At 72.0% G+C, this 66,128-nt stretch overlaps 2 protein-coding genes across 3 annotated transcripts; one reads left to right on the top strand and one right to left on the bottom strand.

Moving 5' to 3' along the window:
- Nucleotides 1–15,172: 15,172 nt before the first annotated feature.
- Nucleotides 15,173–32,865, top strand: CAMSAP1 (calmodulin regulated spectrin associated protein 1; the record flags this gene model as incomplete). 2 transcript variants are annotated; one of them, XM_084238121.1, is made up of 17 exons in its annotated part: nt 15,173–15,247; nt 15,793–15,954; nt 17,678–17,758; nt 18,490–18,522; nt 20,320–20,461; nt 22,921–23,060; nt 23,144–23,240; nt 24,276–24,453; nt 25,601–25,692; nt 25,952–26,036; nt 26,462–28,805; nt 29,235–29,371; nt 29,513–29,721; nt 29,909–30,011; nt 30,369–30,484; nt 30,608–30,726; nt 32,563–32,865. In XM_084238121.1, exons 1-17 carry the CDS (start codon nt 15,188–15,190, stop codon nt 32,863–32,865), a joined length of 4,401 nt encoding a protein of 1,466 aa, XP_084094247.1. In that variant the 5' UTR covers nt 15,173–15,187. The 2 variants fall into 2 exon arrangements, with proteins under 2 accessions (XP_084094247.1, XP_084094248.1); XM_084238122.1 differs by lacking the exon at nt 18,490–18,522.
- A 3,231-nt stretch (nt 32,866–36,096) lies between these two features.
- KCNT1 (potassium sodium-activated channel subfamily T member 1) lies at nt 36,097–54,884 on the bottom strand (the record flags this gene model as incomplete). Its single annotated transcript, XM_084236275.1, has 30 exons — nt 36,097–36,214; nt 36,300–36,384; nt 38,356–38,418; nt 39,592–39,907; nt 40,811–40,939; nt 41,397–41,480; nt 41,618–41,719; nt 42,661–42,772; nt 42,854–42,988; nt 43,070–43,141; nt 43,540–43,712; nt 44,086–44,191; nt 44,600–45,133; nt 45,330–45,479; nt 46,011–46,119; nt 46,326–46,434; nt 46,549–46,612; nt 47,170–47,306; nt 47,411–47,575; nt 47,846–48,026; nt 48,369–48,463; nt 48,854–48,937; nt 49,000–49,074; nt 49,206–49,265; nt 49,350–49,398; nt 49,871–49,927; nt 50,227–50,326; nt 50,538–50,617; nt 52,439–52,480; nt 54,730–54,884. The coding sequence occupies 30 exons, from the start codon at nt 54,882–54,884 to the stop codon at nt 36,097–36,099; spliced, it is 3,741 nt and encodes a 1,246-aa protein (XP_084092401.1).
- Between the last annotated feature and the right edge of the window lie 11,244 nt (nt 54,885–66,128).

The raw sequence follows: 66,128 nt of genomic DNA, 5'->3' as shown, positions 1-66,128 counted from the left end.
TTCCTGGTCTGCGGAACCTCCCAAACCCCTGCCCTTCCCAGCACCGCCTCACCCTGCCCCGCCTGGCCATCTGGGAGGGGCTCGGTCTTCAGAGCGCCTGGGGAGGGGCTCTGGGCTCAGCGAGGGCCGAGAGCAGCCCCCTGGGGGAGACAGACAACCTGAACTCAGTGACCAGACGCCCCCCAGAGAGAAGCCCAGCCTGGGGGCCCCCGCCAGTGTTTCGCGTGTTAGAAGTGTCATCAGGCTGGTGTCATCCCGACGCCTCGCCAGAGACAGACAGACAGCAGGGCCGGAGTCGGGGGCACTTAGGGGATTACACAGGTGAGTGAGGCCTGCAGGGTGGCCGACTTAGGACAAGACTCAGAGAGCCCCCTCCCCCGCCCCCGTGGATGCAGCGCTTTGGGGGGCAGCAGGGGCCAGCCACCCGTGCCTCCCAAACTGGGTCCATCGCCCTCGGTCTCGGCTGTGGGCTCGCAGCCGCCCAGAACTCCATTCCAGCCCTTCCTGGCCCAGGTCCAGGGGCAGCGCTGCCCACCCAGGGCACCCTCCGGTGACCCGGCGGGATCCACACCTGTCTGCACTGGTAACTGGCCCACTGTCAACGGCAGGGCCTCAAGGAAACCCATGTTCTGGAGCCAGCCTGTCGCTCAAGGCCCAAGGGGCAGCCCCGTCTCCAGAGACCAGGGGTCCAGCCCTGCCCAGCCCTCAGTGACCAGCCCACCGAGCGCAGACCCGGCAGCGCCTTGCAAGCTGTTCCCTGACAGCCTGACAGCAGGTCCAGAGCAGACCCTGCCGTGCTGGGAAGACTGAAGAGGGGTCTGCCCTGTGCATGCGCAGATGCCGATGTAAATTCATGCAGATGCCACAGAACCAGGCCGTGGCACCCCCGAGAGACTGACAAAGCTCCAGCGACTGAGCCCGGAGAATGGAGATCACCTGATGGCAAAGTCAGAGTCATCGTCCTAAAGAAACGGTGAAATGCAAGAGAGCGCAGGCCACCGACGGGAACCAGAGAAAGTGCATGAGCAAAACCGGGAGCTTGAAAAGGAAACAGAAACCAAAAAAAGGAGCCAAACCGAAGTCCTGGGCCTGAAAAACACGAGGCCAGAACAGAAAACGCAATAGGGAGCTTCGGCAACAGATTCGGCCCTGCAGGGGGTCGGTAAACTCAGCACTGGGTCATTGGTGAGGAGCCAGTTAAAGGAACAAACAGGAGAGAAAGGTTGAAAAGAGAACGGGACGTGGATTGAGACACCGTGGAGACAGCGGCCATCTGGGCCTCCCCGGGGGCGCAGGGGTTAAAGTCTCAGCGCTGTTGGGCTGTCGCTGGCCACTGCGGCCTGCGTCCATCTGCGCGCCCCAGCTCGCGTGTGCAGAAATAAATACAGCTTTAAAATAAAAAAGAAAGGTTGACTGAAGGAAGATGACCCTGAAACATACCCTTGTCAAATGCTAGACGTCAAGGACAGGACCAAGTTAGAAAGCAGCAAGAAGAAAATGACTCGTCACCTATGAGGAAACCTGCAGGGCCGTGGATTGCTCTGTGGAAGCCTTGTGGGCCTGGAGGGGTGGGGTGACTCCTTCAAAATGCTGAGAGGGAAAAACTGCCAGCCAGCAACCCCGTACTCAGCGAGTTGGGTCTTCAGAATGATGGACAGATGAAGACCAAGTGTTTTTTTTTTTTTAAAGATTTATTTATTTCTTTACACAAGCACTGGGTACAGTCAGAAGCGCGGGAGGGTGAGAGAACTCACCAGAGCCAGAGCGGGGAGCAGAGCAGGCAGAAGGACCGAGGTACACTGCTGAGGGGAGCAGTGGGTGGCAGGAGAGGTCTGCGCGCCATGCGGGACCCTCCTCCGGTGGCCGGGGAGCAGCCGGGGATTGAACAGGCGCCGCAGAAGCTGCGGGCAGCTTCGCAACCCAGCGCTCAACCGCTCTACCACTGGGGGGGCCCCCAAGTGTTTTTTTTTAAAGATTTATTTATGCACACAGGAGCTGGGGTACGGGCCAGCCATGCGGGGGTGACAGGACTCACCAGAGACAGTGCGGAGCAGAACGGGAGGATTGACTGAGAATCACCGCTGAGGGGAGCAGCGGGCGAGTCAGGAGAGTCTGCTGCGCCGCGTGGGTAGCTCCCTGGCCGGGAACGAACATGTGCTGCAGAGGCGGCCACAGCTCCACAGCGCCGCGCTCAACCCCCTGCGCCACCGGGGAGGCCCTGAAGACCGACTGTGACACCCGCGGAGGGCGGGCCCCTCCATGAGCCCTGCTTCCACGCAGCTGCGGGGAGACGGTCGAGGGAAATGGAAAGAGACACGAAAGCCTGCCCCGGCGCGCGGCGGGGAGAGGCGAGGACGCAGTCCAGAGGAGACCCCGGGACGGCTCACGGGAGCTCGCGCGGGCGGCCGCCCCAGGGGCCGCGCTGCCGCGCTGTGCAGAGCCGCGCCCGCGCCGGGTGTTCGTGGGGGCGGCCTGCGAGCAGGTGAGCGCGTGCGGCGGCGTGAAGGACAGCGGAGAAGTAAAATCGCGGAGCTCTTGTGTGGAGGCTCAGCTGGAGCTAGACGGTGGTGCGCACGTCTCTGCGGAGAGAGGAGCCGGCCCCGCCGCTGCAAAGCGAACCAAAAACCCACAGAGGAAGGCAGCGAGGGCGGGGAACGGAGCAAAGAAACACGAAGCAACAAGCCGTCCACAAGCCGGCCTCCTCGGCCTCCTCAACGGCACCTCAACCCCGGGCGGCGCCGTCCTCCCTTCAGACGCGGGGTGGCCGCGCACACGCAGCCCGGTGAGGACGCCCCGACAGCACGTCGCCGGCCGGCGGCTGCCGGGCTATGGACACGCCGTGGCGGGACACGGGAGGGCGGGGAAGGCCTCGCGCGTGGTGAGCACAGGGAGAGGGAGAGGCACCCCTCATGCGGGAGGAAATAAACGCGGGGTCAGCACTGGTCACGAAGGGCCTCCCTGGTGGCACAAGGGGTTAAAGGCGCAACCTATGAAGCCGTCCGCAGCTTCTGCAGCAGGAGTTCCATCCCCGGCCAGGGAGTCACCCACAGGGCGCAGCAGACTCTCCTGTCTCCCCGCTGCTCCCCTCAGCAGTGGATTTCGGTCCGTCTGCCTGTTCTGCTCCCCGCTCTGTCTCTGGGGAGTCCTCTCACCCCCCGCACCTCTGGCCTGCACCCCAGCTCTTGTGTGCATAAAGAAATACATCTTTTTTTTTTTTTTTTAAAAAAAAGGATTGGTCACGACATGAAAGGGCCGATGTAGTAATGAGCGCGTCGGTTGACCGAGAGGACGCGGCGGGAAGCAGGCCCTCGGCGCAGCACACCTGAGGAGCTGAGACAAGTGCTGACAGAACCACAAGAGGAAAACAGGCCCCCGTGATAGTGGGGGCTTCGCTACCTGCCCTCAGCTCGTGGCCGGGTCGCCCAGAGAGGACCCTGCAGACCCAGGACGCCGAAGACAGGCGGGAACATCCTGCCCGACGGGGTCTCCCGGGAGGTTAGCAGCTGGGCCACAAGCCTGAACACGTTCAGGAAGATTTCAGTCATGTCGAGTGTTTGTTCTGCCTGTAATGCCGGGAGACGAAATCAGTATCGGGGGAAACTAGACAATTCACAAACACGTGGAAATGAAACCCTCCCTCCTCCCCTCCGTCCTGCCCGCGGCGCGCCACGCAAGCGTCGTGAGCCCCTGCCACCGCCACTGGGAGCAGAGCCGCCGCCCAGCTCTGCGCGGGAGGCTTAAGTTTTTTTTTTTTTAAAAAAGATTTATTTATGGGGCCTCCCCGGTGGCGCAGCGGTTGAGCGCTGGGTTGCGAAGCTGCCCGCAGCCTCTGCAGCACCGGTTCGATCCCCGGCTGCTCCCCGGCCACCGGAGGAGGGTCCCACATGGCGCGCAGACCTCTCCTGCCGCCCGCTGCTCCCCTCAGCAGTGTCCTTCGGTCCTTCTGCCTGCTCTGCTCCCCGCTCTGGCTCTGGTGAATTCTCTCACCCTCCTGCGCTTCTGACTGTACCCAGTGCTTGGATAAATAAATCTTTAAAAAAAAAAAAGATTTATTTATTTCTGCATACAAGAGCTGGGGTGCAGGCCAGAGGTGGGGGTGTGTGTAGAGGAGCCACCAGAGACAGAGCGGGGAGCAGAACAGGTGCATCCACTGAGATCCACTGCTGAGGGGAGCGGCGGGGAGACAGGAGAGGTCTGCCGCGTCATGGGGGTCACTCCCTGCCCGGGGATTGAACTTGTGCTGCGGAGGCAGATAGCTTGATAGCACCGTCTTTAATCCCTGCTCCCCCAGGGAGGCCCGGGAGGCTTAAGCCTTGACAGCACCGATGAGAATCTAGGAAGCCGCTTTGAGCTTGGGGCGCTCGCGGCTGCGGCGGTGGTAGCCAAATGCCAGGGGCGCGAGGCTTTGGGTTTGCCACACCACGGGGGTGCACCTGTGAGCTCAGGCCACACGAAGCGGATGGAGCGCTGGGGGCCTAAGAGCGCCTGGTGCCCACTTAGCTCTGAGGAAGGTTCTTATCCGTGGCATTAAAGAAGATGCTGAAGAGTATCTGGAAGACGATTTTGCGCCGCGGGCAACGCTGGAGTGACTGAAATGGCGGCGGCGGGAAGAGGGCTTTGCTTCCGTAACCTGTGAGGTCCACGGCTCTGTGGACAAGAGCGCTGCGAATGGCCACAATGATGAAGTAAGGCAAGCCCCCTGAGCAGGGGGTGCCACCGCTTCACCCAGCAGAGGTCGGCGCGGTCTGGGAAACACTGGTGGTGAGCGTGGAGGTGGTTCTGGTGGCGAGGACAGCTCTGGTCACAGAGGAAACCCCGGCGGTTGAGCTGGCTTTGGTGGCAGCCGTGGTGGGGGTGGACATGGCCACAGTGGGGGTGGCCGCGGCGGGTCGGTGATGATGGTGGTCGTGGAGGAGGCGGCGCTGGTTGCTGTGGCAGGAGCAGGTCTGCGCTCCATGTGGTACCCTCACCCGATGGCCGGGGAGCAACCGGGGATCAAACCGGCGCTGCAGAGATCGCGGGCAGCTTTGCAACCCAGTGCTCAAAGGCTGCCACTGGGGAGGCCTGAAAGGAGGAAACTTTAGAGGCGCAAGCTCTGGCCCCTATGGTGGCGGAGGCCAGTACCCTGCCAAACCGTGGCACCAAGGTGGCTGTGGAGGCTCCAGCAGCAGCAGTAGTGAGGGCAGCAGCAGGAGGTTTGAATTAATGCCAGGGAGCAGAGCTTAGCAGCCAAGGAGAGTCAGAAGTGAGGGGGAAGCTACAGGTCACAACAGATTTGCTAATGGAGCCGCGCAGGGGTGGCAGGGCCCACCTGCTACAGAGACATGTTGTAGACAATATTCGTGTGTGTGGGGGGCAAAACACTCAAGGGCTGTATTTGTGGCTAATTATATAACAGGTTATTTTAGCTTCTGCCCTGCGGAAAGTGTAAAGCATCCCGACAGAGGGCTTTAATGTAGATCTTATTTTGCACCCATGTTGCTGATCGTTGAATTTAATAGTCTGATTGTGACGCTGAAAAAATGTGCCTTAAAAGAAAAATTTATACCTGAACAGTCTGGCCAAGAAGAAATCAAAAGGGAAATCAGAAAATATATTGAAACAAAGTAAAACAAATACAACAAAACAAAACTTGAGAAATGCAGCCAAAGCAGTTCTAAAAAGGAAGGTTATAGGGCCTCCCTGGTGGCACAGGGTTAGTTAAAGTCTCAGCACTACCAAGCTACGGCCGGCCACTGAGGCCTGGATTCCATCCCTGGCCAGAGAGCTGACCCAAAGGGAGCAACAGACCTCTGCCGTCTCCCTGCTGCTCCCCTCAACAGTGGGTTTCAGTGGATCCACCTGTCTCTGGGGAGTCCTCTCACCACCCCCCATTACCTCTGGCCACACCCAGTTCTTGTATGCATAAATAACAAATCTTTTTTTTTTTTTTATAGAGGCATGGTTATTTATTTATTTGTTTGGGTACAGTCAGAAGCGCGGGAGGGTGAGAGAATTCACCAGAGCCAGAGCGGGGAGCAGAGCAGGCAGAAGGACCGAAGGACACTGCTGAGGGGAGCAGCGGGCGGCAGGAGAGGTCTGCGAACCATGTGGGGGAGCAGCTGGGGATCGAACCGGCGCCGCAGAGGTCACCGGCAGCTTCGCAACCCAGCGCTCACCGGGGAGGCCCATAACAAATCTTTTTGAAAAAGAGTGGGAAGGTTATAGAGAAAAACAGCTAATTAAGGGAAAAAAACTCAATCTAGCTTAATATCTGAAAAAAATAGAAAAGAACAAAAAATTCTAAAGCTACCAGAAGGAAGATTATGTAAAAAAGAGGAAAATAAATGAAACAAGATAAAAAAAATAGAAAAATTTTAACAAAGCTACGATTTGTATTTTTAGAGATAAACTAAATTGAAAAGTCTTTTTGCTATACTTCCCTAGGAGAAAACGAGAAAAAAATGAAATTAATATTTTGGATGAGAGAGGAGATACTACAACAGACACCACGGAAACAAAACAGATGCTAAGAAACTATTACCCAACAAACAGACCAACCTAGAAGAAGTCAGTTGAATTCCTAGAAACACACGGCACAGCAGGACAGGCTCATGGAGAAAAAGTAAAACTTGAAGAGACCAGCGATGACTAAGGGAACCAAGGGGGGCATCAAAAACTCTTCCCGGGCCTCCCCGGTGGCGCAGCGGTTGAGCGCTGGGTTGCGAAGCTGCTCGCGGCCTCTGCAGCGCCGGTTCGATCCCCGGCTGCTCCCCGGCCACCGGAGGAGGGTCCCACATGGCGCGCAGACCTCTCCTGCCGCCTGCTGCTCCCCTCAGCAGTGTCCTTCGGTCCTTCTGCCTGCTCTGCTCCCCGCTCTGGCTCTGGTGAATTCTCTCACCCTCCTGCGCTTCTGACTGTACCCAGTGCTTGTATAAACAAACAAATAAATAAATAAAACATGCCTCTATAAAAAAAAAGTGTTTAAAAAAAAAAAAAAAAACTCTTCCCATGTAGGCGAGCCCAGTACCAGACGGTTTCCCCAGGGAATTCCCCAACACCCGCGGGAGAAGCAGGCCAGGCCTCTCGAGCACCCGAGGAAGGGACGGGAGGGGACGCCCAGACGTTCCATGGGGCCAACATACCCCGATGGCCGAGCCCGGCAAGGGCAGTGCAGGGAGGGCAGCTGCAATTCAGGGCCCCGGTGAGCACCGGCCCCGGGAGCCCGCCACGCCGGCGAGCCGACGCCGCAGCACCTGAGCGCCACGGACCGGCCACGCGGGACGGACCTCGGGGTGCAAGGATGATGCCACAGACAGGCACTTTGCTTTATGACTATTTTTAACGGTTTATTGGCGCACAGGAGAACTGGGGTGCAGGCCAGAGGTGTGGGGGTGAGAGGACGCCCCAGAGACAGAGGGGAGCGCAACCGGCAGCCTGACTGACACCCGCGGCTGAGGGGGGAGTCAGGCGCGGTCCGCCGCGCCCCGCCCGTGGGCGTCCCCCCCCCCCCCCGCCGGCCTTGACCGCGCGCCGCCAGGGGCCCCGCAAGAGCAGCTGCTCCCTGGGGCGCGGGCGCCGGGCGGGCGCGGACGGCCTGGCGGGCGCGGAACCGCGTACGGGGCAACCACCCTGCGGCGAGGGCTGCAGGCAGGAGGCCCCGCACGCGACCGCGGCGCCCCGGGACAGGCCCGCCCCGCAGGGCGCCTCCGGGACACGCGCCGACCCCCCACCCCCCCACCCCCCCAGGAGGAAACGCCCCACAGGACGGCGGCCGGGGGCGCGTCCTCCGCGGGGCCCCCCGGCCCGCGCCCCGCGGCTCCTCGGGCTGGCCGGGGCGGGCGGGCGGCGCCCGGGCGGGGACCCCGGGGTGTCCCCGGGCCCCGGCGGGGCGGCCCCGCCCCTCCCGCGCCCCGAGTCTCGCCGGGGCCAGCGCGGGGGTCCCCGCGGGCGCCGAGCGGAGCCGGGGCGCCCGACCCTGCGGCGCCAGCCCCGCCCCCGGCCGCCCCGCTCGGCTCCCCGGGCCCGGGGGCGGCTCCCGCGCGGGGCGGCCCCGCGGCTCGGGTGGGGTCGCGGGCCCGCGGGGGCGCCGCGTCTCGGGGCGGGCGGCGCGGCCCGCGCGGGGTGAGGCCGCCGCAGACAAAGGGCCGCGCGGGAGCCGCCGGGACGCGCGCCCGGGGCCGCGGAAAGGGGCGGGGCGGCGGCCCGCGCGCACGGCGCCTGCGCGAGGGGGCGGGGCCGGCGCGGGCGGGGCGGCGGCCCGGCGCACTGCGCCTGCGGACGGGGCGGGGCGAGCGCGGCGCGGGGCGGGGCGAGCGCGGCGCGGGGCGGGGCGAGCGCGGCGCGGGGCGGGGCGGCGGCCTCGGCGCACTGCGCCTGCGCGGGGCCCGGCCGTGCGCGCGCTCCCGCCGTTGGCCGAGCCTCGCCGCCGCCGCCCCCTCGCCGCCGCCCGGGCCCGCCGCCCCCGCCCCGCCCCGCCCCCGCCCCGCCGCCGCCGCCGCCGCCCGGGATGCAGCAGCCGCCGGCGCGGCCCCGGCGGCGGCTCTGAGGAGAGGCCGGCGCGAGCGCGGCCGGGCGGGGCGGCCTCCGCGGGGCCTCGCGCCGGGGCCTCGCCCGCCGGGACCCGCCGGCGCCGGAGGTGGTCGCGGCCCCCGCGCGGGCGGACCGGGCCGCGGAGGATGGAGGCCGCGCCCGACGGCGCCGCGGACGTCGCGCCCCCGGACCGCTACGACCCGGCCCGCGCCAAGATCGCCGCCAACCTGCAGTGGCTGTGCGCCAAGGCCTACGGCAGAGGTGCGCGGCCGGGGGCCGGGGGCCGGGGGCCGGGGGCCGGGGGCGCGGGGTCCGGGGGCGCGGGGTCCGGGGGCGCGGGGGGCGCGGGGTCCGGGGGCGCGGGGTCCGGGGGCGCGGGGGGCGCGGGGTCCGGGGGCCCGGGGGGCGCGGGGTCCGGGGGCGTGGGGTCCGGGGGCCCGGGGGGCGCGGGGTCCGGGGGCCCGGGGGCGCGGGGGTCCGGGGCGGCGGGGGCGCGGGGTCCGGGGCGGGGGGCGCGGGGGGCCCGGGGGCGCGGGGGTCCGGGGCGGCGGGGGCGCGGGGGTCCGGGGGCGCGGGGGGCGCGGGGTCCGGGGGCCCGGGGTCCGGGGCGGCGGGGGGTCCGGGGCGGGGGGCGCGGGGGGCCGGCGCGGGGGGCGGCGGGGGCGCGGGGGGCCGGGGCCGGGCCGGCCTTTGTGCGCGCCCGTTGCTGGGGGCCCGGCTCCCCGGACGTCGCCCGCCCGCGCCCGGCCGCGGGGTCAGCCCAGGCCGCGGGGACCCCGGGGCGCCGGGGCTGCTCCGAGCGCGGGCGGCGGGCGCGGCTCTCCCGGCGGCCCCTCCGCGCCTCCTGTGCTGCGGGCGGCGGCGCCGGGGGGGTCGCCCGCCGGCGAGGCCGGCGCCGGGAGGCGGCCGGGGCCCCGTGGACGGGAACTGCAGCCGCGGGGACGGGTGCAGCCTCGGCGCGCGCGGCGGGGCGCTCGGGGTCTGTCCGTGCACCGGCGGCATTGGGGGCCGCGGGAGCGGCCTCGCCCCGAGATGGGCGGCCGGGCGGGCCACGCGCGGGCCTCGCGGCGGCGGCTCCGCGGCCTCGGCTCCGGCTGCTCGACCTCTGTCCCGCCCCGGCGGCCTGGCGCGCCTCCAGCCCTTGCCGGGCGCCTGCCCCTGGGCACAGGCCGCGCGGCGCCGCGGCGGCTGCAGGAGCTCGGGCCGGAGCGCCGGGCCCGGAGACGCCGCGGTTCGGGGGCCGCGCGCCGGAGCCGCCCCGGCCTCTCCGGCCGGCAGCAGAGCGCGAGTCCGCTCCGGGCGGCTGCTGGTGCCCGCCAGCCCCCGCTTGCAGCGCCGGGTCGCCCCCCAGCGCGGGTGACTCATCCCGTAGTGAGCGCAGAAGCTGGCGGAGGCCCGAGCCGCTGAGGGCCCTGCCCGGCGCCCGCCGCCCCGAGCTTGGAGCGCCCTGGAGGCCGACCCCGGCTGGAGGGCTGCGCCTCTCGACCCGTTGGCCGGGGGTGCCGTCTCCCCTGACTGCCACGGGCTGCGCGAGCCGATTCGGACGCCGGGAGGGCAGCGCCTGTGCGCCCGCCTGGGTCGCTGCGTGGCGGGGAGAGTCCCGAGCGCGCGTGGTCCGGAGGCCCAGCTCCCCCAGCGCTCTGCTTCTCTCTGGGGCATCGCCGGGGCCTCCCAGGGAGCGGTCAGTGCAGGAGCCCCACCCTGGCCGCCGGGGGCTTGTCCTGGAAGTCCACTCCAGGGTGTGGTGGCCGAGGTCCCTCCAGTAACTGGTCACCCGTCAGACGGTCGTTCAGGGGGCTGAGTCCAGCCTCCCGCCGACGCTCCCTTCTGTTTGGAAAAGGAAACCTGCAGGTCCCCGGCTAGTGCTCGGGGAGCCTTCTTGTCTCGTGTTTGCCTGTGGGGACGGCTGGTCCCCGGGGCCGTGGTCTGCGGTCTCGGGAGGCGGGAGGCCGGGCCTGCAGCGCTGGAGGCTGCCCCGACTTTCTCTCTGGACCAACTTGTGCTGTGTCTTTAGATTTTGCCCCCTCTTTTGGGTAAGTCTTGGTCATCTGAATTGGGGCCTCCCTAATTTGTGCCCTAAAGAGGTGCTTGGTTAGGGGAGGTGGCACCTCTTGTTTTGTGGGTAGCTCCGAGACCATCTTCTCGAGGGGCGCGTGGGCGGCACAGAGCCCCGTCCTCCCAAGTGTCCCCGGGAGGAGCACGCTGGCTTGGCTGGAACGGCCCCTGACGACCAGGGGGTGGGGGGTGCTGAGGGCGCCGACCCCAGCTCCCTTACGGCTGGGGCTTGGGGCCGCAGACAGTGTTGGAGGGTGCAGGCGCGTAGCTGTGTGGCTCTGCTGGTGGTCTCTCCGCAAGGACCCTGGACGCCGAGTCGGGGCCCACCGTGGAGTGGCGTTGCCCAACACGGGCGGAGCGCGGGCCCCCAAGGTCAGCACAGGCTGGACAGACAGCGACAGGCCTGTCCCGCCGCCGCCGTCCCCACGCGCCCCGCAGGGTGACGGGTGGCTGGTCTGGAAGCGGCGCTGGGGAGCACCTGGGGGCGGGGGGCCCGTTGGCGCAGAGGCCCTTCCCCAGGCCGCGAGGCCTCCTTCCTGCTGCGGGAGCAGCCCTGCGCCCCCCCAGGTGTTAACGGGGTGTCTTCCACTGGAGCTGCCTGTCAGGTCTCTGTAACGGCCCTGCTTGGGCGGCGGGTGTGGTCTAGGGGGCCTCTCCGCAGTGCGGGGGGTGGTGCTGGCAAGGTGGAGGGCGTCCTGCTGGTCCCTGGAGCCTGGCCTTGCCGCGGGGCCCTGCTCCCCCGCCGGCCGCTCTGCTCACCGCTTGCTGGGGGGACGCGCCTTTGGGGAGGCGGATGGCTCGGGCTTCCCGCCTCTTCCGGGCGCTCGCAGGCGTGTTCCCCGCTGCAGGTGCTCGGCTTGCTGTGCGCGCGGCCGCCGCGCCCCTCAGAGGGCAGCCCCTTCCTGGGGTGGCCTCTTTCCCGCCCTGGGCTCGGGCTTCTCCTGCCGCTGGGCCTCTGCTCGGCTGGTCAGCGCCTCGCCCCCAGCAGTGAGGCCAGCGGCGTCTGGCCCCACCCCGGAGGTGGACCCCGGCCTGCCCCGGCTCCATCAGAACCACCTGGGGCTGTGGGCCGGCCGGCCGGGCGGGCTGGAGGGCTGGGCTGTGGGTCACCCCTGGGAGGGGTGCGTGTCGGCCCCTTGGGGCAACAGGCTTTGAAGAAGCCCCAACAGCAGAGAGGGGGTGTCTGCCTGGATCCCTCTGCCGGGTGGCGGAGGCTGTTTCAGCGCCGGGTGGCCGGTGTGGAAGGGGGTCTCGGGGTCGGCCGCCTCGGTGCATCCAGCCAGCCCGGATGCGCTTCCTGATGGGCCTGCGAGGTTTTGAGGGGGGCCGGTGTGGGATAGAGGCTGTGGTCAGCCGGAAGGGGGGGTGCATGGGGTGGCTGTGACGAGGGCACCCGCCTGGTAGCTGGCAGGCGGCGGAAATGGGTTTATTCCCTGCTCCAAGTGCAGGTCCTGGCGGCGGTCAGCGGCGTCCCGGAAGCAGGCGGCGGGGCTGGGCGGGAGCCGCAGGGCGGCGCCCTCGCTGGCGTGTCGGTGTCGCTGTCCGCACGGCTCTCTCCTGGGCCTCCCTCCCTGCTCCTGCCTGTCGGCTGCTCTGTCGTCAGGTGGGAGGCGCTGGGTCCCCAGAGCACCCGCCCGTGCCCCCTCCCGGGGCTGTGCGGCCCAGCGGGTACGGGGAGCAGCCCCCAGGGAGTCTGGGGTGCCCTGTTCCAGAGCGAGGGGGTGAGGTGGTGGTTTGGTAGGGTGGGGGCGCTAGGCAGGAAAGGATGCTGAGTGCTGCCTCTTGGGGTACCTTCAGTGGCCGATTGGCAAATTGGGGCTCTGTGTATGGGAAGCGGGGAGCCATTAAAGGTTTCCGAGGTGGAGGAGCGGCCTCTAACCCAGAGGAGCGTGGCTGGCGGCCGGTGGTGCTGGCAGCGCCGCCCCTCACCCCCGCGCCACCTGAGGCCCCTCAGGCTGCGGCTCCTCGGAGCCACCGCTCTTTCTGTGTGGCGGGCCCTGGAGCGCGCCCGTGGGGTGCGAGCCGTGAGCTGATCGGTGCTGAAAGGCCCCGCCAGTCGGGCTTGGGGTGGGGCCCCCCGGGAGAGGACGTGAGCCAGGGTCAGCGCGCCGGGAGGAAAGAGGGGGTCGCCCTTTCCTGGTGGAGAAGCGTCCAGCTGCCGCCTCCCCCCAGGATGCCCCCCTGCGAGGGGCCCCAGAGGCCCGGCCTGGCACCTCCAAGACCTGTGGTTGTTGTCGCCCAGCCTCACGCGGAGCCGTGAACGCTGGGTGTCCCTGCCACCGCCCTGGGGACCAGTGGGGACCGTCCCTGCTGGCCGGCGCGGTCCGGACTCCGGGTGAGATCCGTCGCCGACGCGATCCGCGTGAGGCAGCCGCCGCCTGTGGCCCCAGTGAGCCCCCCGCCCCCGTGTCAGCCCCCGCGTGGCTGTTCCGGGCCCCAGGCCTCCCGCGGGGGGTGGGGGAGAGCCGCGGAGGGCGCCCTGTGCCGCCGGGCCCGGCCTTCACCCGCGCAGCCTGTGGCCCTGGGTTTGGCCTCTAGCGGTCGGCTCTCGGCTGCCGTCCCGCGCGGCGGCCCTCCCGTGGGGCTTCCCCGCCCCGCCTGCCGTCCGCCCGCCGCGGGGACCGGTTGGCACGCAGCGCAGGCTGCTGAGGTGCGCCTCGCTCCCCGGTGGTCCCCGCGGGTCGCTGGTCCGGGGAGGTTCCCAGCACGTGCCCGCCGGCAGCGGGGCTGGAGGCGCCTTCTCGGGCCGGCTGCGTGGGCCTGGGCCGGTGCTCCCCGCGGGGCAGGCATGCGGGCTCGCTGGTCCCCGCCACCCCAGGCGGCTGCCGGGCTCCCGTTGTTGCCTCCGAGCCGTGGAGATGCCAGCTGTCCACGGGCGGCCGGCGCCTCTGGACCTGAGGTGTTCTTCAGCCCTCTGGCCCACGGAAAGGCCAGGGCATCATTTTGAGAGAAAGGGGTGTTGACACGGAGTTGGGGGAGCCCTCCAGCTGGCAGGGGCGCCACCACCTGGCAGAGCTGGTAGAGCCATTGGTGACGGGAGGGGGGGGGCAGATGTGGGTCCTGGCGCCCCAAGGCCCTGTGCCCTGCACCCCCCTCCTGCCGTGTGTCTTTGGCTCTCGCTCCCCGGCGGGCCCCTCCGCGGTGACTGCCAAGCCGCGGCTTCCTCTCCCGGTCATTCCCGGCGTGGCGCCTGCGGGCAGGGCACCCTGGCCTGCCTGCCCCTGCGGCTCGCCTGGGCCCGGTCCGGCGCACGTGCTGCTGCTGGCAGATGGGGTGCGCCTTCCGCTGGCGCGCGGGCCCCACTCTCCGTGAGCCAGGTGCTGGGGGTCCCCGCGGGGACCCGGCTCCTCGTCCCTCTTGCGGCTCTTCAGGCCCCGTCGGGCCTCCGCGCCGCTGCCCTGGCCCTTCCCTCAGCCTCCAGGCGCCGGCGGTGATGGGTTCTGGTGGGTTCCGGCCCCTGCCCGGCCCTGTGGGGCGCGGTCTCCCCCCTGGTTTCTCTGCCCGCCCCCGTGGGCCCGGCTCCCGGGCTCTCGGCTGCCCTGGGCCTCGTGGCGCTCGCACGGCCCCACCACCACCGTGGAGGCGCCGCCGTCGGCTGCCGGGTCTGGAGGAGCCGCAGACCCCCCGGGCTCGGCCTGCCCTCGTCGGTGCCGGTGCCCAGTGGACGCCTGGCGGGGCCCCCTCCACCTGCGCCCGCCGCCCGCCTCTGGCGCCTCCCCCACCCCTCCCCGTCCAGCCCTGCCCAGGCGGCTGGTCCTGCCTCCCCCACCCCCGCCACCCTGCGCCGCAGACGCATCGCCTGTGCGCCTCCCCGACAGCAGAGGGGCTCCCGTGGCCTCGCTGCACTCGCTCTCCGTGCTCGCTGCCTCCCGACCCCCCCGCTCAGCCGTGACCGCGCCCCTTTCCCGCTCTGGACCCTCGGAGCCCAGCGCGCCCCGTGCCGCCCCCACTTTCTTTCTGCCTTCTCTTCCCACTCACGGCACCGGCGCTATATCTGGGTGACAGATGCCGGGCTCCCGTCCCACCCCCTCCCGTGCGCTGGGGCTCCTGTCCCCACTTCCCTCCTGTCCCCACCCCTCCCGCACGCGGGGGCTCCCACCCCACCCCCCACCCCACCCCCCACCCCAGTGCGCTGGGGCTCCCGTCCCACGCCTTCCCGTGCGCTGGCCTCGCGACCTGGCTTGTGTGCACCCGAGGCCCCAGGCCCATCAGGGCGGCCCAGTGTGGCTGCCTCGTCTGTGGGGCCTGGTGCTGGGTCCTCGTCGTCTTCCACCTGGCGCGCTCGCCCCGGAGCCAGTGCCAGGGGCATCGCCGTCCCCGTGGGCTCGCCCGGCGGGTGGCGACCTGCTCCTGTGGCCTGGCGGTTGTGTGCCTCAGCCGGGCCGGCCTGCCATGCTCACGCCATCTCCCTGGTGCAGATAACATCCCCGAGGACCTCCGGGACCCCTTCTACGTGGACCAGTATGAGCAGGAGCACATCAAGCCGCCGGTCATCAAGCTGCTGCTGTCCGGGGAGCTGTACTGCCGCGTCTGCAGCCTCATCCTGAAGGGGGACCAGGCGGCCGCCCTGCAGGGCCACCAGTCCGTCATCCAGGCCCTGTCCCGGAAGGGCATCTACGTGATGGAGAGCGACGATACCCCCGTCACGGACCCCGACCTCAGCCAGGCGCCCATCAAGATGGTGAGTGCGCCCTGCCCTGCGGCGGGCTGCTCTCCGGGCACCGGCCCAGGGCGTCGGGAGTGCGGACGTGGGCTGGGTCCAGTGACGCGGCGCCTGGCCTGCTCTGCCCTCGAGCAGGGCCGGGAGGCGTCGGCAAGGATGCCGAGGTTGTGCTGGTGGCCTGCGAGCCCCCCTCGGCGTGGCCCGTTGTGCTCTGTGGCCTGCAGGCCCTTCCCTCGTCTCTGGGCCGGCTCTGGCCCAAGCCCTTCGGCGCCCCCCTCGGGCTGTTCGCTGGCTCTGGGGCTCGTGTGGGGTGGGGGCTGGGCGCTCCTGGGGCTCCAGTGAGTGGGCGCGAGGTGCAGACCTGTGGGTGTGCTTGGCCTTGGGCTATCTGTGTCCTTTCCTTTCCCACTGCTGCGGGGGGCACCCCCAGAATCTCAGGGTCACAGAAGGAGGAGGTAGAGGCCTCCCTGTTAGCACTGGGTCAGGGTCACCTCAGCTGGGATGACGGCAGTGGCGGAGCCTGTGGGGGCGCGTTGGCCATGCTGACCAGACTCCGTCCGCAGAGCGCCCACATGGCGATGGTGGACGCCCTCATGATGGCCTACACCGTGGAGATGATCAGCATCGAGAAGGTGGTGGCCAGCGTCAAGCGCTTCTCCACCTTCAGCGCCTCCAAGGAGCTCCCCTATGACCTGGAGGACGCCATGGTGTTCTGGGTCAACAAGGTGGGTCTGGGCCCGCCTGCGGCCGTGGTGCTCTGGGTCAGCGAGGTGGGGGGGCCTACCCGATGGGTTGAGCCGGCCCGCGGGCCTCAGGGGGCCTGACGCCGAGGGGGAAGTGCTCGATGCCGTGCGGTGTGTGGAGACGGCTCTTCTAGGTGGCGTGTGACCGTGTGTGGGGTTACCTCAGCAAGACCTTGTTGCTAAGCCTCCTCGTTTGCAAAAAAGGAGCTCAGTTCAGGAGACTTTGCTCAAACGGCATAGGAAGCCAGGCACGCAGCGGCTCCAGGCGACCCTGTGCTCGCAGGCAGGACTCCATACCCTCGCGGCGCGCGCCTGCGTCCTCAGGGGCGGAGGAGGGGAGGCTGCGGGGTGGGGCGGGCTGGACCAGTCAGGGGCCTCCTCGGGGCTCACCCTGTGGTGTGTGGTGCCCCCAGGTGCAGTGTGCGAGCGCCCATCTCCACCTGCAGCCGGGTGGGGGCGCCCAGGACCCGGGGACCTCGGGTCCGGCGCCCAGCTGCCCGCCCCCGGGGCCGTTCTCGCCTGCACTCCTCGGTGCCCGCGTGGCTTCCGACACCCCGCGTCTCCAGGCACTGCTGAGTGGGGGTGCAGCGCAGGAGCCCCTCGCCCGCACGGTTTCCCTGAAGGATTTTCCACCCGGTTTCCTGCTCTGACTTCCGGGGGCTGGAGGGTGACTGGCCCGGGGCCAGGGTGCGCTTCTGTCTGAGTCCTCAGGTTCTGTCCCGGGTGGGGTCCTGCCCCTGCGGCCTGCAGTGCCTCCTGCAGGTGCTTCTGCCGGCTGGATCGCCGCCGGGGCCTGCCTTCCTGGGAAAGGCTCTGTCTTGCTTCCACTGACGGGCGCGGCGGCAGCCTGGGTCTGGGCTGCTTTCTCCGTCTCGTGGGGCCTGCTGGCCAGTGGCCGGCCAGCCTGCCCTCCTCTCCCGCCCGGCATCCTCCTGGGGCTCCGCGCCCGTTCCCTTCAGTGTCTGCGTCATCACACGCGCCACGTGAGCCCGTAGGCCTCTTTCCCTCAAGGCCGCTGGCCGCCTCAGGCGGGTGGGTACCTGGGGTGGCCTCCCAGGCACGCCACGAGTCTGGTTCCGGATTTACCTGCTCTTTCCCTGGGCTCTGAGCACTCCCGAGGCTCCTCGGGCCACAAGGGACGCCTGTGGGCTGCTCTGCTGTGCGGGGTCAGGCCTGGGGCCTTCCTCCAGGGGTTTGGCCTCAAGGGCGCATTTCTCTGGGGTGCTGTTCTGTAGCCCGTTACCTTCTTCCAGCTGAGTTGACGTTTCTGGGGAGAGCTCAGTGGCCAGCAGTCGTGTGGCTGATGGGGCGTGCGGACCTGTCGGGCTGGAGCCCCGTCAACGGTGCTCTCTGCGGTCAGCGCCGCAGCCCACAGTCAGGCAGGCTCTGGGCGGGCACTTCAGCCAGACCTTCTTGGGGCTGACTTTGCTGGTGGGGGGCAGGCCTGGTTAGGGAGCAGGCCTGTGGAGGGCGCAGTCCTGGCGGGGCCTCCGAGGCGGCCACGTGGGTGCTTGGACACTCAGAGCGTGTCCTGGCGCGGTGGCCGACCGTGGTCTCGCATGTAATCCCGGCTGTGGGGGCCAGGCGTGTCTCGTGGGTGGTCGGAATACACAGGCCTGCTTCTGGGAGTCTCTGAGGAGGGGGCGCCCCGGGGCCAGGAGAGACGGCACCCACGCGGCACTAACGCACTTTTCTCCCGCTTCAGGTAAATCTAAAGATGAGAGAGATCACAGAGAAGGAAGCTAAGTTAAAACAGCAGTTGTGGGAAAGCCCCGCTCACCAAAAGGTAAAGGGCAAATCAAACCTCCCCGCGGTGCACCGAGTCAGCCCTGCCCGGCTCTGAGCCGCCGCGTCCGTGTCTGCTGCCCGGCTGCTCTGTGTGTTGTACTCACCGAAGAGCGTGAGCTGCGGGCCCCGGGCGGCGGGCCCGCGTGTCTGGGGCGCGCGTGGCGGCAGGTGGGGTGGCCTGTGCTGACCTGGAGTTGAGTGGGAGGCAGGGGGAGCTTGGTGCGAGGGGCTGTTCCCAGGAGTTGGCTTTCAGCAGCCACGTGAGGACGCGGCCCCGCTGCGGCCCGCGCGGCCCGGCCCGTGGGGACATGGGGGCGAAGGGCACGTGTGACGGGACGATGGTCCAGCAGGGCTCTTCCTGCCCTCGTCTGGGGCTCCCTTCCCTTCAGCAAGCCGTGTCCGGGGACCCCGTCCCGAGGCCTGGCCCGGCGAGGCGCCTTCCCGCTCGGGCTCGGGGGCTCCGTGCTGTGGGCCCCACCCTGCCCGCGCCGCCTGGTCCTCCGGCCGGCGGCCCCCCGTCCTCAGGCTTCCTCCGGGGCACGGAGGCCCCTGCCCCTTCCCGGGTCGTGGCTGCCGCCGCCCGGGGCACCCCGCCCGCAGAGGCGAGCGCTGGGAGGGTCTGGCTTCTTGGGACCCCTCCGCGCACACGCTGTGTGGACGCGGCGGTGCGTGTCCGCCGGACCTGCCGTGCTGACTCCTCTCCTGCTTCCTTCCCTCGCTTCCGGGCAGTCTCCCTCCAAGTGGTACTGGAAGTTAGTGCCTGTAAGTGCGTGCGCCGGCCGCCCTGCGCCCTCACCGCCCCTGGCACGTGCTCGCTCCCGTCCCCGCGCCCTCGGCCTGCCTGCCGGCCGCTCGCTCCTCCGCGCGCGACAACCTGGCTCTGGCCGCGCAGCCCCGGGCGCCCCCTTCCCTGGCCACGCACGGCTGCGCCCTACCCCGCGGATGAGCCACAGGCGGGTCCCGTGGCCCCCTCCCGACGCCCGCTGCTGTGTGAGGAGAGCGTCCGTGTGAGGGGCGGGTCCGTACCACCCTCTGCCTCACGCCTCCTGCCGTGAGCCCCCCTCTCGGGTGGTGACACGGAAGCGTCGCCTGAGGACAGAGACTCGGGTGCAGGGTGGCCGGCCCCTGCGTGGCCCCGTGGGGAAGCGTCAGCCTTGGCGCGTCTCCCGGGCAGGCCGGAGGCCGCGGTCTGGCTCCAGGTCAGCCGCACACACCGGGGGCCGCCAGCGCCGGAGCCAGCTTGTCGCGCCCATCCCGCCACCTCATCCTGGCCCCGCGCCCCCAGCCGGTCTCTGGGGCACGCACTGGGCCAGGGCTCCCCGGGACGTGCCTGTCAGCAGTCGCTGGCTGAGCTGGCCAAGGGCCCTGCCCCGTCACGGGGAGGGCACAGGGCACATGTCTCCTTTGCCGTCTGGCTCGGGCACTCAGAGACCTGCGAGGGCGGGCTCAGCGACCGAGCGAGGCCCGGGGAGCAGCGGCCCATGACGCCCAGCCTCGGGAGAGGCGGACTTGGGACGCTGGCAGGAGCGCCTGTCCCCGGCCTGCCTGGAGCCTCCCCGCCCAGCACAGGCAGGAGTGGTCCTGGTGGGCCGGCCTGAGTGGAGGCTCAGAGGCTCCCCACCCTCGGCCTAGAGACTGGCGCCCGGACTGGGAGGACGGTCAGCCCCGGCTGGCGTCCAGGCGCTCAGCGTCTGCCGCAGCAGCTGCCCCGTGCTTCCCGCATGCCGCAGCGTCCCCGTGCTCGTGTCTGTGTGGCCTGGCCGCGCCGCCTGGGCCTGTGCATGCCGCCTGCAGCCGCCGGCGCCTCCCATGCCCGTCTGAGGAGTGAGGGGCGTTCTGTGCTGGACACCGGCCGCCCACCTGTGGCCGCCAGAGGTGCTGCGTCGGGGGGTCCTCTCCGCTCACTCTTAGCCGTCTGCAGCCGTCCGCCTCGGTGCGCTCGCTCCCAGCAGCCTGGCTCCTGGATGCCTCCGCGTCCCGGTGGTGCTGCGAGCTTGCTGCAGCACTGACCTTCTGCACTACTGACCTCCGTACCTGTGTCCGCGCTGCCCGCGTGGGTCCGTTCGGATGTCTGCTGTACTTGGGAGGGCCCGGGCCCTGCCCTCCTCGCGGCCTGTGCTTGGGACATGGGCAGGTGCTGCAGACCAGCCCTCGTCTAGCTCAGCCCTGGAGCTTCTTACGCCGCCTCTTCACACTCTCACACTTCTGGCCACGGTTGATGGCCGCATAGTGGACGTGGCGGCCCCTCAGGCCTACCATGTGCCTAGCAGCCATGGGTGGGCTCGTTTCTCCCTGTGGGGGGCTGCCTCTCTCCCCTTCCTTGTGCCAGTAGAGTGGGGAGGCCTGGGATCCCTGCAGCTGAGCGCTGTTCCCAGGGTACCTGTGAGTGCCAGCATCCTTGGTCTTCACCTACACGTGCCAGACGTGTGTGCGGGTGCTCGGAGCTTTTCCGCGCGGCTGCTGTTGCTCATAACTGTCCAGCGGGCAGGAGCCAGCCTGGGTGACAGCCTGCCGGTGCCACCACACGTGAGGGTTCAGAGGCCTCTTCTTGTCTCCCAGGTGCGCTACCGCCGGGAGCACCTGTCTGCCCGGCAGCCGCCCCACTTCCCGCTGCTGGAGGACCTCATGCGGGACGGCAGCGATGGGGCCGCGCTCCTGGCCGTGGTCCACTACTACTGCCCGGAGCAGATGAAGCTGGACGGTGAGTGCAACACGGTGCAGAGGCCTCAATCTCTGGGTATTGGCAGGGGAGGGTGCTAGGGCGGGAGTGGGCACTCGGCCTGCAGAGGCCCGATGAGGAGGCTGGACGGCAAGTGTCTGGGGGACACGATCACGCAGCGGTGACTTAGCTGCAGCGGTGAGGCCCCGGGCTGCAGCTGATGGGGCCTCCAGAGCGGGCTTGGGGTGTGGAAACCACCTGGGCATACCCCCACTCCTGCCCCCAGCCCTTAGCGCTCCTTTGCATTTGGTGTGGCGGCCTGGTGCCCAGGTCCGGAACTCACGGCCCAAGGCTGGAGCTGCCGGGTCTGGGGGCCGCCACAGAGCCCCACCGAGTGTGCTGCAGAGCCACCGCTCAGGCACATGGGCCAGCAGGTGGCGCTGCGCCAGAAGCCCACCTGGTGGGCGCCCCTTGGCACTCCTGGGCTTGGCGTGGGGTGGGACAGGGCTGACTGGGCCCGGGGGAGCAGCCGGGTGTGTGGGCGCAGTTGTGGGCTCGGCCCACAGGCACGGAGGCCTGGGTTGCGTGGGCGCCCACTGGGGAGGCCGAGGTAGACGTGCAAGCCTAGTGAGGACGGGGCCAGGGCCTTGGGGCTTTGCAGGGTGGGGCAAAGGCCTCACCCCAAGGTGGGCACCAATGGCCCCAGAGGCTGTGGAGGACCCACCTCCCAGGGCTGGCACCACGAGGCCGTGACAGGCAGGGCTGGAGCACATGCGGCGCGGTGGGGGCACGAGAGGGGCGGGGAGACCAGGCATGGCCCCTGCTCGGCGGTCTTTTGCGCCCCCAGCCTCTGTCGGTCTGCATCCTCTGCGTCCCGCTGTCTGCTTCTTGGCCTCCCAGTCATGGGCCGGGTCAGCACCTCCTTTCGTCGTGTCCAGCCTCCTCGCCTGTCCTGGGGCTGGAGGCGGGAAGCACTGGGGTAGGGTGTCGTGGGTTGCGGGCACTCAGGCCCCGGTGGCTGGCCGGTATGGCTCTGGAGGCTGTGGCGCCAGCGTGGACACACCCCAGCCGGGAGGGCGAGCAGCCCGTGGCTTCTGGGGATGCTGGTGGGCAGGGGGTGGGGAGGGGGACCGAGCAGAGCAGGTGCTGGCAGCAGATGCAGATAAGCCCCCTGAAGCTGGGAGCCCTGGCCGGAGCCCCAGAGGCCTGGGGCCAGAGACACGTTTTAAGTGACGCACAGCAGACGCGTAGCTTGTCCCACTTCCCGTGTGTGCCCTGCCAGGGCAGGGACTCGGGCTCTGTCCACGGGCATCTCCCGCCTCCGGAGCACTGGGGCAGGCTGGGGTCCGCAGGTGCTGCTCTGGGCAGGGCGAGCATGGTAGCGTGGCCACACACTAGGCTGGGCGGGCGAGGCTTGGGCCTCCAGTGCCTCTGGCGTGGCCAGAGGGTGGTGCTGGGGCCTCCTGCCTCTTCCTCCAGCCGGTGCCTGCCCAGGTCAGGGGACCTGGCCACAGATTCCCCTGGGGTGATCAGGTGCTCTGGACCCTGAGCAGCAGCCCTCCCACCCCTCCAGGAACCGTGAGCAGGAGAGCGATGGCGGCCCAGCCAGAGAAACAGGTCGGTCCGTTCCCAGGGCCTCAGGAGGCACTGGAGGGGACGAGCAGGTCTGCGGAGCAGCGGTGCCTCCCCACCCCTCGGGGGATGCTGAGCCCGGCACTGTGGCCTCAGGCATGGAGGGCCGGGGGAGAGGCCGCCCCCCTCCACCCCCCCGCGACCATTAGACTGGCACCCCCGCTCCTGGCTGCACGGAGCTGACGTGCCCCCGCTCGCAGCAGGGAAGGTCACTTTCTGCAGAAGCCGGCCAGGTTCACCGTCCTCCGTGAGACGGGGCTCCTTGCCCTGCTGCACGCTCAACTCCTGGCACCCTCCTGAGATTGGGCAGCCTCCAGGAGGCCGAGAAGCCAGGACAGCGTGCAGGTGTGGGGGGCGGGCGCGCTGGGGCGGGCGAGGACGGGATGTCCGCTGAGAGAGCCCCTCGGCAAAGACCCAGGGTCAAAGCCCCCACGGCGAGGCGGGGCCAGCGCCTGGGAACAGAGCACCGGGCGTTGACACCTGAGAACGCCCTGAGCCCTCCGGGAGGGGACACACAAGCCTGAGGGGCGACGCCCGCCTCTGCCAGCGGTGGGTCCGCGGGGACAGGCGAGGGAGGAGGTCCTCTCCGCCTGCTCCCCGCCAGGCTCTGGTTCCGGCTGGCACCCCCTGGGCTCAGTGGCTGCGACCACACAGCCGCCGGTGCTTGGAGCCGCTTCCCACCTGCCCTCCCACCCTCCGCCGGTCTGAGCTGGCAGCCTGACGAGGACAGGCCGTCACAGGACGTCCCGTGCCGCCGCCTCGAGAGCTTCCTTTCTATATTTAAATGGCTCTTGTGACACGTCGCACTCGGCCCTGCTGCGCCCGCGGGCCTGGAGGCGGCGGCCCGTAACCGGCCGGTCTGTCCACAGACATCTGCTTGAAGGAGGCCATGTCCACGGCCGAGCGCCTGTGCAACATCCGGCTGCTGCGGGAGTTCTCAGACGAGTACCTGAACAGGTGCTTCTACCTCGCCTTGGAAGACGTGCTGTACGCCCCCCTCGTCCTGAAGGTAACAGGGTGCGGCCAGCCCCCCTGCTCGCCGCCCCGCGGGGTCAGCCCCTCACCCGCGCCCTCGGTTTCCTTTCCTCGTAGCCGAACATCATGGTTTTCATTGCCGAGCTCTTCTGGTGGTTTGAGAACATCAAGCCAGATTTTGTCCAACCCAGGGATGTCCAGGAGCTGAAAGACGGTGAGTGCGCCCCCCGGCCTCCCGGCAGCACACAGCCCGTCCAGGCCTGGCCGGTGTCCGGCTGCAGCTCTGCCAGGGCGGCTCCCCCACTCCAGGCCACCCGTCCTGCGGTCAGCGTCTGGGACCAGCAGGTGTCACTTGGAGGGCCGGCCCCCCCAGTGGGTCTGTGGCCCTCTCCCGCCTTCCCTGCTCAGGGTGGGTCCCGGCCAGCAGGCACGGCTTGGGGGCCCCGGGTGCCCCCGTGTGCTCTGCCGGCCTTTGTAGCTGGGCCTGAGGGCAGGCGGCGGTACTGCTGAGCAGAGTTGGCCTCTGGGGCTCACAGAGCGGCCTGGTCTCCTGCAGCAGAGGCTTCCCTGTGTCCCAGCCCCGGAGGGCGCCCTCTGCCGCCGAGTCCCGGGAGCTCGGGGACTGGAGGCCAAGACGCGGCAGTGCACCGGCCCCTCCCCGCCCACGTCGCTGGCTCTCAGGGAAGCCTGGGTGTGGGCCGCCTCCTGTCTGCAGCTGCCTGTTGCCCTTCACGCTCTCGCAGCCGCTGTGTCCCCTGCCATCACCCTGTGCCCGGCCTGCGTGGGCTTCGCTGCCCTGCTACTGTGTCCTGTGGCCAGCTGGTCAGCGAGGGGCCAGCTCTGGCACTTGCTGTCCCCAGTGCCTCCCGTCACAGACCAGTGCAGGGAAGGGCCGCCTCGCAGATAGGCCTCTCCTTGTCTAAACCTGCCCCACGGGCTGCACCTGGGGCCCACGACCAGACCTGCCTGCAGCTGAGGCCCTGCCTCCTGGGGGGACGTCCCCTTGTTTGCCTCGAGATCCCTTGACAGTCCCAGCCTGGCTCAGGCGGGGCCCGTGTGAGCCTTGGGGCTCGTGCGGTGTAGACTGTCTCTGGTGGGGTGTGTTTGTGCTTCTTGAAACCATTTTTTGGGGGAAGTTTCGTTCTGGGTGAATGTGGTGTTATTCGTGCCGGGGAACGCCCTTTTTTTGTGAAGACGCCGCTTGGTGACGTGTAAACGCTCACACGCTGCGCCGCCGCCCTTCCTGCAGCTAAAGTCGCGCCGCACCCGAGGGGCAGCCGGCCTCCCGTGCCCATCTCCAACGCCACCAAGCGCAGCTTCCTGGGGGTGCCCGCCGCGCCGAGCCCTACCGACGTGCCGTCCCCCGCCCCGCTGCAGCCCGATGGGGGGCCCCGGCACCCCCTGCACCCCGAGGAGCCTGAGCATCTGTGAGTCAGGGGCGGGCGGCCAGGGGCAGAGGAGCAGGAGCCCGCGTCTTAAAACGGGTTTTCGTTGCCCGGGCCTGCTCCAGGTGGCCGTCTCGGGTTGGTGGCTCCCAGAATTTGGGGAGAGGAGGAAGGAGCTCTCCCGGGGGGGGGGGGCGGGGAGCCCCACGCTCTGGCAGGCACAGGCATGTGAGCCAGGCCAGCTCCGCCCGCATGCGCCAGCTGCAGTGAGCCGGGGGCGTCGGGCGGGACCCTCGCTCCAGTTCGACGCTGAGGGGCGCGCAGACACAGGGCGGTGCTGAGGGATGCGTCCACAGGAGGCAGTGAGATCTGGGCAGTGCCCAGCAGGGGCCGGCATGTCCTGGGCTCGAGCTGACGGGGAGGCCAGCGTGGGCTGGCTGAGGGCGTGGGAGCCGGTGCCTGCCCTCTGCCTGCAGACCAGCTGTGTGGGGACGTGCAGGTCGGGGCGTGCCCCCCACTGTGCCATGACAGCGCCCCTCAGCCTTAACACAGGAGCACCTGCCCGGCACCTCCCACTTTGGGCCACCAGCACCAGCCTGACCGCTCCCACGCGGGGCTGGACGCTGGGCTCATTGCCTTGCTGCATGGTCCTCTCTCTCCCGGGCCGGCCCAGGGCTCCTGGCGCCCTGCCCTCACGCCACGCTCCTGCCCGGCTGCCTTCCCTCCCACCTGGCCTCTGTCGGTGTCCTTTGCCCCCTCGGGGCTGGCTCTGGGAGTCCCTGGCTCTGGGTCCCCGAGGCCTGCGGTGCGAGTGGCCGCCCCGTGAGCTGTCTGTGGGGTCTCCCCACGGCTGGACTGCGCAGCACCAGCCAGTAGGATGCTCTGCTGTCTGTAGGCCCGGTGAGGTGCTGACCACACCGCCAAGGCCTGGCGCAGGCGGGGGCAGCTCTGGAGGTCGGACTGCTGCTGCAGGCGCTGCTCGTGCATCTGGCTGTGGGCTGACGGGTCAGCGTGTGCCCAGTGGCAGGTTGGGGATGCTTTGGGCACGTTTGATGTTCTTTGTGCCGGCTCCCAAGGCCTCCATGGACCTCGCGTGGCGGGTGTGGGGCCACAGGGGCCTCTGGTTTCCTCTGTGTCTGCTCCTGGCCTCGGAGGTGGTGACTGAGCTCTCCCTCTCTCTTGCGTGCAGCGGGAAAGCGGCGTCTGCCTTCAGCGCCTCGCACCCCTTGCTCCCGCTGCGGCAGAAGCAGCAGAAGGTGGTGCAGGCGGAGGAGCCCCCAGGTGAGATGGCCCTGCCCTCGCGTGGCCCTGAGGCCCTTCCGAGCCCGGCCTGGCTGCGCGGGCACTGGGCGGGATGAGAGTGCGGGGGTTTCGACCTCCCGGCTCGCAGGCGAGAGCGGCCTGGGAAGTTGTGGGTGAGGTGCCGCTGGCTGTGGCATCTCCAGGCTCAGCTCTGGCTGACACCCCAGAGCTGTTCGCTGCTCCTCCCTGCGGGCCGTGTCACGCCAGCCGCGTGCTGAGCCCCCCGCTCCCACTGCAGACCAGCGGCTCCGCTCCAGCTCCTTGACCCGCGTCGATGGCCAGCCTCGAGGGGCCGTGGCTGCGTGGCCAGAGAAGAGGGGCAGGTGAGTGTCGGTCTCGGTGTCCCCGGCCTGCCCTCCCCACGCCCTTCACAGCAGCGCAGCACAGCCTGGGGGGCGTGTCTCCCGTGGGCTGGGAGCTCGGGCGGGGGGAGGCCTCACGTTGGGCAGTGAGCGGCTCTGCCGTGGGGACTGGAGCCACTTTCACACGGTGAGTTTCTGGCTGCAACTTTTAATTAGTTTTTAAAAAGTTTTAGCTTGGACTCTGGCCTAGTGGTGGTCACAAATCAAATGACTTTGGGGACCCAAGTGACTTACAGGGACCATAAGGGGGCCCTGGGCCCATGGTGTCTGGGCCTGCTTGCCCGAGGCCCTCCTGGCCCTCCTACCCGGGCTGTGTCCTCCTGTCCCCCTGTGCGGGCAGGCGGGTCCCGTGAGCTGCGCCCCAGCGGGCCTCTCCCGTGTCGCAGGCCCGTGTCTCAGCCGGCGCCGTTTGCCCTCCATCACGCCGCCAGCTGCGACATGGACCCCGGCTCTGGCGACAGCGTCAGCTTGGCCCGCTCCATCAGCAAGGACAGCCTGGCATCCAGCGTCGTGACTCTGACCCCTCAGAACCAGCCGCATCCCCCGGCCCAGAAGGTCGACGGCCGGAGCCTCCTGAACAACGTGGACATCGAGGACGAGGACGAGGAGCTGGTGGCATTCGTCGGGGCAGACGGGTCACCCCCCAGTGGTGACCCGGGCCTGGCACCAGGGGCCAGGGTGCCCCCGAGGCTGGCCGACACTCTCGACAGGAAGCCTGACAGCTTCTTTCTGGAGCCACTGATGCCAGCCGTGCTGCGGCCGGCCAAGGAGAAGCAGGCCGTCTCCAAGGAGGACGAGCGCGGGGAGGGGAGGCCGAGGGGCTTCGCGTCCAGGAGGCCCAGCGAGGGCCCCCAGTCGCTGGTGCGGAAGCGGGTGCCCAGCAGCCAGGGCAGCCGCGACCCCAGCAGGACCTGCGCCCCTGTCGGCGGTGCGGAGCCGCCCGTGGTCTCCAGCCCCACGCCTGCCGCGGTGGGGGATGCCTGCGTGGGGCCTCTGGCCGGCGGTGGTTCTGACCCGCTGTCTCAGGGACCGTCTGCTGACGGCTTCTTTCTGCACGTCGCCGGGGCCGGTGAGGATGCGGGGGGTCAGTTCCAGGGAGGCTGCGTCAGGAGCCCCCGCCCCCGCGACCTGGGGCCCTGGGCCGGCCTGCAGCTGTGCCCCACAGCGGAGGAGGTGGGCGTCGAGGAGGTGGGGCCCGGCCTCACGGGAGAGGACCACGCTGCAGTGGTCGCCCGGTACCTGGGCGAGGAGGAGTCAGCCAAGCTGCAGGAGGACATGAAGGTGAGGGAGCATGAGGACAAGGACGACGCCAGCGGCCGCTCTAGCCCCTGCCTGAGCTCGCTCTCCCAGGTCAGCAGCATCTCCATGGCCAGCGGCAGCGTGAAGATGACCAGCTTCGCGGAGAGGAAGCTGCAGCGGCTCAACAGCTGCGAGACTAAGTCCAGCAGCAGCAGCTCCCAGAAGACCACGCCCGACGCCTCGGAAAGCTGCCCTGCCCCCCTGACCACGTGGAAGCAGCGGCGGGAGCAGAGCCCGGGCCGGCAGGGCAGGGAGCACGCCAGCCTGCTGGCCTCGGAGCTGGCGCAGCTGCACATGCAGCTGGAGGAGAAGCGGCGCGCCATCGAGGCGCAGAAGAAGAAGGTGGAGGCGCTGTCTGCCCGGCAGCGGCTGCAGCTGGGGAAGGCGGCCTTCCTGCACGTGGTCAAGAAGGGGCGGGCCGACGTGGTCCCCCAGCCGCTCCGGCCTGAGCACCTGGCCCGGGAGTACTCCCAGCACAACGGGGAGGACCGGGAGGGGCCCCTGTCCAAGATGGAGGGCTTTCTCGTCAAGGAGGAGGGGCGGGCAGCCCTGGGGGAGGCCGAGCCTGGGGACCGGGAGGGCCCGGCCCTGGGGCAGCAGCACAGGCCGAGAGACCCCAGCCTGCACGAGCTGGAGAAGAGCAAAGCGCTGTCAGCGGTGCTGCTGGAGGACGGTGTGGGCGAGGGCCTGGGCGTGGGCGAGTGCGACCTGTCCATCGAGAAGCTGAACGAGACCATCAGCACGCTGCAGCAGGCCATCCTGCGTATCTCCCAGCAGCAGGAGCAGCTGCTCATGACGTCCCCCTCGGGCCCCGTGCCTGGCCCCAAGGGCGGCCCCCAGGACCAGAGAGCCAAGGCACCTGCTCACTTTGCTGAGCCGCTGTCCCCCACGGGGGTGACTGGTCCCCGCAAGGCCCCACGCCCGGCTCAGGGCAGGAATTCCCGGTCGGGCAGGCCGGCCGAGCTGAAGGTCCCCAAGGACAGGCAGCAGGGCTCTCCCCGCAGCAAGACCCCGACCCCCAGTATTGAGGGCTCCCCCCATGGGCGGCCTCTGCTCCCTGGCACCCACCCTCGCACACCCTCCGAGCTGGGCGGCGGGCCGGCCCCCGGGGATGACCCCCCCGAGAAGCGCTTCCTGGAGAGCTGCAGGCTCCGCGACGAGAACAACCAGCGGGCGCCGCCCCCCAGCAGGGACACCAACATCCTGTCTGAGCAGGCAGGCCTCAGGGATGTGCTGGGCGGTGGCCAGAGCGAGGTGGGGATGGAGGGCGCCCCCACGGACGGGCCCCCGAGGAGCAAGGCCAGCCTCATCGAAGTGGACCTCTCCGACCTGAAGGCCCCGGACGAGGATGTGGGGCCTGGGGGCCGGGACAGTGTGGCGGAGCTGGCCAGCGAGGGCGAGCAGAAGCCGGGCGTTGGCTTCTTCTTCAAGGTAGGCCCACACTATGGCTGCCGGGGTGCTGCCGGGCCTGCCCACAGCGCTGGCGCCCCTGGGGGACCCCCACCCCATCCTGCTCCACGTGAGGACACCAGACCATGGTGCCTCCTGCCCCCTCCCAGTGGCCCCTGCCCAGCCCCACGGCATCTGGGTGGAGAGAGAGACTCGAAGACAGGCTGTGTCTTCTGGGGGGACGGGGACACCTCATTTCCTTCAGAGGGTCCAGGGCAGACTCGAGAAGATGGTCACTCGGGGGGGCGAGTGCATCGTTGGGGGCACGCGGACAGGAGGGGCTGGGGGGAGCCATCTGTACTTCAGTTTCCATAGGGACACGTTTACCCGTGGGTTACAAGCACGTCCGATGGCGGTGCGGGCCTTGGAGGGCGCCGCGCCCCGTAACGGCTCCTTCCATCTGCGTTGCAGGACGAGCAGAAAGCAGAAGACGAGCTGGCCAAGAAGCGGGCGGCCTTCCTGCTCAAGCAGCAGCGCAAGGCCGAGGAGGCCCGCCTGCGCAAGCAGCAGCTGGAGGCGGAGGTGGAGCTCAAGAGGGACGAGGCCCGGTACGTGGCACTGCCCCCACGGGGACGGCCGGCACTGCCCATGTCTGTGCTGGGCTCTGCCCACGCCCTGGGCGGGCGCCTCCCCGCAACCCCGGCACCTGTGGGGCCACGGGCCGAGGCGCTGACCTGCCGCCATCGCAGGCGCAAGGCGGAGGAAGACCGGATCCGGAAGGAGGAGGAGAAGGCGCGGCGGGAGCTCATCAAGCAGGAGTACCTGCGCCGGAAGCAGCAGCAGATCCTGGAGGAGCAGGGGCTGGGGAAGCCCAAGGCCAAGCCCAGGAAGCCGCGCCCCAAGTCCGTGCACCGGGAGGAGTCCTGCAGCGACTCGGGCACCAAGTGCTCCTCCACCCGTGAGCACCGCCCGTGCCCTGGCAGCTGTGGGCTGGCCTGGGCAGCACCGGCCCTGTCTAACGGCGGGCTCTGGGGTTGTTCCCTGGGGGTCCTGTGTCCCCATGGCGGGGTGGGAGGAGGCAGAGGCCGCGCCGTGGAGGCCCCAGCTGGGGCGCACACGCCTGACAGGCTCCTCTTGCCTTGCAGCTGATAACCTGAGCCGTGCCCAGTCTGGCTCCAGCCTGTCCTTGGCCTCCGCGGCTACCACAGAGCCCGAGAGCGTCCACTCGGGGGGCACGCCTTCCCAGCGGTGAGGAGCGGGCGCTTGTGGGGAGGACGGGCCTTTCAGGTTAAGAGCCGGGATAAAGCGGGTTCACACCCAGCCCTCTTGCTGCTGGTGGGGGCCCCGCTGCTGTGTGCAGCCTGTGTCCAGCCCGTGCCCGCGGGACCAGAGAGCTGTTCCCGGGGGCTCCTCGTCTGGGCCGCCCTAGTGTGGGCTGTGGCAGGCAGGCCTCGCCGGTCTGTCTCCACCCGGGGCCGAGGCTGTCCTGTGGGGAGCAGGCCCCACGCCCCCGCACCGCTGCTGGCCGTGGCCAGTGGGGTCCAGGCCGCCTGCGTGCCCATCCACCGCCTGCGTGCCCATCCACCACCCGCCTCTGCCGCGCAGGGTGGAGTCCCTGGAGGCCCTGCCTGCGCTGAGCCGCAACCCCAGCAGGAGCACCGACCGGGACTGGGAGACGGCGTCCGCCGCGTCCTCGCTCGCCTCGGTGGCCGAGTACACAGGTGACGGCTCTCTCGAGGCCGCAGGCGCGTGTCCGCGTGGGGGGACGTGCGCCTGCGCGCCCAGCCCCGGGGCCCGGGGCCTCTTGACTGGGTTTTCATAGCTGGTCGCCGGCCCGCCCGCAGGCCCCCGGCTCTTCAAGGAGCCCAGCAGCAAGTCCAACAAGCCCATCATCCACAACGCCATCGCCCACTGCTGCCTGGCCGGGAAGGTGAACGAGCCCCACAAGAACTCCATCCTGGAGGCAGGTGGCAGCCGCGGGCGGGCGGGGCGCAGGTTGGGCTGGGGCGGCGGGCGCGGTGGGCTGCCGCGGGGAGGAGATGGGGCCCGCGGTAGCTGAGGGCAGTGTGCCCACGCGGAGGGGACAGCAGGGCCGGGCAGGCCGGGCTTGGCAGGGGCTGAGGGTCGGCGCGAGGGGGGCCAGGGAGGTCTGGGCAGTGCCGCTGGTCTAGCTTCGGTCACTTGGAGGGGATGGGATGGTGGCCTCTGTGGTAGGGGACTGGTGGCAGCTGGGCGTGAGTGAAGGTTGGGACGGCAGCCTCACCACACTCTGGGGGGCGCTGGGGACGGGGGCGGCTGCCGGCGGCATCTGAGCGAGAGGCGAGGTCCGGCTGCGAGGGGCAGGGCTTCCAGCTCGGCCGCACTGATGCGGCTGCTCCGTCTGGCCGCGGGTGGAGAGCTGCCTGGTCCCCCCAGAGCCAGGTCACCAGGGCAGGCAGTGGCCCCTTTTGCCGGCCTCCTGGCTGGGGGTCACGCGCGCTCAGGGCGAGGGGAAGGGGCGGGTGGGTGTCGGGTCTGCAGGGCCAGAGTCTGTCCCTGGCTGGTCAGGAGGGGCTTCTCGAAGGGTCGAAGCACAGCTCTGGATGCGGGACGGGGAGGGCTCGGACTGGGGAAGGAGGTGTGCCCCGGGGGGGGGGGCGTGAATTTGAGCTGGGGGGGTGAACGGCGCATGGGAGCCCCTGTCCCAGAGCGGGGCAGGCGGCTGGGCTCCATGCGAGGCTGGTGTCGGCTGAGCCGGGTGGAGATGAGGGGGAGGAAGGCCTTGGAGGAGCTGGGGCCCAGGGCCGAGCTGCAGGCGGGAGTGGGGTTGCCTGAGGAGGGGCGCGGGCCCCGGAAAGGCTTCTGCATGGCAGGGCGGGCCCTGGTGTCGCGGGCCAGGTCTGGGGAGGAGGGCGGTGCCAGCGTGCCCACCCGGGCCATCTGCCCTGGGTCCGGGGCCCCTCCCCAGGAGGGGACCTTTTAAAGCCCACGTGGGGCTCAGTGCCACAGGCGGGACCTGGGGCGGTGGCCACGGGGACAGGCAGAGACCGGCGCCTGGGCTCTTGTTGGGCGCTGGTCATGTAGTGGCCCCGTGGCAGCGGCCCCTGGTGTGGGGACAGCGGAGCCAGGTCCTTGGGCTGACGCAGCAGCAGCCGTGCCCCCGCTGTCACACGGGCCCTGCAGCCCGGGCTGCCCAGGCCGGTGTCCTGCCCGGGCTCCGCGCTGTCCACGTGACCTTTTAAAGCAAACGTGCTTGCGCCTGCTCGAGGGCCAGGAGCAGCATGCGCTTACACTCGCAAGACGAGGGGATGGCCGCGGGAGCGGTGTCACTTCTGCCCTTACGGCGTCTTCCCTGCCCGGAGAAGCAGCTGGGGCCTCGGCCTGCGCGGCCCACCCCGGGAGAGCTGCGGGCCAGAGAGTGGGGCGGTGTTCGCCGCTCGAGGGGCCCTGCCGTGAAGCCGCCGCCAGCCCTGGCCGCCCTCCTTGCTCGGGGAGGCGGCCCCAGGCCCAGCCGCGCCAGCTCCCGCTGCTGGGTGCTGAGTCTGCCCATCTGGTGGGCGTGACGCCGTCCCTGGGCCCCCGATGGGCATTTAGCCGCTGTGTCACGCCGGCACGTGGTTTCGCTGAGCTTTACCAGCTCTTCCCCTAGCACCTCGGGGCCTCTCGGGTGCCCGGTGGCACCTGAAGCGCCACAGCCCCGGGGACCAGCCACACCGGCCAGTCCTCTCCTCGGCGGGTGGTGCTGGCCGCAGCACCTGGCAGGTGGCCGCTGGCATGGCGGCCGCCGCGCCCCTCACCCGCCCCTCTGCCGCCCGTGCAGGAGCTGGAGCGCTGCGACGCCAACCACTACATCATCCTGTTCCGGGACGCCGGCTGCCAGTTCCGCGCCCTCTACTGCTACTACCCCGACGCGGAGGAGATCCACAAGCTGACGGGCACCGGGCCCAGGAGCATCACCAAGAAGATGATGGACAAGCTGTACAAGTACAGCTCGGACCGGAAGCAGTTCAGCCTGATCCCCGCCAAGACCATGTCCGTCAGCGTGGACGCGCTGACCATTCACAACCACCTGTGGCAGCCCAAGCGGCCCGCGGTGCCAAAGAAGACCCAGACTCGCAAGTGACCCTCCGTATTTATTACTCACCCACTTGGTACGAAGCGCGAGACGCAGCCTTGGTCAGAGGCACAGACCACGGCACTCGGGCCCGCCGCGGCCCCCCGCTCTGGGGCGAGACCTCTGACCGGGGCCCCTCTTACTTGAAGCTCTCCTCAGTGTAAGCCCCGCGCGGCCGCCGTGCCTGCGCCCGGACCCGCCCCCGCCCCCGCCGGGCGCGCGTGTCCGCGGGCGCTGTCACGGGGGAGTCTGTTTCGTGTGCGGAACTGTGTATTTATTGATTGTGTCTACTGCCAACATTCACACTCGACTCTGAGATTTCTGAAGAAGTGATAGTTCCTTTGCTGCTCTGAAAACGTTTACTGAAAACGAGAGTTCGCCGAAAGCACTGAAGCCTGCGCTCCGTCTCTGCCGGGGTGACGTTGGCAGCCGCGACGTCGCCTCCGTGGCTGCAGGGACGGTGAGCACCTGCGGGCGTCGAGTTCGGGCCGCTGATGAGTGTCCGCCTCAATGAAGATGGATTTTGGTGAAGCAGAACCTGTTTTCGCCGAGCGTGTTTCTCCGAGCGGCACAGCCCTGCGTGGGCAGGTGCGTGTGGCCGCTGGGAGCCCCCGCGTAGGGCCTCTGCCTCGCCTGTGGGACACCACCGCATGCGCTCGGGCCGCGGCAGGATCCCGAGTGGGGCAGCGGCGGCCCTCCCAGTGGGCGCCTGGCCGCGCTCCACCCCCGGCCGACTGCACCCGCGTTTCCTCGAGGTGTCACTGGGCGGCCTCAGACTGCAGGAGAACCGCAGACTGGCACAGGAGACACTGGGGGAGCGTCCTGCCTGGCGAGGGGTGCGGGCGGCGCTGAGGGTGCGGCCGGGCCCCGTGCTGGACGCGTGGCCGGTATGCCTGCGGCGGCTGCCCTGCCTCCGTCACGCGTGCTGTTCCTCACTGTATGTTTGATGTCGTCATATTTATTTTAAGAAAGCACTAAAATGTAATAAAGTAACTGACTAATTTGCTTTATAGGAACTGCCTGTGTGAGGGCGTCCTGGCCCATCTTGTCAGTTGGTGTCGCCCCAGCCTGGCCTTTGAGGGGCTTCGCGCTGTTTGGTGAACGGCCGGCCGGCCCTTGCGGTGGCGGGCGGGGCATCTGCGCTGCCTCCTGCCCTGGAACCGCGCAGCTACTTGTCTGCCATGGGGCGCCCTTGGGGGGACTGGACTGGACTGGACGGCGGCGGTGTTAATGGTGATTTGGAGGTAGTGCTGGCAGAGCTGGAAAACTGCCTCAACTCCGGGTCTTCTCGCTGTGTGGCCTGCACTGCTGGGGTGGCTGTGCCTCTACTGGGCTTTGGGCCAAGTCCCTGTCCTTGTGGTGGCCTGTGGAGGCCCTTCCTCAGGGCGGGACACAGGGCTCTCCTGAGGCGAGGTCTTGGCCCCTCGGCCTGGGTGCTGGTGGCCGTCTGTTTCTCGGTTTGTGGGATCGTCTCTGGACGTCTGCCGTCCACGTGCGGGCCGCCTCTGGCCTGCCTGTCTGCCCAGACAGGGCCTCGCTGCAAACACAGTGCCCCAGGGTGGGCTTTGTGTGGGCTCCTGGGTGGCGGGCTGGGCCCCCAGGAGGGTGTTGAGGTCAGCGAGGCGGGGGCAGTCGGCCATGTCCAGGGACAACGGGCCACCCTCTTGCTTGAGCCCCACGGGCAGCTGAAAGGCAGAGCGGTTTGGACGCCCTGCCGGGCAAGCGGGTTCCTCGAGGCTGCGCTGTCCGGTAGCAGAGCGGGGTCAGCCCGGCATGTCGGCGCCTGGGCCCTGGCCACCTGCCCCGGCAGCCCCGGGGTCTCGCCGGTCTTCCGGCGGCGGCCGTCGCGTGGCCGGGCAGCGAGGGAGGCGCAGGGTCAAGCAGCCGCGCCGCAGCCCCCTCTGCGCCGGGCGCCGGCCGGGCCGAGGCTCCCACTCGGAGCAGGCCCGGCCCCGGGCGCGTCCGCCTCGCCCGCGCCAGGTGCCCCGCGCCGTGTCCGCCGGCCGGGCCGAGGCCGCGGGGCGTGGACGCGCGCCCGCCGGTGCTGTCCGGCCCGCCGGCCCGGCTCGCCACGAGGCTGGGGCTCCGCGGAGGCGGGAGACGGCCGGGAGGCGCCGGCCGGGCAGGTCGCAGGGGACCCGCAGGGCTGGCGGGGCTCGCCCTCGACCCCCCCCCCACCCCCGCCCCGAAGCCCGGGCGGGGGCTGCGGGGGCTGCGGGGCTTCCGCGCGGGAGGCGGCGCGGGCGACGCTCGGTGCCCGGGCCGACCCTCCGGCTTCCTGCGCGCGCGCGCACGCAAGGCACGCACACAGCCGCGCGCGCACGCAAGGCACGCACACAGCCGCGCGCGCACGCAAGGCACGCACACAGCCGCGCGCGCACGCAAGGCACGCACACAGCCGCGCACGCAAGGCACGCACGCCCACTGGCGCTCACGCTCCTGGTGGCCCCGGCAGACTCCGCGCGGGGTGGGGCCGCCCCTGTGGGCTCAGCCCCGGGGCGCCCCCGAAGACGGGCCCGCGCCCCCCCCCCCACCGAGGAGGCCGGACGCCCGCCGGCCCCGCCCGACGACGCCCACGGCGAGGCTCGAGCTTGCGCCGGCCCGGCCCGGCGGGGCGCACTGGACCGGGCCCGGAGCGCGGGCTCTGACCGACCGGCCGTCCCGTCCGCCGGCCGCGAGGCCTGAGGCGCGCGGAGGCCTGAGGCGCGCGGAGGCCTGAGGCGCGCGGAGGCCTGAGGCGCGCGGAGGCCTGAGGCGCCCGCCCTCCTGCCCGCCCCCGGGCCGCCCGGGCCGCCTCAGCGCAGCTCCCGGGCCGCGGCCTCCCGGGGCCCTGCCCGGCCCAGCGGCCACCCCGCGGGGCACGGCGGCGGCTCCTCCGGGCCGGCTCTGGGGTCCGGCCGGTCAGGAGGGGCCGAGCTGGGGGTGCGTCGGGGCGCCCGCCCTCCCCGCCCGGGGCGCCTCCGCGCACGGCAGGCCCCGGCCCGGCCGCAGCAGCGCGGGCGCATCGTCCCTTTCCTGGGCGCGGGCCGGGGCCGCCTCCCCGCCCGCCCGACGCCCGGCGGGACCCGCCCTTGCTGCTCCCTCGGAGGGGCTCCCCGCGCTCCGGCGGCTGCGGTCCAGACCCCACGGCCGGCCGGGCCGAGGCGGGGGGAGGCGGGGGGCAGTGCCGGCCCCGCGCGGCGCGAGCCGGGGCGTCCGGAGGCGGCGTGCGGCCGCGGGCGCCTCCCCGGCCCGCCGGGCTCAGAGCTGCGTCTCGTCGCGCGTCTGGGGGGCGCAGCCCAGCGCGGGGCCGCAGCTGCTCCTCCGGCTCTGCGAGCTGCTGGCCACGTGGGCCAGGGGGTCCGAGCGGATGAGGTACCTGCGGGGCACGGGCCGTGGGTCCCTGCGCGGCCGCCCCCGGCCCCCGCCGCGCCCGCCGCGCCCGCCGCGCCCGCCGCGCTTACACGATGTCGTTGGGCTCCAGCCGCGTGTCGGGCGGGGGGTTGATGAGCACGTAGGACAGCGTGTTCTGGTGGTCGTTCATCTCGTCTGCGGGACAGGCGGGCAGTCGGCGCCGGCGCGCACTCGCGGCTCCCCACACTGCGCCCGCCGCCCCGCCCCGCCCCGCGCCGCCCCAGGAAGGCCCCCGTGGCCTGCCCCGGGGTGGGCCCCGCCCGCACGCTGACCCGGGGTCTGGACAAGTCCTCTCACGGGTCACCAGGCCGGCACGGCCCGGGTGGCCACTGGCCTGAGGCCGCAGGCAGGGACACAGCTGGCTCGCAGCCTCGGCCTGCCCGCCTGAGGTCTCCAGGCAACTGCCGACCGGGGCAGGGGTCTCCGCCACCGGCTCCCCCATTTCCTTCCCTCTGCCCCTCCTGTGGAGCCCAGGGGGGCCCCGGGAAGACCCGGCCCCTGCAGGCCGGGCGCAGGCTGCGGCCTGGGGGCCACGGGACATGGACAGACCCCCCAGAGGCCGCCGTGTGTCCTTGCCAGGCCACCCTGCCCCTCCAAGCCCGCCGAAGCCCACGACTGTTTGCTCCTCCTGGCGGGAGTGGCCCAGCCCTTCGGGGGAAGGTGCCGCGGCTCCGCTGGACGCTGGGGGCGCCGGAGCCCTGGGTGCCCAGCACGCGCTCCCGCACGGGGAGGGGCATGTGGAGCAGCAGGTGCCAGGGGTCCTGCTGTGGGGGGACCCCGTGCCCTCACCACAGCACCCAGCCGGCCCTTGACCGCCCTGAGCGCAGCGGGACCGGGCCCCGCTGCTCCCACACCGCAGGCGCCCTGGCCCAGCGAGGCCTGCTTTGTACTGCTGGGGCGCTGGGCTGAGGTGGGGGGGCCGGGCTCCAGTGTCAGCTGGGTCGGGTCGGCCAAGGGGCGCCCCTGTGTCCCCCAGTGGGCGGGGGCGGGGCCGGTGAGGGCCCTCACGGCACATGACTGAGGGAAGCACCGTCTCCCCTCCGCCCCATCCTGCACCCCGCCGCAGCCAGGGTCTCCTCCCCGCTCGCCCGACCCCAGGCCCACGGCACTGGGTCCACACTCCCTCCCCAGCCGTGGCTCCTGCAGAGTCCGCCTTGAGGAGGGGGTGAAGCCTCGGGCCTCCCCAGGAAGGGGTTACCTCCCCCCAAGATCACACCCTCCCTGGGTTTTACATCCGGGCACAGAGGGGAGCTCGGTGAAAACCCCCCCAGAGGGTCTTGGGGGCTCCGCCTGGGGCAGAGGGCAGGCGACGCAGCTTCATTCTTGGACACGCCAGGGCCCGCGCAGGGCGCCGAGGCCGGGTCCGCACAGACGCTGCCGTGGCGGAGGGTTAGGAAACGCACAAGAACAGAAAACAGCGCTCCGCCCGCGTGGGCGCCACGGGCCAGGTGTGCGGGGGATGCACCGCGCTGCGGGGCCGCAGCCACCACACTCGAGCCCGCCTGCACTCTGGCCTGCCTGGGCAGGAGGCCCGTCACCTCCAGGGTCACCCTGCGTGGAGGGCTGCCCCCAGGCCTGGGCCTCAAGGGCCCCAGGGAAGGAGGGAGCCAGACTCTGCTCTGGCCTCTGTCAGCATCTTGGGGAGCTCTGGAGGCCATGGGGTGACTTCTCCAGGTAGCTAGGAAGCACCTGAGTCCCCAGATGAGAAATGGGGTACATGTGAGGCTTCGCCCCTGGGAGGAGGGAGTGCACCCTTGAGGGCCCCACTGGGCCGGGTGGTGGCCACCACGGCCAGGGCTCTGGCGGCCGAGAGCTCGCCTGCTGGGAGCAGAGTGGGCGCCGGACCCGGGACACCCATCTGAACGCTTGGCGGGGCCGGGGCCCTGGCCTGTCGGTCAGCCCACCAGACGGCAGGCCTTCAGCAAGGGCTGAGGGGTCAGCCCTCGGCACAGACCTGGGGGCGTCCGAGTCCTGAGCTGGGCATCGCGGGGGCATGCGCGGCCCTTCCTGTGGGGTCCACCACCCCGCTGGTGCGGGCACCTGGCGCCCACGGGCAGAGAGCTGGCCTGCCCCGAGGCAGCGGCCAGCCTGCCGGGGCAGAATTACCTTGCAAATATCCCAGGTTTACCCGATTCATGACATCACTGGCTGTTAAATTTGCTACATCCTCTACGGAGCACGCAGGAGAGGGACAGACAGAGACAGAGAGAGAGAGGTCAGAAGCAGGCCGGGCAGCGAGCGGGGCGCACGGTGGCCAGCGCATGCAGAGGCGTCCACGCCGCGGCCACCCGGAGCGCGCGTCCCCGACAAGGTGGGCCCGCTGAGCGGGAGGGCGCAGGGCCGGGGCGGCAGGGCGGCAATTTGCCCTTAACCTGCCAGCCTCAGCGGCACGAGGCCCCGAGGGGCGAGCACCTGCCAGGGAGGGACAGTGAGGGACACCTCGGGCGTGGCCGGCACGGGCAGGTGTGGCCCTTGGGGGTCGCCTGTCCCACAGATGCTGGCCTCTGGGTCTCCCTCAGGCCCAGGAGTGCATGGCGGGGGGTATTTGGCCCAGCTGAGCCTGGGGCTGCTCCCAGGGAGCCCTCCGCTGCCTGATCCCACTTGGAGGGGCTCAAGGGCCAGTGACCCAGGTGACAGGCGGCAGAAGCGGGGTGGGGAGGCGGGAGCCTGCTGCACGGGCAGAGTCCCCGAGATGGACCCAGCAGAGTGTGGACACGGCCAGGTGCTGGTGTGCAGAGCGGCATTAGGGAGGTTGGGTCCCATCAACAGAGGCAGCACGTCTAGAGCAAGAGAGGGGATGAGCTTCTCTCTCAGCCAGCCAGAGCACCCCAATCCTAGTCTCGGTCAAGGTCGCAAACTGCTCCCCAGAACAAGCCACAGAGAAAAGAGGGCCATGAGACTCCGCAGATGAGCACCACCGAGTCACCGTGAAGCGGCAGCGATATGGGGTGGTCCCCCCGCAGGGACTACAGGGGCCCCACCAGAGAACGGGGTGGTCCCGGCACCTGGCCGTCCACCCAGGGGACCCCACATGCTCTCCACATTGTGCTGATGGGCGGGCAGGGGTGGCCTGGGGCTCGCCCCGCCCCCGAACCCCACGAGCACAGCCTGTTTCCGCGCGGGCAGCCGAGGTGGCCAGCCAGCCCTGGGCTTTTGGGGAGCCCGCTGGGGCCCCCTGGGCCCCACAGCCGCCACCTCTGGCCTGCTGGGCTCGGATGGCTCCCGACCCGCGCCGGGAGCCGCGGGGCCTCGTCGCGGGGCTCAGCGCAGCTCCGGGCGCGCGGCCCCCCGGGCTCGGGGGCGCGCCTGGGGCGGGGGCGCCCGAGGGCCCGCGGGCCTTACCGTAGCCCGTGGTGGGCAGCCCCAGGTGCTTCATGCGGTTCTTGACCAGCTCGGACAGCTCCTGCCGCTCCGAGCGCCGGCACAGGCTGAGCCGCTGCTGGCTCCACTCGGCGGCCGCGCGGCCCGCGGGCTTGGGGCCCTTGCGGCTCAGCCGCCGCGCCCACTGCAGGCTCTTGCGCCGCAGCAGCGGGTGCTCGGCCGGGTCGCCGGCCGCCTGGCGTCCCTGGGCGCCGCCGCCGGCCCCCGCCCGCGCGCCCCAGGGGCCCTTGGCTTCCTGCGCGTCCTCGCCGTCCTCCACGCGCACCGCCACCTGCGGCTGCGGGCGGGAGCCGTGAGGCCGGGGCGGGGCGGGGCGGGGCCCGGGGAGGGCGGGGCCGGCGGGCGGGGCCCGGGGCGGGGCTGGCAGGGGCGGGGCCCGGGGCGGGGCTGGCAGGGGCGGGGCCTGGGGAGGGCGGGGCCCGGGGCGGGGCTGGCAGGGGCGGGGCCTGGGGAGGGGCCCGGGGCGGGGCCCTGGGAGGGCGGGGCAGGGGCGGGGCCTGTGGAGGGCGTGGCCGGCGGGCGGGCCCGGGGCGTGGCTGGCAGGGGCGGGGCCCGGGCGGGGCGGGGCGGAGGGGCGGGGCGGAGGGGCGGGGCGGAGGGGCGGGGGGCGCCCCCACAGCGGCGTCCTCCTCTGGGCGGCTTCTCCGCGGTCCTGTCCGGGCCCCGGCGTGTCCGCCGCACAGGACAGCCCCCCCGGTGCCCCGGCGCGGGCAGGGAGAGGGCGGCGGCGGCTGCGGGAGCCGGGCCTCGGGTGTGTGAACGCGCTGCGGGCGCACCCGAGAGGTTGGGGGGCGGCGCGGCCGGCGCGGAGGCGGCCCCCGGGAGGGGCGCGGCGGGACGCGGGGGGCCGGGGCGTCCCTCCCCGGGCCTCGGTGTCCCCTCTGCGCGGGAGGGCCCGGCGGGGCTCCCCCGGCCGGCTCTGCGGGTCTCGCTCCTGCCGGGCCCCGCAGCACCCCGAGTCCGGGGCCGGCCGGCCCGGCGCCCAGGCTCGTGCGCGGCGGCGGAGCGCGAGCTGGAGGGACTCACCGGGACTCTGAGCTCCGGGGCCTGCGGGAGACACGGCCGGTCGCTGCGCGCTCCCGCCGCCGGCCTCCCGCCCGCCGGCCTCCCGCCCGCCGGGGCACCGCGGACGCAGACGGGCGGCTCGGAGCCCGCACCCCCACGGCGGCGCCCCGCGAACCTCCGCGCCGGAGAAGACGTGGCTCTCGGTCCGGTAGATGCCGATGGGGATCTCGGCGCTGGAGGAGCAGAGCTTCTGGAACAGGCGGCCGTAGGTGCGGATCCACAGGTCGGCCTCGGTGACCTTCATCTGCGCGCGCGCGGGCGGGGGGGGCGGGGGGCGGGGGGGGCTGAGCCGCGGCCCCGCCCCCGCCGCGCCCCGACCCCGGCCCGTGCTGGCCCCGCCGCGCCCCCGCCCCGCCCCGCCCCCGGCCCGTGCTGGCCCCGCCCCGCCGCGCCCCCGCCCCGCGCCCGCCCCACCTCCTGCCCCGCCCCGGCCCCGCCTCCTGGCCAGGCCCCGCCCCCAGCATGCGCTGACCCCGACTCCTGGCCCGCCCCGCCCCACTCCGCCCCGCCCCAGCCCACCTCCTGGCCCCCCCCGACCCACGCCTCCCGCCCCGGCCCCGCCTCCTGGCCCGCCCCACACCGCCCCTAGCCCCGCCTTCCGGCCCGCCCCTGACCCCGCCTCCCGACCCGGCCCCGCCTCCTGGCCCGGCCCCGCCCCCAGGCCCGCCCTGCTCCCGCCCCGCCCCGCCCACGCCGCTTACCGCGCAGAGGTATCCGGAGCCCGGGGTGGTGTCCAGGCCCAGCAGCAGCCGCGTGATGGAGATCATGTAGTCCTTCACGAAGGACTGGCCGGGAGGGGCGCAGGGAGTCTGCCTTTGCACCCCAGCCAGGCGCGCGTCACCCCGCCCTTCCGGCCCCACGCAGCCCGCCCGCAGGCCCGTGGGGACAGGTGGGGACGGGGCGCGGCCGCCGGGCCCCCCACCTGGTAGAGCAGCGTGTCCAGCATGCTGATGCTGAAGACGCGGCCGGCGGCGAAGGGCAGGCGGAACATGAAGGCCAGGTTGGAGCCGTTCTCCCGCTCCCGCTGCGGGAAAGGGGGTGAGCCGGCGCCCTGCGGAGCCCGGCCGGCCTGGGCCGCTGCCCGAGACGGGCCCACGGAGACCCGCAGACGCCTGCCGCCCGGCAGGCGCCTCCTCCGGCCCCTGCACGGTCCCGCCCTGCCGCGGCTGGGTCAGTGGGACCCACGGGCCACGGCTGCAGCCCCCCGCACACCCCCCGCCTGTGCGGCCAGGACACCTGGACACCCGTGGGGCTGGCTGCACCCAGGGTGCCCACATCTGCGTCCAGGGTCGGACGCCCCCAAGGGAAGCCGCTCCCTTCCCCCTCAGCAGGAAGCGGCCGGACAGGTCCTGAGCACAGGTCTGGGCAGCCGGGACCCTGAGGGCCAGCACTGGGCTTCAGCCCCAGCTCCCGCCCGGGCGGTGCAGCCTCATGTGGGCTCCCTGTCCCGCCCAGCCAGGGGACAGTCTGCGCCCCCGACATGCACCCGCCCTCTCTGGGCTCTTGGGGCCCTGGGAAGGTCAGCAAGCACGCAGGGGACACCCCCTCAGCCGGGCCACCCCTGCCTGAGGCTCCCGGGCCCTTCCCCAGCCCCGAGCAGCAGAGACTGGACCCTGACGCAGCTCTGCCCCCGCCCTCCAGCGCCCAGGCCAGCTCTGCGCCCTCTCCCCGCCTCGGCTGCTGTCGCCTGACTACTCGCCGGCGGGGGCTGTTCCCCCTGCGCTGCACAGTGCCTGGGGGCGCGCTGCGCACCACACACAGCCCCACCCCAGACAGGCCCCCAAAGCTCGGGGCTGCACAAGAGCCTCTCACAGGCGCTCCCCGCAGAGCTCAGGGGGCTGGCAACCCGTGACCCCCCACCCGCTCCTCCAGGCTTGGGGAGTGGCCGCAGGTCTCTGAAGCCCCCCCAGCTCAGCAAATTGGGGAGCCCGAGGGGGAAGGTCAGAGGGGGTTGGGGCCGCTCACCTTTTCCAGTTTGGAGAGGGCGAGCGAGTAGCTGTCCTTGGCCCGGAACTGCATGAAGCGCATGTTGGACGGGTGGGTGAGCTCCGTGGTGATGCTGAGGCTGGGGAAGAGCCTGGGGGAGGGGCTCCGGTGGGCGCGGGCCGGGCCGGGGCGGCGGCGCGGGGGCGGGCGGGCCGCGGGGGCGCCGGCTCACCGGAACATGGTCTGCACGTTGACGATGGTCTTGGCGTCCGCCATGTAGTCTTCCTCGGCGCTCATGGTGCTCTCCTTGTCCACCACCACCAGGTTGTCGGCGTAGATGATGCCGCACTGCAGCAGGCTGTCCAGGCTGGGGAGACGCGCGGTCCTGGGCCCCCGCGGGCACAAGGGCGCCCCCTGCCCCCCGCCCCCCGCGGAGGCCGGCGCTCACTTGTCCACAGAGCCCTCCATGTAGTACACCATGGGGAAGCAGCAGATGGCCTCCAGGAAGTGGTGGTCGGGCCTGCGGGCACAGCAGGGCCTGGGGGGGCTGCCGCCTGCCTGGCCCTGGGGGGGCGACCCTGCCCCGGCACATCCACCAGGGGCCTTTACGGGCCTCTATCTTACCCAAGGGGAAACCGAGCCCGGGGTGCGCCCTGCTGAGGTGGCCAGCCAGGGGCCCCGGGCCCGGGCGCACACCCGGGGGTCCTAGGGTCGAGAGAACCACGAGGGGGGCAGATGGGCCCCATCAGGGACAAGAGGGTGCGGGAAGCGGAGGTGAGGCCCGAGGCCGGAGCTGCAGGCGGACAGCTGGGGTCCGGCAACGTCCGCCCCCGCCCCCCAGGCCCCCGCTTGCAGAAGAGGGACGCTCGGCCGGGGCCGGGGCTGGGGCTGGGGCGGGGTCCCGGCCCTGGGCCTCACTTGTTGTCCAGCAGCAGCACGATGGGGTTGAGCTCCCTGCGCGGGCGGTAGTAGGCGCGCAGCGGCACGATGAAGTTGTACAGCCCGTTGCCCGCCGTCTCGGCCGACACGATGATCAGCTTGTTCTTGAAGCCGTAGGCCTTGGCGTCCTCGTAGCTGTTGTGCTTGCAGCCCTGGGGGTGCCGGGCGAGGGCAGGGGTCTCCCGGGACCACCCGCCGGCCAGTCCCACGGCCCCATCCTCTCACAGCCGCCCGCGCCCGGCCGCCCCCCCATGGCCCGGCGGGCACCAGCGGAGGGGCGAGGGGGGCGCCCGGGCTCCAGGGGGAGCACGGAGCCGGGTCCCGGCAAGTGCGGGCTGACCGTGGTGGCCAGCGCGCTGGAGGCCGGGGCCTGGGTTTCTAAACGCCCTGGTGTCCGGGGAGGAAGGACCGCTGGAGCGCCGGTGGGTGAGGCCGGGTGAGGCCGGCGAGGCCGGGGCTGCCCCGCGAGGTCACAGCCAGGCGGAGATGCGGAGGTGGGGGGTGGGGCGAGAGGGCGGCGCCTACCTTGTCCAGCCGCAGGCAGCAGAACGGGGCTTTCACGGGCAGCAGGTGGCACAGGGTGGGGGAGCTGCCGATGTACGGCGAGTTGGGGGGGTAGCCCTTCACGTACCTGGGTGGAGACGGGCCCTCAGCGGCCAGCCTGCTTGGCCTGGGTCTTGGGTGGCCCCTAGGCACTTGCGCCTGCCCGGGGTCCCCCGCTGCAGCCCCGCCCCCTGCCCAGGAAGGCCTCCGACCCCTGCGGTCAGCTCCTCCCCTGGCCGTGCCGGGTGGGGCCGGGAGGACATTGCCCGGGGGGATCGCCCGCAACGCAAAACCCAGCACCGGGACACGCGTGGACACACACCAAACCTGGAGCGGGGGACGCAGCCGTGGCGCCTGCCCGCCGCACACCCACGCGTGCCCGCCCACCCACAGGGCCCCCGGTGCAGACAGCCTGGGAGCCGCGGGGGCAGCGCTGAGAGGCGCGGGGGCGGGGGCCAGGCCCGTCCCTCCCGGGAGCCGTGCGCCGCCCACTCACTCCACCGCCGACAGCCCCTCGTCCTCCGAGGCCGTCATCTCGTCCTCGGAGGGGTCGCTCAGCAGGTCGCAGGGCAGCAGGGCCGAGCTGTCGGCCAGCTCCAGGACGGGCGCGATGCTGGGCCGCCGGCTGCCCGAGCCGTTCTCCGTGGGCAGCGCCAGCTTGCCGCCCGGGCCGTCCCCGCCGCCCGGGGCCGGCCGGCACTCGGCGTTCTGCAGGTCCATGGCCACCGTCCCTGCGGCAGAGGCGGGCTTGGCCGGCGGCCCTCGCCGCGCGCAGAGGGGCCGGGCGTCCCGGGACTCACCCACGGAGGCGATGGCGCTGTGCACCGGCAGGCGCGCCGAGCCCTGGCGCCGCTGGCGGCCCTTCTGCTGCTGCCGCTCCTCCTGCTTGAAGATGAAGGCCGAGTTCTCCTCCTTGGTGATGTTGATGTAGAAGCAGGTGTCCGAGGCGCCCAGCGTGTGCCGCGGCCCGGGGTTGAGCAGGATGCTCTTGTTCTCCTCCCGCTTCAGCCCGATGAGGCACACGCCGTACCTGGGGGGGCGGCCCGTCTGCCCCAAGCCGCCCCGCGGCCTCGCGGCTGGCGCCCGGGACACCCCGCCTGCGGTCAGGCTCTGGGCCCGGCCCGCCCCCCCCCCCCCAGCCCGGAGGTCAGCGTCACCCGAGCCGCGGAAAGGGGGCCGGTGGGGGGGCAGCCTGGGCCCGGCCCGCCCCCCCCGCAGCCGCGTACTTCTTGTGCGCGTGGAAGGCGGCGTAGGTGAAGCTCTTGCCCTGGTACTCGCGGAAGAACTTGCTGTCGCCCATGCGCACGTGGTACACCTCGTTCCCCGAGCAGCGCCCGTACATGCGCTGCCACTGCTCCGGCGACTCCTGGCCCTCCCTGCGGGCGGGGGGCCCTGCCAGCCGCCATGCCGCGCCGCCCGGCCCGACCCCCGCCTCCGGCCGAGACTTGGGCGCGCCGCGGCGCAGCTCTGGGTTCCAGAGGCCGCGAGCACGGCTGTCTGAGCTCCCCGGGTCCACACTGGCCTTGGCCGCCGCTGGGGCTGGGCGGACCCCTCCCCGGCCTCGTGCTGCCCCAAGGCGCCCCCGGCCCCGCAGGAGCGAGGACCCACGTCCGGGTCTCCGGGCGAGAGGACAGCGGCCCTTCCCCGTGCCAGCACCCCCTACCTCGGGCCGGGCCCACGCGCCGGGCGACACACGCGCCCCCCCAACCGTCGGGCGCCCGTCCCCGTGCTGGCCTCAGCCGGGGGCTCCGGCCCCGCCCCGCCCCGCCGCCTCTCCGGGAGCCCCGCACCCGGCCCGCGCCCGGCCCGCCGGCCCCTGGGTGCAGTCCCCGCCCCCCCACCGTCCTCTCCCCGTCGGGGTTCCTGGCCCCCCCCCCCCGCGCCCACCCGGCGCCCACCGCACTCACTGGCCGCGGGACGTGTGCACCAGCAGCGTGACGAGCGTGGACGTGGCGGGGCAGATGCAGTTGAGGGCCAGCATGGCGAACTTGCACTCCTCCTCGCACACCACGTGCTCTGCCGGCGGGAGGGAGGCTGCGCCCGCGCCCGCGCCCCCCCAGCACCGCAGGCACCCCGCGCCCCCACCCGCCCCCCGGGGCCCAGGGACGTCCACGGGCCTAGCGGAGGGGCTCCAGCCGCCCATGCCCCCGCCGGCCCGGGGCCGAGGCTGCTCCCGGCCGCGCCCAGCGCTCCAAAGTGCCCGCGCGTGCCCCAAGGCGCACCCGCAAACTTGACGTGAAACTTGTTCTCCGGCTTGAGGATCTGCACGTACAGCGGGCAGTTGGGGGCAAAGTCCTTCACGGCCCAGGCCCGCAGAATGGTCTGGTGGTCCTGGGGCGGGAGGGCGGTCAGTGGGCACCGGCCGGCCGGCGGGGCGCCCTGCCCGGGGCCCGGGGTGAGTGGGCAGCGGCCGCGGCGGGCTCTGCCGGGGCGGGGCACACTCACCGCTGCCGTGCGGTCCACCTCGTTGCGGCTGCTGAGGATAAAGCAGGCCTCCCCGTTGTCCATCCTGCAGAGGGGACACCAGCCAGGGCGACCGCATGTCCACGCTCCCCACCCGTTGTCTGGGGCCCACTGCAGAGGATGGAGGACGGGCCGTGCGGAGACCCCCTCTCGGGGCACCTTCCACCCCGGTGCCCCACGGAGGGCGGCCGTGTGGGCAGGAGGGCCATTCTTGGTGGCGGACGTGCCGGACACCCCTGCTGGCCTGCCCCCTCCCAGGCAGGGCTGCCCAGCCGCCAGTGGACCTGGATGACAGGAGCACGAGCAGCTTCGTGCCTGTCAGCCCTGCCTCAGGGTGGGGCTTGATTCCTTCCCCAACTGGGGTGAGGCCGTGAGGCCCTGGGCCGGGAGGTGGGGACCCGGCGCCCAGCCTCTGCCCCCCCCAGCGCCACGCCCCTAGGTCTCAGCGAGAAGGGGAGTCAACGCCCCTGCAGTGAGAACGTGCCCCCGACATTCTGGAAAGTTCCACCAACAACAGTCTAGGCACCTCCAGGCGCCGCACCCGCCTGTCTGGAAGAGAAACCCGCCGCCCCGCCCGCGCCCGGGGCTTGCAGGGGCGCTCACTTGGCCCGCATGAGGTCCTGGTCCTTGAGGGCGGAGCCCTGGAGGTAGATGACCCGCTGGGACCACAGGGGGATCTGCAGGACCCTGCGGACCTGGACGTCCATCTCGGTGGGGCACAGGATGACCACGTAGTAGTCCTGCGGAGGGGCCGGTCAGCACGCCGGGCCAGGGCGGGCGGGGGCCAGGGCGGGGGCCAGGGCGGGCGGCGGGGGCCAGGGCGCGGGCAGCGGCGGGCGGGCACCTGCAGCCGGGGGTGGGCGTAGAACTCGTTGAGGAAGTCCATGAGCAGGTCGATCTTGAGGGAGCTGACGCACAGGACCACGTGCTTCTCCGTCTGCGCGCGGTGGCGGCTGTAGTTGCCCCCCGACTTCTGCCGCTCCATCCACAGGTAGACGAGCTCCTCAAACTGCGGGACGGCGACCGTCGGGGGCCCTTCCCGGGCAGGGCCGCGGCAGGACCGTGTGCCGGGGGCGGGGCCCGGCCCGCCGGGGGCAGCGGGAGCCGGTCGGGCGCCTCCCCCGCTGTGAGGTCCCCTTGGCGCCCCCGCCCTCTGCCCACCGGCTCCTGGGCCCGCCCGTCTCGGGGCCCTGCCACAGGCCCCTCCAGGCCCCGCCTCCTCCCGAAGGAGCCTCCCAGGCCTCCCTGGTCCTGGCGTCCCCCGAGCCCCGCCGCCCACCTGCAGGGGCAGCACCACGAGGGCCACGCAGATCATGACGACCACCAGCAGCTGCGACGGCCAGATCTTGGGCGTCACGTCGCCGTAGCCCACGGTGGAGAAGGTGACGATGCAGAAGTAGAAGGACGTCAGGAGGGACAGGTTCTCGCCCGCGCGCTCCAGGTGCTGCACGCCGCAGGTCCTGCGGGCCGGGGGGGCAGGCTGGGCAGGGCTGCCCTGGGCGGAGCCCACCTGCCCGGGGGGGCCTCGGCACCCAGGGGCCAGCCAGGCACCCCGAGGGGTCGGGGGGGCCTCCACGGCCGGTCTGGGCCTCTGACAGGGCCCCGGGGGCGGCTCTGAGGCGGGGGCGTGGGGGTGGCCAGGGAGCGGGCGGTGAGAGGTGGGGGCACCTCAGCTGAGAGGCGCCGGCTCCTGCGTGTCCAGCGCGGCCACTAAGGGTCGGGTGCCAGCCCCGCCGGGTCCTGGGGAGGCCCGGACCGCCTCCCGCGCCCCCGCCCCGCAGCAGCGCCCGCCGCGGGCTCACCCCGTGAAGACCAGGCACAGCAGCGTGCAGAAGAGCAGCAGCACCTGGTTGAACATGGCCGACTGCGTGCGCAGGATGGCGCGGTGGAAGTCGTTCTGCGGAGCGTGAGCGTCAGCCCGGCCCCGAGGGCCCAGGCCGCCCACCGCCCGCCCGGGACACCCACCCACGGGTGGGGCCAGGCCAGGACGAAGCCAGAGCCAGGGGCCACGGCGTGGCCTTGCCGCACAGCTGGGGAGGGGCTGGCGGCTGCCCCAGGTCCACTCACCGCAGGAGCTGCCCTCTCTGAGACACAGGCCTGTGTTCGCGGCCGGGCCCCTGGCCCCCCCGGGCGCCCCCCTCCCCCCACGGGACCAGGCTGCCTCGAGGCCACCTGGCCTGGAAAGCCCCTTCCCCGGTCTGGAGACGCGGGGCCATCCTGCCCGCCGGGCTGCGCGGTGGGGCCCGGGGCGGGGGCCCGGGGGGGCCGGGGCGCAGGGCCAGCTCACGATCATGTTCTCCAGCGCGTGCTTGGCCAGCCAGCAGTTCAGGAACACCGGGATGAACAGGTTCCGGAGCGGCGCCCAGAATATCTGTGGAGGAGTCCGGTCAGGGGCTGCGGGCTCGGGGCGCCCCCCGCAGGCGGCTCACCCACCGTGAGGATGAAGGGCAGCGTGGTGGTCATCTCCAGCACGAAGGACACGCGGAAGATCTGCTCCCAGATGTTGCCCTGGGGGCCGAGCGAGCCTTCAGAGCGGGCCGGGCGGGGCGGAGTCCCCGGGGGCAGAGGGCAGGAGGGGTGGGGGTCCGGCAGGGTGGGGAGGTCCGGGGGTCCGGGGGGGTTCCCCGGGGGGGACTGGCCTTGTAGCTGAGGTAGATGAGGAGCATGGTCTCCAGGAAGCTGATGATGGCCACGATGACCTGGGGGAGGAGCCTCTGAGCAGGGCTGGGGGCAGCGGTGGAGTCTGGCCTCACCGTCCCCCCCGAGCCGGAGCCCCCACTCACCTGAATGGCCCAAAGGGCCATCTTCCTCTCCACCCACAAGATGGGGGCCCTGGAGAGAGCGCTGAGCCTCAGCCATGGTGGGCCCCCCGGCGCCCCCAGAGGGGCCAAAGCACAGGACGGGGAGGTCCCCCAGGAACGAGGGGACCAGCCCTCATCTGATGAACTCGGGCTCTGGGCACTGGGGAGCCCGCGAGGCTGCGGGGAGCTTTGCCGCCCCGGACATGCGCCGAGACCCGGGCTGCGCCCTAACTGACCGGGCGGCGGGGCATAGGCCGCAGCCCCGGCCCTGCCCGCCCGCCCTCCCTGCGTGCAGCGCGATGGCGGGGGGCGATGGGAGGGGGCGAAGGGGAGGGGGGTGACCCGCCCCACGGCAGGGCGGCCCCGCGGCTGTCCCTGCGGCGGCTGGTGACTGCGGGCGCAGCCGGCCTCCTCGAACACCGGGGGCTCGCGGGCTGGCCTGGGCGTGGTCCCGAGGGGCCGGGCTGAGCGCCCCCCGCCCGCCCGCCCAGCGCACGGCTCACCAGCTGATTTCCGACGACGACTCGTTGAAGGTGTAGTTCTGCTTCGGGCAGCCCCAGCTGCGGAGACACACAGCTGGCCCACGGTGCCCGCCCCGGACCCGCCCCGGTGCTGTGGCTCTGGGCGGCGGGGTGCCCCTCCCCCTCCCAAGGCATCTGGACCAGGCGGCGCTGACACCGGGGACACCGGGGACCAGGCGGCAGGCCCCGCCAACCCCCAGGGGCCTCCGCGCGCCTAAGGCCTGAGGCCGGGCCCCGCCTGCAGGGGACAGACGGGGGACGGGGGACGGGCCACGTCAGGGCAGGGAGGGCTCCCGAGGTCAGAGCCAGGGCGGGGGGGCTGCCCACAGGCCACGCACCAGCCGATGCCCTGGGTGGGGTCGTCCAGCAGGACGCGGACGATGTACAGCAGGCAGCTGAGCAGCTTCAGCGAGAAGTTGAACAGCCGGATCCTCAGGCCTGCGGGCGGCTGGCGTCAGGCTCCGCAGCGCCGCTGGACTCGGCGCTCAGCTGACCGGGCAGACCCGCGGGGGGTGGAGGGGGGCGCTGGCTGGTTGGGGCGGGGCCCCAAGGCCCAGGTCTCGCTGCCCGGGGAAGGCACGAGAGCTGGGCCTCCCCAGGTGCTGCTGGACCCTTCGCCCCCGCCTGCCCCCCCGCCGGCCACACTCACTGGATCTTTGGTTTTTGATGAAGAACAGCTTGAGCCGCTCCTTGAAGGTGTTCTCGTTGACGTAGAACTCCACCTGGACCCTGCGGGCCGAGAGGGGCACGGGGGCGTGACAGGAGGCCCAGGTGAGGCGGGCTGGCACCCGCGGTCCATGCCGCGGTGGTCCTGGGACAGGAGGCAACCGCCTCGGAGCACCCGAAGGCACCGTCGTGCTGGCGGGGATCTGGGGGGCTGCCTGGAGGAGGGGGTGGTGCGGACGGACCCAGGGCAGCCGCCCACAGCCAGGGGCAGGCAGGGGCGCTTGCCCAGCCCAGTCTCCCAGTCCCCCCCGCCCCCCACCCCGTCATCACCCTGCAGGCGGGGGGAGGGGTGGGCGTCTGGGCCTTGAAGTCAGCGCACTGCGGCCGGGGTCGCCCCACCCCAGGTCTGCGAGGCACCGTTCCTGGGCCTGCTCCTCGCGGAGGGGCCTGGACACAGCCCTCTGCCACCCCCACCAGGCCCCCCCCACAGCTCAGGAGGGGCCCTGACCGCCCAGCTCCTGCTGGGGGGCTCTGGCCACACGGCGGGCTCCTGGGATTGGCGGCAGGATGGGCCTCCCCCAGGCCGGGGGGGAGAGACGGGGGGTGGCCAGACCGGGGCCGAGCCTCGGTCATGGTCAGTGCACCCCAACACACAATTACTGCACCCCAGCATCTCAGCACACCCCACTGCACCCCAGCATACAGCACTGTACCCCAATACACTCCACTGCACCCCAGTATACCTACTGCACCCAGCATCTCAGCACATCCCACTGTATCCAATGCACCCCATAGTACTCAGCACACCCCACTGCACCCAACACCCCAGCATACCCCACTAAACCCAAGCACACCCCATTGCACCCCAGCATACCTCACTGTCCCAGAGCACCCTACCCCACCCCAGCAAGGCTCCTTTCCTCGCCCCCCTGCCCTCCCAGTTCAGGTTGCGCCCGAGCCCCACCCTGCTCTGTGGGTTCCGCCTGGGGCGGGTCTGGGGGGAGGGGCGCTCGGACAGGGGGTCAGGCCTGGCCGGGGCTGGCAGGGCAGGCAGATGCCCCTCGAGAGCCTCGGCTCCTGCAGAAGCTGGGTGTCCTGGAGAGACCCCAGTGTTCCCGAGGCACCTGCTTGGAAACGCCTCCTCCTGCTCCTTCCCACAAAGCCCCAAAGGAGGGTCTCCCCTCTGCTCAGCGCCCCAGGGGGTGGGAGCCGCTGCCCCGGGGCTAGGGCCTTGCCAGCCGCTTCCTCCCAGACCTCACCGCCCCCCGCCCCAGCCTCCCCACGTGGAGCCCGAGACCCCGGCAGTGAGTGGCCAGCCGGCCCCCCCGGCCTCAACCGGCATCAGCCTGGCGAGGCGCTGACCGCGCAGCCCCGGCTCCCAGCCCCGCCCTCCTGCCCCGCGGGCTTGGCGGCCGCTCCCTCCTGCGGCCACAGAAGTGGTCCCTGGCCTGTGTCCCTGCCCACAGGCACGGGAGGGCTGGCGGTGCCCAGGGCGGCCTCCTCCCGCACCGCGACACCAGGTGGCAGGTGCCTGGCAAGGGTGTGGGCCTCCCCCGCCCCCCGCCCCGTACCATAAGGCCGGCGCAAGCTTCGGGGCCGAGTAGGAGCCCGCGGGGCCGGCTCTCAGGCGGCCGCAGCCGGGCCTGCCCGCCCTCTGGCCACTGCCGTCCAGCGCGCAGACACCGCCAGGGCCGCACAGAGGTGCCCCCGGGGCATCCCAAGGGCCAGGCTGAGCGCCCGGCCACCTCCGCCGAGGCGCGGGCAGGAGCGCCGGCAGCCGCTTCGGTCACTCGCACGTGATGGGTGCTGGGCCCTGCTGCCCGCCCTGGCCGCCGAGTCCGGGGCAGCTGCCCTTGCGGCTCCAGGCAGCCCCGCGGCACTCACTGGGACGGGGAGGCGTCGAGGCTGAAATCCCCGACGCGGAGCCCGGGGCCAGGGAGCGGGCGGGTGGCGGGCAGCCGCGGACAGGCGGCAGGAGGCCCGGGCGGGGGCAGTTTGGACCCAGGGAGGGCCGGGGCTAGGGGCAGGCGGGGTGGGGGCCCCCCCGGCGCGGTGCAGGGCGGGCAAGCTCGCTGGCAGAGCTGGCAGGGGGGCAGGCACCGGGGGGGCCTCACTGCCCTTCACAGCGCCCCCCAGTCCACAGGCACTCCCGGGAGCCTCCCCCACAGCGGCGTCCGCCCCGCCCCCACCCTCACGGACAGATGCGGGCGGAGCCAGGCCCTGAGTTAGAGCCTGGGGTGCCTGGTCCCCTCCCACCGGCCTCACCCCATCCTCCCCACCAGGCCCACCAGCTGGGTTCCCCCTTCTCCCCAAACCCACTCTGGGTGAGCTCCTCCTCCCCAGCCAAGGTCACGGGCACCCGGGAGAGCTGTGGAGGGTGCCCCATACCCAGATTCAGCAGCTCACAGAGCTGCCTGCGCCCCGCCTGCCACCCCTCCTCCCAGCCCCCTCAGCAGCGCCCCCTCGGGCACCGTGAGGCAGAACCCCAGCAGCGGGCCGGGCCCGCCTCTCCTGCCACCTGCCGGGCCAGCGCACCTGGCTGGGCCCGAGCCACGTCTGGGCGCCCCTGCCCACCACCCCACCAGCCTGGGAGGGCTTCGCCGGCCCCCTCGATGGGCACCGGAGGGCGGGGAGGGCTTCATGCTGGCCCACGACCCCGCCAGGAGGGCGCCCTGCATGGCTGGGAGCAGGTGCGTCCGTGATGCGGCCCCTCTGCCCAGCAGTGGCCGGGCCTCCGGGAGGCCCAGAGCTGGGGGGCACGGCCCAGCCCAGGGAGCGGCCCTGGCTGGCTCGGTGTGGTGGGCACCGGCCGGCGCTCTGACGGAGGGCACCGCGTCCCACTCAGGTGGTGCTGGGCCCTACCGGGCCGGGTTCCTGGAGAGCAGGCCCGGGAGTCCTCGGCTGGCAGCCTCCGCGGGCCTGCTGCTCCTGTGCCTGAGGTGGGGGGCCGGTGCCAGGGCGCGGGGCTCCGAGCTGAGGCTGTGGGCGGCCTCAGAGCCCTTGCTCGGTGGGGGCTGCAGGGCCCAGCGCAGGCGTGGCGGGGGGACCTCCTGGGGGAAGCAGCTGCGGCTCCCGGGCGGCACGAGAGCTGGGGGCAGCTGGAGCGGGACCCACCGTGCCCGCGCCCATGGGGCCGGGCGGGGCCGGGCTGGCTGTCAGCAGTGTCTGGGTCGCTGCCCCCGCAGCATCCAGGAAGAGGCTGGAGTGTCAGGAATGGGGCCCCTGGTCCTTGGCCAGCTCTCGCCTCCCTCCTGCCCGTGGACAGTCCATTAGCTGTTCGAGGACTAAGAAGGCCTGTTAGTGGCACTTATCTCCAGCCTTAACTATCCCCTCTGGCAAGTGGGCATCGCCCTGGGCAGCACTCCCAGGGGTTTGGAGGAGCAGGAAATGTGGGGGGGAGGGGGGCAGGAGGGCACCCCAGGTTCCGAGGTCCTGCCATCTGCCAGGCTGCATCTCTGCCAACCAGTCCCAACCCTAGCGCGGCACCCCCTCCGAGGCTCTGCCCCCCGACCATGCTGCTGGGGGGGCCCTGCTCACGTCCTGGCCCCTCCCTGAAGGGCCAGTGCCCCAGGCACCCCCTCGCGCCGGGCCCTCCCCACCTGCGCCTCCTGCGCAGCTTCCCGCCCACATGTGCCCACTCGCGGGCTGACTCATCTGTCCCCGCAGCACCTAAGGGCTCCGTGGGGCAGGTGCCCGCGGGCGAGCGCCACAGGCCGAGACTCAACGTGCTCATCCAGGAGGTGGGGTGCTCGGCTCCGGGGGCTGGAGGGGGGTGCACTGTGGCCCTCCCTGGGGCTCCCTCCCTAGGGAGCCGGACCCCGGCTGCCATGGCTGGGGCCTGTGCCCCCACTCTGCTGTGCTCCCGCCTCTGTGCCCGCCCGGCCGGCCCACGACCCCCGACCCCGGCCCGGCTGCTGCCCTCTGGCCAGGACACGCCGCCCGCCGCCCCGCGGAGAGGGACAGAGCCCGCTCGGGACGGGGCTTCCCTCTCCCTCCAGTCCCGCGCCGCCCGCTGGGCTCAGCCTCGGGGCGGGATGCCGCGGGCCCCACAGGCTCCCCAGGCTGGTTGGAGCCGGCGGGGGCGGGTGCTCGGGTGGGGGTTCTGGGGGCGGGCCCGGCCCCCCTCCTCCCAGGGCTGCCCGGCGCGGCGGGATGCGAGCCCCTCCCGGCCCTACCTCTGGCCCACGTCGCTGCCCATGGAGCCCCCGCCGCGGGCCGGCAGCAGCGGGCTGAGCCCGTGCGGCTCCTCGGGGGCCGAGCCTCCTGCCAGGGCGCCCCCAGGGCCCGCCTTGCCCTCAGACGGCGAGCGCTGCAGCTTGGCCCGCGCCATCCTGCGGGAGCGCTCGCGGCGCGCGGGCGCGGGGGAGGCCGGGCCCTACCATCTCGCCCGCCCCGGCTCCCGCTCCGCTCCCCGCGCCGCCGCAGTGGAACGGCCGAGGGCGGGGGACACGGAGCCGGGTGGGAGCCTCCGCGGGCCCTGCAGGCGCCCCCCGCCCGCCCCTGGGCCCGCGCGCGCGAGCGGGAGCCTGAGCCCGGGAGGAGCGTCGCGGGCAGGCGGGGTCTGTCTGCTGGAGGAGGGCGGGCTGCGGGCCGGGGGCTTCCCGCCCAGGCGCAGGGCCCCGCGACTCCTGCCTGGGTCTGCCCGGAGCCCCGCCGCCGACCCGCTCCTCCCCCTGCGCCCACCAGGCCCCGGCCCTGGAAGGGTTGCCCAGGTGACGGCGGGTGGCCACCAGCAGGCGTGGGCGCGGGGGGGGGGGGGGCGCCGGGCACAAGGCGGGGTCCACGCGGTCCCGCACCTGCAGCTGCTCCGGGAGCGGGGTCCCCGCCTGGTGCCCGACCGCACCCCCCCCCCGCGCCTGCTCCCCCCACGCGACCCGGTGGGTGAGCCTCAGGGCTGGCATCGCCCCAGGCTGTGCAGGAAGGCGCCTCGGTGCACCCGGCCCCCCGCGGCACTGAGTCAGGGGAGCCCCGTGTGCACCTACACCTGCGCCCTGCCGGGGACAAAGGAGGGTCTGCATCAGAGGCCCCAGACACCCCACCTGCCCCGGGGGGGCTTCAGGCCCCAGGTCCCGGGAGCCCGCGGCTCCGTGCACCCAAGGGTGGACTCATGGCCGCCGGCTCCGGCTGCGCGTGGACGGCAGTGGGGGGGGGCAGGACACCCCTGCAGGGTGGGGGGGCTGCGTGTCTGGGGGAGGCGTCTGGGGCAGGAGGGGCCCTGGGGGGCAGCCACGCCAGAAAGCAGTTGGGCGGCGTGGGGCCGGTGGCGAGCACCTCACCACGGCCCGCACAGGCGAGGACTTCGGGACGGAGGAAGACGGGGCGGGGGGCGGGCAGGTGCCGGGAGGAGGGGAGGAGGAGGGGCGGGCAGGTGCCGGGAGGAGAGCGGGCAGGTGCTGAGAGGAGGGCGGGCAGGTGCTGGCCCCTCGAGCAGAAGAACCCTCGAGAGCTTCGCGTAGACGCAGGGGGCGGGGAGGTCGGTCAGTCGGCGTCTCACAGCGGGCGGCAGAGAGGGCAGGCCCGCCCCGGTCAGCGGGGGCCCGGCTGCACCAGGAGGCCGCTGGCCGACCCAGCCCCCCAGCCGTGGGGGAGAGGGCCGCGGGCACGGGGCCGCCACGCGCGGGGGAGGACGCAGAGCACCAGAGCCCCAGGCACTCACGCGTGTTCGGGGCACCCGGAGGCCGCCGAGAATGCCCGCTCCGGGCGCCAGGGGAGCAGGGGGCGGGCCTCACTGCCGGGCGGCCTCCGCTTACACAGCGGGGTCTGCGGGGACAGACAGGACGCTCGGGGCGGCGGGGCGGCGGGGGCCGTTTTCGGCAGCGACTCCCGCGTGGGAGAGGACATCCGCCCCGGGACGCCGGACGCCGGGCCGGTGAGGGGCATCGGCCCAGAGATGCAGAGACCGGCCAGGGCCCCGAGCCAGGGCAGCCGCCACGCGGGACGTGGGACACGGGCGTGAGGGTGGGCGAGGCGGCGGGCTGGGCCGGGGGCCGGGGGCCGGGGGCCCGGTGGCGACGCGTGGCCTGGTCGCACGACAGACCCGGAGCGAACGTCGCCGGAGCAAGGTCTGAGCGTGATCGAGACCTGCAGGTGAGGAAGGGGCAGAAGCAGGTGCTGCCCCATTCAAAGTGGGGTGTCATGACCCCAGATGAAGATGCTCTGCCTCTCCACGGAGCCCAGGTCATTCCCTGAAGGGACGCGCCCCTGGGGCCGAGAGCCTTTAGGGCGGAGAAGGTATGAGGAGACGTTCCACAAGAATTTTTCACGATAAAGAGCTCATGGGGGCCTCCCTGGAGGCACAGGGCTTAGTCTCGGCCTGAGCTCGACCCCCGGCCAGGGAGTGACCCACAGGGTGCGGCAGACCCTCCCGTCTCCCCGCTGCTCCTCAGCAGTGTGTCTCGGTGGGGCCGCCTGTTCTGCTCCCCGCTCAGCCTCTGGGGAGTCTGGGACTCTGGGGAGTCCTCTCACCACCACGCCCCCCAACTCTGGCCTGCACCCCGGCTCTTCTACATAAAAATAAAATCTTTAAAAAAAAAACAACGAGTTCGCCGAGGCAGCAGCAGCAGGGCCGGGCCGCACCGTCATAGACCTGGAAAGCCGGGAGCGCCGCGCCCAGCTGCGAGGCCAAGGCTTTTCCTGGCCCGCGGCGCCGGTGCCCAGCGGCCAGGAGGAGGAGAGGCCCGGCCCCGCGGGCGGCCGGCGCACGGGGTCTGCTGCGGGCCGGCGCCAAGGCCGGGGCCGCGGACGCCCCCCGCACCAGTGCCACGGCCAGGGGAACGACTGAGCTGTCACGGGCCCTAGGAGGTCACCCTGGAGGGGCCGAGAGCAGTGGGCCAGACAGACAGACAGACAGAGGGCGGAGCCAGGCCTAGGCCGAGAGCGGCAGCTGGGCAGGGCGGGGCACCCTGCAGCGTGGGGTCTGGGGCAGGCGAGCAGGAGGCCGCTCCTGGGGTGACCTCACTTTGCCCTCTCCATGCCCCTGAGTGGCACCTGCTGTGGGCAGGGGCTGGGGGGATTGGAGGGGGCCTGGGGGCCAGGCACAGCCGGTCTAGCTATAAGAAGGGACCTCCTGACGGCCCCTGCACCTCTGCACCTGCAGACCCCTTCCCACGCCCCTCCTCCCGCCTGCACCCCCCTTGCTGCCCTTGGGGGTCCATGTGCCATGACTGCCGGGGCTATGTTCCTTGTCTGGCCACTAGCCAGGGTACTGCACCCGCTGGGGGGGGAGGCAGCTCAGGCTCCCAAGGCTGGGAGGGAGGCGCCTCTTTTCCGGCATTTCCGAGTATTTTCAGCCACTTAGGGACCCACCCTGGAAAGCAGCTCAGCGGGGCCCGGCACGGCCATGCTGACCCTGGGAACCTCGGCCTCCTGGCCACGGCTGCCCCCCGGGCCAGGCTGCTTCCGACTGCACATTCCTCGTGACCAGAGAAGGGGCAGCCACTGGATCCCGCACCCCTAGACTACTGGGGCCTCCCCCAAACCACACTCGCACCTCACTGGGGTCGGGGTCCTGGGTTGCCCGAGCAAAGTGCCACAAGCCGGGGCTTTAAGACTACAGGCGCCCCCACTCCGGCTCTGGCTGCGCTCCCCGGGGCGGGGGGTCCAGCCTCCCCTGTTCCCGGCCCGGGTGTCCCTCGCTCGTGGCCTCTCGCCCTGGTCTCTGCACGTCCCACATGGCCCTCTTGGAGGGAGCCCTCACCTGGGGTCATCTCCCCCGAGACCCTCCACCGCAGACCCTACCTGCAGAGGAGGGCCGGTCTCGTCCCAGGTGGCCCTCCCCTGGGGCGGACGCCGCTCAGTGCGCGGCTGGGATCTTGAGGACCCGTCTCCACCCATTGCCAGGCCCGCCCCCGGCCAAGGCCCTCAGGGGTCCGAGCCAGGAGCACCCGCCGGCCGCAGGGCCTCTGTGGACCAAGCCTGACCCGCGGGGCGGCCAGGGGACGAGCCTGGGAGGGGGCGGCAGAGGGCCCAGGCAGGGGGCACGTCCTCCCTCGTCTGTCCCCACGCCAGCCCGAGCCACGGAGGACAGAGCCAGGACGCATCTGTGCGCGAGGGGTGGGGCAGCCTGCGCCCGGGGGTGGGGGGCGGGGGGCGGGGGCAGCTCTGGCCTGGGCCGGGCCGGGGAGGGGCCCGGGGGCACCGGCCAACTCTGCCCCGCTGGCCCAGGACAGCGGTGACCTCCTCGTCGCCCAGCCCCACCCGCCTGGACCACGTGCCCTCCCGCCGAGGCCTTGGGTTTTCTGCGGCTCAGGCCCCGTGAGGGCGGGGGGGGGGGGGCCAGCAGGGGCCCCGCGCAGCCCAGGCCTCAGGGAGGCGGCGGGGCTGGGGGCGGCCGCTGCGCTTCCCGCCTGCCCCCTCCCAGCCCTGGCCTGGGGCGCCCGCCCCGCCTAGTGTCAGCTACGGCCCCCTCTGCCCGACCCCCGCAGGCTCTCCCCATCCCCGCAGGCTCTCCCCCCGGGGCTTGGGCTTCTGCAGTCCCAGGCCCGGCTGCGGGTCCCCTTCAGGGCCGCCCCTCCCCTGCCTCTGAGCCCCGCCCCCTGGGCCCAGGGGGGAGCCCCGCCGCCTGCGCTGGGCCGGCTGGCCACGGGGCCTGTCCGAGGCTCCCCAGGCTCCTGGCGCGGGCCCGGCCTGTCTCGCGCTCCTCGGCTTGTTGTGTGAGGAAACACTGGGCCGGGCTCGCCGGGCCGGTCCCGGCCACGCTCTGGCGCAGGAGCTGAGGGCGCAGCACAGGGGCCCTGCGGGGCCCGTGACCTGCCCTTCCTGCTGGACCCAGCCTGGGGCGGGGAGGCCCCATCTGCAGCCTCGGGGCGGTGGACGGTCGCTGGGCAGGCCGTCCCCCGCCTTTTGGGGATTCACCCGGGGTGAGGGCCGGCCGGAGCCCCTGGGGGCCTCGGCGCCCCACCACCGCCCACACGCCCTCCTCCAGAGCCTGGGCCCCAGGTCGGGGCGGGGCTGGGCCGGGGCAGGCACCGAGCCGTGGGGTGCAGAGGCCGGCCAGCCAGCAGCCGCTGGGCCGCTCCGCCTCCGCTGGGCCACGGTGTGCGCGGCCGTGACTCACTGCTGGGGCTTCGTTCCCCGGGAACAGGAAGCGCGCGGCTCTGCCCACCAGCTCTGCCTGCCGGGGCCGCGGCCCCCGGGCCCCCGCGCCGTGAGCCGCGCAGAGAGGGTGCGCAGCGGAAGCGGAGGCCGGGGGGACAGTCCCCCGAGACCCTCCCGGCACCGCTCTGCACGGTGCTCCGCGCGCCCCACCCCCAGCTCGTCCCCCCAGCTCGTCCCCCCAGCTCCACGCGCCGACCCGGTCACCCGCGCCGCCCCTGCGCCTGCCCCGTCCTGCTCGCGGCACCGTCCCCGCATGGGGCAGCCCGGGAGCCAGGCCGGAGCATCGCCCCCGGAGAGCAGCGGGGTCAGTGGGGCCGGTGTCCTCGCCCAGCCCTCCGCCCCCGCTGCCCCCGGCAGCACAGGAGAGCGCTCTCGCTCCCCCGGAAAACAGCCTCCTGCAGGGCCAGTGGGGGGGCGCCCACCCTTCCTGGCGTCCGGAATCAGGCCCAGCCAGGGCAGGGGGGTGCAGAGGCTCCAGGCGCCCAGGAGAGCCCCCAACAGTCACCCTCCCCGGGCCCTCCTAAGAGTCTGCTCAGAGGCTCAGTGATCCCCGGGCCCCCCGCCCCCCCCCCCGGCCCCGTCCTGGCCCCGCACTGACCCTAGGGCGACATTCCAAAGTCTGGGGTCAGGAGAGGATCCCCCCCAGGCCCTGCCACAGACACACAGCAGCTGCCTTTTGGCAAAAGAGGTTGGAGCAAGAGCTCGCTTGATGCTTGCTGTGGTGGCACTGGGTGGGGGAGAGCCGCCCCGCAGCTCCCTAGGCCTCCTGGGGTCCTCAGGGGAGCAGGGTAAGACCAGGGCCGCCGGAGAGCTCCTCCCTGCCTGTGACCTGCGCCCCGTCCAGGCCCGGTGCTCCCTCCCCCCTCACGGGCATCTCCCTGGGCTGCCAGTCCTGGGACAGCAGCAGCCCACCCCGGGCCCCAGGGCGCCCCCTCCTCTCGTGCTGGCACATGGACACCCACGGGCATGTCCAGTGAACACCATGAGCCGCGTCGATGAGGCCTGGGGCCCGGCCGGGGGGGCGTGTGCCCCAAAACCAGGCGCGGCGGCCAGGGCTGGGGGTGGGTGGCGAGCGCTGCGGGTCCAGGCTCCCGTGGGGAAGAAGGCTCGGGATCGAGGGGGTGATGGTGGCGCTGCGGGCATCTCCCCCAAGCACAGGCCTGGACTCCTGAGGACACAGGGCCGTGGGGGCCTCCCAGGCAGCCCCGCCGCCCAGCTGACTCGGCGCCCGCCAGGCACAGCCAAGGGTGGGGACGTGCGGTCCAGGGCGTCACCCAGTCACCGGCCACACAAGGCACTGGGGCTCCACCAAGCGTGACCCCCAGGAGGTTGGGGGAGCCCCACAGTGTGCCCTCCGGGCCGGCCTGTCTGACCCCTCCCCTGGGCACGGGGCTTGATCCTGGGGGGCTCTGCTTCCCCTCCTGGGGCGGGGGGCACGGCCCGCAGGCTCAGGCTGGCCGCCAGCAGTGGGATCTTAAATCCCCCTCCCAGGAGCGCCAGCAGCTCCCGGCCTGGTGCCCGCGCTGCCCCACCAAGTGTTTTCCCAGCTGCAGCCTCGCAGCCGGGGCGCTGGGCCGCGGTGTTCGGCCAGCGCTGGCCACGGGCGCTCAGAGCCAAGGGAGCTGCACGGCGCTGGGCTGGGCGAGGCGGGTTGGGGCAGCGGACCCTCAGACCCCCAGGCCCCGCGCCCCTCCCCTCCCCTCCCCGCGCCGAGCGGCGGCTCCCCGGCTGGCAGGCGCTGGGCTCCTCCCCTGGGGCTGAGCAGCGAGAGTGCTGGGTGTTTACCGAGACAGCTATTTGGGGAGAAGAGAGAGAAAAGCCTCATTTCCGCAGCTCCCTGCCAGCCTCCTCCGCGCCGCCCTCCCCAGGGCCCACTGCCGGGGCCTCCCCCGGGGCTCGAGTTTGCGCGGTCCCCGCCGGGATGGCGCGAGGGGCGCGGGGCCCGGCGAGGCGGCGCCGCGCGTGGAGGACGCGGCTCCCCGGGAGCGCACGGAGGGCGCGTCCTCGGCCGGCTGCGCGTCCGCCCGAGCCCCCCAAAGCCGCGGGCCGCCCGCGGGGCGCCCCCGGCCGCGCCGGCCCCTCCCGGGACGGCCCCGCCCCCCCAACTCTGGGTCCGAGGCGCAAAGTTGCGCGGGGCTTCAGCACCGCGGACAGCGGCCCTACCTGTCCTCGGGCGCGGCGGGGTCGCCCAGCAGCAGGTCCCGGAACCGGTACCGCGGCGGCAGGGGCAGCGCCTCGGCGGCGTCCGGCTCGCTCATCTCGGGGCCGGCGGTGTCCGGGCGCGCGCCGTCCCCGCGGCCCGTCCCCGGCGCCCGGCCGCCCGCGGGCACCCGCCCGCGCCCTCCCCGCGCCGCGCCCCGCCCGCGCCGCCCGCAGGGGCTGCGCCCCCGCGCGCTCCAGCTCCGGCCGCCTGCCCGCTGCCCGGGGGCGCGGGGGGCGGGGCGGGCGCGCGGGGGGCGGGGCGGGGCGCGGGGCGGGGCGCGGGGCGGGCTCTCGCCACCTGGGACGCGCGGGCCTCCGCGGACCCAGCTCCCCCGCCACGCAGCCCGCAGCCGGGGCGCCGCCGGCCAGGGCCCCTGACTTTCTTGCACTTGGGGGGAGGGGCGGCCGGACAGAGCCGGGGTGGGGCCGGGCCAAGGGGCCAGGGGTAGGGGCCTGCGGCTCCTTGGGACCCAAGTGCTGACCCCCAGCTCCCCCCCTTTCCTGTCCAGACCCCCACATCCAAGTGAGCTTTGGCTGTGGTTACCCACAAATAGCCCCCCAGCTCCCAGCTCCCGGCCTCCTGGGGCAGCGGCCCCCACAGTCCCCAGCACAACACTAGGGTCTCGCTGGCCTCCAAACCAGAGGGCCCCCCCCACCCCAGCCCTGGCTGGGCGGCAGCTGGCAGGGGCAGCCATACACATGAATCCACAGGGGCCCGGGACAGATGGACACGTGGAGGCGCCACCACAGGTACGGGGGCATTGAGGTCAGACCGGGGCTCCTGGCCCCCAGCGTCACCCATGGGTCCCAGTGAGTCCGGCCCCAGGACACAGCTTGGTGGTCCTGGGCCTGCTCGGCCGCTCTGGGGCTCCCCGCTCAGGCAGGCGCAGCAGGAGGACACAGCTCACTCGGTCACTCACCTGGAGCCGAGGTCCTCGCGGACGGCGGCGGCGCTGGCGACCCCCCTCTCAGGCCGGGAAGGACAGGCACGTTCCCAGAAACCCCGCGGAGGAACCGGCCCAGGCCCCCCGCCCCCCAGATGGGCAGCAGGCCGGTGCGGGCGCCCCCATGCCCGCCCCCCAGGGGCCGCTCCTGACCAGCCGGTGGAGGCTGCAGGTGGCAGGAGCAGCCCCGCACCCGCGCCCGGTCAGAGGTTCAGCCTCGGGCTAGGCAGGGTTTGAGAAATAACATTTTCCTAAGCGCAGCAGAGAAGCCGCGTGTTTTCCTAGTCACAGCTGCCGCGGGCGCAGGCAGGGGCCGCTGCCGGGGGGCCCGCGTCTTCCTGGGCTGTCCCTTCTCGCCGAGAGTCCCCTCCAAGGGCAGAGCCCCAGGCGGCCACGGCCCTGCCCGGCTCCCTGCTTGGGGCAGCGGGGGGTTTTCTCTCTGCTGTGCAGTCGGGGGTGGGGCTGGGGGCCCCTGTTTGCCTCGGGGACCCGGGGAAGGAGGGGACAGGGCCGGAGGCCGGGCCGCGGCCGCTGTGCGGCCAGGGAGGGTGACAGGGTCGGCCGCGCCTCCTCCTCCCGGGGACCAGCCCCTCGACCCGGAATAGGCACCCCGGGACCCCCGGCGTCCCGCCTCGTCCAGGCCGGGCTGCAGCCACAGGCCCTGACCGTGCTGGCGGCGGCCGGGCCCAGGGCTCCGGGAAGGGGCCACCGTCACGGGCCCGCGGCGCTGAGACCCGTCCCGAGCCTGAAGGCCCGAATCACCGGGAGCGAGGAGCACGCGGGAGTGGGGGGTCCAGTCCCCCAGAAGTCAAGGCGGCCCAGGCGGGCGAGGGCACACCCCTGGCCCCAGTGTCTGGACACAAGGGCCCCCGCCGTGCGCACGTCCCAGAGCCCCTCCGCGAGGCCCGAGGCCCCCGGCCCCCGCCGTCCTGCTGCCCGCGTGCCAGCTGCCGCAGAGAAGCGCCATCTCACGGGAACTGCTGGCCCGGGGAGCAGAGGCGTGTGCAGAAGCTGCGCTGGCTTCTCGGTCCCGGGCGGGCTGGAGCAGACACGGGGAGACCGGGGAGGGGTCGGGGCGGCTCTCATCTTGGGTTTGGTTTTGCTCTTTGCCCCCTGGGGCGGCTCTCGGGCCTGGCTCTGGGCGATCCCGTTGGGGTGGACGCTTACCCGCGAGGGGACGAGCGACGTGGGGGGCTTGTTTAGAAACAACGGTCTTCCTCTTCTCTGAAGCGCACACGACTGCGTTACGGTTCCTTGCTGGCCCCCCGGGGGCGCAGGGGTGAAGCACAGCGCCGTGAAGCCGCTGCGGCCTGAGTGCAATCCCCGGCCAGGGAGTGACCCGCGGGGCGCAGCAGGCCTCTCCGCTGCTCCCCTCGGCAGTGTGTTTCAGTGGATCCACCTGTTTTGCTCCCCGCTCTGTCTCTGGGGAGTCCTCTCACCCCCACCTCTGGCCTGCACCCCAGCTCCTTTATGCATAAATAAATCCTTTTAAAAAGTTCCTTTCTAATAAAAGTCTGCATGTTTTATCTTGACGAGGTGGACAGCAGATTTGGGGGCCCTAGGGTGCCCCTCTGTAACAGATGGTGCTCCCATGTGGGTGTGCACACACGCAGGAGCACACGCGAGCCCTCGTGGACAGACACGCGCACCGCCTGGGGTGCGGGCAGCCGAGCGCGCGGTGGTGGGAGCGGGGCGCATGCGGTGGGGCCAGGGCCAGGGCGGGCGGGCGGCCGGGCAGGGGCGTGTGCCTTCTGGGGGGGCTTCCAGTCAGGCCCGGGTGGTGCGCCCCATCTCCACCACGCGGCCGCCGAGCTGAATGTAAACTGCAATCACAAGGCCTCCCTGGGCTGGGCCAGCCCCTCTGAGGTGCCCAGTGCCCAGTGCCAGGGGCACGTCCCGCTGGGTCGCAGGGCCCAGCCCTGACCCGCGTGCCCAGGACGCTTGTCCGGCCCCGCCCCACCGGCACGGCTGTCCTGGCAGATGCTGTCCAGCTGCGGACCCAGCTGGCCGCAGAGAGGGTGGGGCCTGTGGCCGCGCTGGCCCGGGGAGGAGGGGTCGGCTGAAAGCGGAGACCAGGCGGCTTCCCACGCGTGAGGGCCACGGTTTCTGGAGCCCCCTCCCTTGGACGGGCCCCACTTTACCAGGCCTCTGGCTTAGCCAAGGCCTCGGTGGCAGGCACCGCCCCACCTCCCCGAGGCCCCAGGGTCCTGCGGGGCCGCCCGCTCTCCAGGGCCGGCCCCACTCTGGCCAGGCGTCTCCCTGGGCGGCGAGGAGCAGAGGAGGCACCGGCTGGGCCACGGGTGGGGCGTCTGCGGCCGACTGGGAGGCCCCCAGCCCTCGCCACTGGCTCCGACCAATCCGGGAGCCGCGACTACAAATAGGGCGGCCGGCACCAGCCCTCAGGAGCAGATGCGCCAAGCCCCACTGTGCTGCCCACTTCCTGCCTGGCCCCAGGGGCCCGCGATGAGCAGCCAGTCAGGGCGGAATGGCCAGGAGGGACGGGGCACACGCGCCTGCCAGGCTCACCCCACCCCACTGGGTCCGCACCTCCCTGGACCCCCAGGGGTGAGTACCCTTCCCGGGCAGCAGAGACCAGTGCTTGCCTATGCCCGGCAAGATCTGGCACATGTCTCTGCTAACTGGGGCCTCCCGGGTCTGGCCGACCAAGCAAAGTGACTGCCCTGGGGTCCCCGAGATGGCCCCTGATGGCTGCACCACTGCACGGGGGTCACCTCGTCAGGTGGACGCCCCTGGAGCTGCCCGCTGCCCTCCTGGGCGCCCTCGCGGTGGCCCTGCCAGTGAGCGGCCTCTCCTGGCCCCCCCCACAGAGCTATCCGCGTCCTGCCTCCAAACCCATCACCCTCGCCAGCGTCCTGGCCCTGCCCATGTCCTGGGGAAGAGGGGGCTCCCCAGCGGCCTGTCCACCTCACAGTCTGAACAGCCCCTGGCTCGCGTGGGGCAGAGAGGCCGCCTCCTGGGCGCGCTCCGAAGGTGCATCACAGCCCCCTCCCGGGACGGGATAAGAAACCCCAGAGGAGAGTCTGGGGTCACAGCTCCACCCCCAGGAGCAGTGGCAGCAGCAGCAGGGCCTCCGCGTCCCAAGGGGGGGTGGGGGTGGGGGGCAGACCGGCACTCTCAGGGCTGGGCCCTGGAGCTGCCCCTGCCCCAGGCTCACCTTGTCCAGATCTGCTGCGTGGTGGCACAGGGCGCCTGCCCCTCCCATGGCTGCCAGGCCGGGCTGCACAGGGGCCTGGCGAGCCGTCCCCTGGGGCCTGGTCACTTCCTGCTGCCCTGCAGGTCTCGCTCCCTAATAGGGGCCTGGAGGGCTGGCC

This window comes from Talpa europaea, assembly GCF_964194135.1.
Source record: "Talpa europaea genome assembly, chromosome: 7".
Taxonomy (NCBI): Eukaryota; Metazoa; Chordata; class Mammalia; order Eulipotyphla; family Talpidae; genus Talpa; species Talpa europaea.
The sequence above is the reverse complement of the archived record's forward strand: the minus strand, read 5'-3'. Positions and strand labels throughout refer to the sequence as shown.